At 44.8% G+C, this 67,230-nt stretch overlaps 2 protein-coding genes across 2 annotated transcripts; both read left to right on the plus strand.

Annotated features, from left to right (window-relative positions):
• The first annotated feature begins 9,343 nt into the window (after positions 1–9,343).
• DUSP5 (dual specificity phosphatase 5) lies at positions 9,344–18,927 on the plus strand. Its single transcript, XM_084290375.1, has 4 exons — positions 9,344–9,756; positions 13,546–13,688; positions 15,007–15,226; positions 17,372–18,927. The coding sequence occupies exons 1-4, from the start codon at positions 9,357–9,359 to the stop codon at positions 17,770–17,772; spliced, it is 1,164 nt and encodes a 387-aa protein (XP_084146501.1). The 5' UTR covers positions 9,344–9,356; the 3' UTR covers positions 17,773–18,927.
• An 8,949-nt stretch (positions 18,928–27,876) lies between these two features.
• On the plus strand, positions 27,877–49,998 carry SMC3 (structural maintenance of chromosomes 3). The gene is made up of 29 exons (XM_084290661.1): positions 27,877–28,018; positions 29,928–30,003; positions 31,407–31,445; positions 32,485–32,552; positions 32,941–33,012; positions 33,189–33,268; positions 33,834–33,912; positions 35,269–35,386; positions 35,502–35,677; positions 35,858–35,938; positions 36,253–36,417; positions 36,753–36,874; positions 37,292–37,505; positions 38,574–38,677; positions 38,889–38,988; positions 39,483–39,643; positions 40,776–40,917; positions 42,114–42,264; positions 43,128–43,280; positions 44,631–44,782; positions 45,000–45,158; positions 45,535–45,642; positions 46,074–46,182; positions 46,784–47,031; positions 47,177–47,389; positions 48,081–48,272; positions 48,380–48,557; positions 49,114–49,220; positions 49,522–49,998. Exons 1-29 carry the CDS (start codon positions 28,004–28,006, stop codon positions 49,591–49,593), a joined length of 3,654 nt encoding a protein of 1,217 aa, XP_084146787.1. The 5' UTR covers positions 27,877–28,003; the 3' UTR covers positions 49,594–49,998.
• Positions 49,999–67,230: the final 17,232 nt, after the last annotated feature.

Below are 67,230 nucleotides of genomic sequence, written 5' to 3' on the forward strand. Positions count from 1 at the left end.
GACAGTCGAGGGAGAGTATTTCAAGCTCAAACTCTAGCAATCCAGCACAACTTTCTACAGACCTGCAACTTGTTTTCTCCAGGGAAGTGGTGGACGAAACACTGGCTGCTGAGCCATAACCCTTCCGACTTGAAAGGCTTGACCTCAGCACTCTCCTCCTCCTCTGCCTCCGATTCCGTAGCAAGTTCTCTCCTGCAGCTAATTTAGAGGGAATCCCCTGCTGGAGGAAGGAAACAAAAATAGAAAATTCCTTTTGAGGAATATGCACTGTGCAGCTAACCCTGCTGGGACCGCATTGTTAGGGGGAACCTTGCAGAAATCAGGCCCACAGCACGAGCGTTTTTCAGTTTTGCAGCATTTGCAGCAGAAGCTGTCTGGCAGCCTGCTGTACAGATGCAACCCGGTCCTCCTGCGTGAGAGCAACAGAAAGTGCCTCCGTGTGAGCTGAATTACAGTTTTTATAAATCCTTTGCAATGCACGTTTCAGCTGAAACAGCCTCGCAGTTAATCACACAGACAGAAGCCTGCTATACCAAAATGTAGGTCTGACATCCTCCAGTCTCTGCTTCTATAGCTTGCCTTGAACTGTTCTAAATGCATGGAAGAAAAAAGTTGAAGGAGCTGAAAGAGAGATTTCCCATATCTTGATGTGTTTGTGTGCTGGCAGAGACACAGCTACAAGCTGGATCTATCAGCAGTTAACAGCAAGGAAAAATCAGCACAACTGCGTGCTAATGGGCTTTGTCTCCCACTGACCTGCACTTGCTGGCGAGCTAAAGGGATGGTGTTTGACACGACAGCAGCGCACTGCCTGGTAATCCCACATGGCAGGGTCAAAACTCACGTCAGTCATTCCTCTGGTTTGTCTCACAGGGGTGCCTGAGCTGCCTGGATGCGAGGGAGGGAAGCACCTGCAGCAAAGTCCTTACTGAGCATCTCTGGGGAGGCTGGGCTCCTGCTGGGGCGTGTGGTCACCTCCCCAGGGAGCCAAGGGGGTCGGATCAGTGCCTGCTTCCCCTGCTCACCTCTGTGGGATGGGCTCTGCGGCTTCTCCGTGTGCCCAGCGTGAGCTGATGCAGGCTGAGAGCTGCAAGGCGCAGCCGTAACCGTGTGCTGCAACAGTCCTGCCACCATGGCTGGGGTGGGAAAATGCATCCTGCCCGGTGCCGAGTCCGCAGTGAATAGAAAGTGGATTGGTGGATAAAATTGCCTGCTGTGGAAGATGGGTGCTGAATCCCGGCCTCAATTGAGTGAATTGGGTTTGGTGGTTGCTTGGTGGTGGTTTGTTTTCTTTTTTGGTGGGCAGGGGGTGGTTTGCATATCTGTGTGCTTATATCCAGGTACAGCAGCCTGGAGGACATCAGGATCAGCCTCAGTTCTCATTATCTGGTGAGCTGGAAAGCTGTCCCGTTTCTGGCTGGAGGAAGGCTTTTCTCACAACAGTTTCAAGCCCAGCTCCATGTGAGATGTGTTTGTGGTCCCCACCATTGCCTGCCTGAGCTCCTCTCTCTCTGATACATATGCAGTGATCTGTTCCTCCCTGTGCCCACTTTCATGCAGACACCACCACAATTTTTCCCTTACCAACTCAATTTCAACCTTTTTTTTTTTTTTTCCCACTGTTGCACAACAGGGTGGCTTTGAAAGGAGCCTTTAACTTAAGCATTAAAAACCCCAAATGAGCATGTTCGTGTCTGGCTGCAGAGCATCTAACACGATTCCCTGTCGATGCATCCCACAGGAAACAGAAGGGATGGGAACAGCGGGGCGCCCACGCCATCCCTGTCCACCCTGTCCCGGGGCTCATTGCCGTGTGTCACCGCTCTCCCCCCTTCACCCACGGCCCCGGCTGCATCAAACCCCGAGTGTACCCGGCTGGGAGCATGGCTGCCTCAGGCCCCTTCCTGGTTTCCAGCTCTTTTGCAGGGTAAAATCGAGCCTTTGTCCTGCTCTGCATCATGAGGCCGGGCTTCCTGCGGGGAGGGACAATGCCCTGTTGTTCAGGGCCAGCCTGCAGCGAGCTCCCAGCACCAGTCCCTGCGGTCTGGGCTGAGCAGTGCGGAGGTGAGCGCTTGTTTTAGGGAAGGATGCTACCTGCTGCTGCTGGGGGCAGTGAGCCCACCCACCCCTGGTGAAGGGATCCAAAGCTGGTCGAGCTGAGCCCCTGGGAATGAAAATCCGACCTGGGGCAGGCAGGAAATTGCACAGTGAAACATCTTCCTCCTGACAAATTTCTTGTAGGTCTGCCCTAGGCAGGGGAGGACTTGCACCTCTGCTCCCGGCCCCTCCGAGGAGCTCTGGGCCATCAGGGTGGCTCGGGCAGGCCAGGGCGGGGAGGGAAAGCAGACACTTGGCCTTTGGGAACCACTCGGGGTATTGCTAACCTGTATGTAGCTCTCCTGTGGCTTCTCCCCTCTGTGAACACACGGATGGGAAATGCGCAGGCGGTCCTGGCGAGCTGACCTTGTGACGAGGTGGAGTCGCCATATGGTGCCACCATATGGGAAGCACCAGCCCAGCTGTGACTGTCTCACCCTGCTGCTGCTCGACAATGCCCCTTTCCCCCCCCAGAATGAGGGACAGGATGGAGGGAAGCCCCTTCCACATCCCTGGCTGCCCTCCCTTGCTCTTTGTGCGGGTTTGTGCTCGGAGGCGTTGCACCAAGCGTGTTTCTTGGTGGGAAACCGGGACGGCCTGCTGGCATTTCTGGGGGGGCACACAGTGCGATGGAGGGGGTCCTGTCACTGAATTCACGGCTAGGTGCAGTGCCAGGCACAGCCCTGAAGCAGTATTGCTTATTTCGTTCCTGGAAAAGCTTGAGGAGCCTGTAGTTTGTTCCTGGGGCTGTGAGGATAAAGGAGGTACGATGTGCACGCCACGGTGGTGCAGTGACCGGTTTCTCTGGGATTGACCTCCCAAAGGGAAAACCCTTTTGTGTCTCTCTCAGGCTCAGGTGCCCAAGACCTTCCCAAATCAGCCCAAGCAAAGAGCTTTTCCCCTTCCTGGTGGATAAGAAACGTGCAGTAAGCAAACAGAAGCTGTCGGGGATTCAGCCAGTGCAACAAGCGTCTGATGTCCTGATTCCCAAGGCAGCACTGCTGAGGTCCCTATTTTCTTCAAGGTCTCCTTGTTGTTTTTTATTATTATATTTTTTTTTTCCCAGCTTTGGGACTCCATATTCTACAGGGTTAGTATATGATCCCTCTCTCTTACTTTGCCAATAAAATGCCAGCAGCGCTGGGGCCGAGCACACCCTTACCACACAGAGCACTTCCGTGAGAGGAACAAAATCTCTAACGAGCCAGCAGTGCTGGGGAAGTTTTGGTTCATAAAGATGCTCAGGAGGGCCGTGCCATCAAAATGATACAATGTGGAAGCCACATCCTGCCGGCTTGGCTAATCTGTAAAAGAGCTTTCAGTGTTTTCCCTTGGAGTAACAGCTTTAAATTTTAATAAGCTGCAGTGTACTTTCACCGGATGTCATAAGCTGATACAAAGTTTAAATGAGGTTAAGCAAGTGGGAGCCTAGGAGAAATGAACGTGAGATGTAAATGATTTCCTCCCTTTTACAAGTTCACTTCACTGGGACTATTTTGGAAAAAAAAAAATAAAAATCAATGTGTTTTTTTTCCTTCTCTGGATGATTCGACGTCAGCGGAGGGAGACAACACTCGAAGTAGTCACAGAGCAGCTCCAGCAGGACGGACGCTTAACAGAAGTGACACAGGATATTAATCAAGTCATTAAGTCACGTTACCTTTGTCATTTAGCAGATTTTGGGAGAGCTACCAAGTCACACGCTGCTCCACACAAGCCTGTAAAACAAGGATTTGTAGGAAGACTCCTCGAAAGGTCACCCGGCCCTACCCCGGGGCAGGATCAGCCCTGTGTAAGTCTTTCTGGGCAGGCGGTTGTGCAGCCTATTCTCGGAGCCCTGGGAGGTGGAGAAGCACAACCAGCACTGCCACTGCTCGTGTCCTCACCTCCCAGAAACATCCCTTGTCCCCGAGCTTCGTCTTGACTTGTGGTGCCCCCGCTGCAGGAGGAGGTCCTTCCCCTTGGAGGCTATCGGCGGCTGCTGTCACTTTGCTCTTCTCCAGCCAGTCAGCCAAGGCCTAGGCCTGCTTTGTGTTTGTTTTCTCTTTGCAATGCAATGTTTTTTACTGGATATGATGATTTTGTTGGCTTCTTTCGAAGTAGCCCGCTGAAATGGCTCCCTGACATTCTAGGCTCAAAGCATGAGCTGCTCCATTTGGAGCCTGAAAATCGTTCCTGCACCCAGGAGCTGTACTCTTGGTGGAGTGGGCATAGTAACACGCGCCGTGCGCTGGATTATATTTACGTGATTATACCCTCTAGGCAACAACCTGGTGCTTAAGAAATGAGTCAGCCAGAAAGACCAAGGCAGAGAGAATCAGATTTAGCGATGATAAGATTAGCTTCCAAAAGATCTGGACCAAAGCAGCCAGCGTTTCTCCAAGATACGCTCTTCCAAATAGCCAATTACGCTGCACATACAGGAATATTGTGTGCCATTTGATGGCTCCCTGCAGTCTGAGCAAGCAGTGGCCACACACGAGGACTGGGATCTGCAGGGGCTGAGCTGGGGCAGGCGGGCAGGACCGGCAGGAGATGTGGGTGAGAGCCCAGGCAGGATGCTGATGGGGGGACGGGGGGCTTAGCAGCGTGGAAGAGGAGCAGGTTCCTGGGAAATACCTCCAGGGAAAGGGAAGAGACGGGACAAGAAGGAGAAATGCGTGCGGGGAAACAGCAGCAGGAAGAGGAAAGAACAAAATGAGAACTGGCGAGTTGATAAAAGAACAAAAGGGCTTTGTCTCACATTAAAGGCAGCCAACTGCAGAAATAATTTTCCCGTGTAAGCAATTACTGCGGCTACCCCAGGGATGGCACGTGGGGGCAGATAGGAAGAAGGCCTTCTTCATGCTCATAGCTGGTTCCTGCGAGTGCTCCATCAGTGTGGCTCTGGTGCCATGTCAGGCAAGAGGAGAAATTCAGGCTTGCCGTGCAGCTAGCTGGAATCCCGGCTTTAAAAATGGCCAGAACAGCAGAGCAGTGGCTCCTAAAGCGAGACGTGAGGCTCGCTGTACTCCTCTTGCACCCCTGGCAGTGGCTGCTGAGAGCAGCTTGCAGCTGTGGGGGAGTCAGGTAGGTGTGAGTCAGGTGGAAAGCAGACATTGGAAAGCCCAACATTTACTTCCAGCCTGATTTTCAGAAGCACTGAGTGCAGACAGCCCCCGTCGAGCCGATGCACTGTTCAGCTCTGGTCTGCTCCACAGCAACACAGCTGGGAAGACAAGCCAGGTCTGAGAGATGCTCGGGGCACAGTAAACCGAAATCCAACTGGGTTTTCCTAATTGCATAGTTTGTGGTGTCTTCCTAATTACATAGTTTTTATCTACTTCTTTGGGAATAGTCGCAATTACAGATCTGTTACAGGCTGTAGATTTAAAGTAAAATACGCATGAACTCTTTTTATTGAAAATGCCCAAGCAGTTGGTAATTTTTTACAAGTTTTCTAGGGAAAAAGGTGTTCCAGTTCTACAGCAGATCACATCGTAAAGTGAGGGCGATGTCTGCCATGTGTCTGTATCTGACAGCACGTTTCACCTTCAATCAGATTTTGACTGTGGGTTATTCTGTTGAGACTGGGAGATATTTAGCCAGGGTGGATTAGTTGGAATCTGTCAGTGGTGAGCAAACCATGACCCGGATGGGATCTCAGCTTTGCTCAGCTGTCCTTAGCCCTAGATATGACTTAACCTGTCCCCCAGCTCCCACTTACCAGCACAGACTTATCTCACTGCTTGTGCTGCGAGTGTTTTGACATCAGCCGCTCCAAATTAGAAGCTGATGTTATGGAAAACTTAGTAACATTAACGAAATGCCAGCCCATCCTCTCTGCTGCCTGGTACTGCGCTTTGTTCACCCAAGCAATTTCTTACATTTCACAGCCACCCCGAGGACGTGGGTGCAGGATTATGCCCTGGCAGGGACGTGGTGCAGCTCTTGCCCCAAACTTGGACACCGTGCTATTTAGGGTACTCTCTCTGTACCAGCCCAGACTCCCAGGGCTTGGCCAATCCTGTCTCTCTTTTGCTCACAAAGATACAGCGTTTATTTACTTATTTATCTGCCTAAGCCCCCTTTTTGAAGCTCATATTGAATTTTAGTCCCTCCAAAAAGCAGCATTTTGCTCTTTAGCAGTGCCCACTGGCTGCCACCCCATGGATGAGTGATTTCAGCTGGGGCAGGGGCCGGCAGTTTGCAGCAGGAGCCCAGGCCTGGTGAGAAAGCCCCTTGCCTGCAGCAGGAACAATGAGCCGGGAGGGGAGAGGGGAAGAATGAACTAGGTTAGGGGAAATACAGGCTGAAAGAAAAGGAAAGGACCAGCTGATCTGAAAGCCCCGATAAAAGCCCAAGACAAAGGACGAGGGAGCCTGGGAGAGTATCAAAGGGAAGCGGGAGGAGGAGCAGAAAGACCCGAGAGGGGATGATGTGGAGCGCTCCATCGGGGTGAGGGGTTTCGGGGTTTCCTTTCCAAAGCAGAAGTGCTGAAAGCCGCTCAGCCTCCTCCATTTACACGAACCCAACACCTTTCTGCCCTCTTGCTGGGAGCCCTGACCACCTGAGGACCAGTTCCAGCAGGGAAACATCGGGCCCGATGGCTCATCCTTCCCGAGTACACCGAGTCCTGGAGCTGGTGGGCAGAGAAGTCTGGGACTGGGCGCCCGGCACCCTGCAGCGGGAGGGAAGCGTTGGTGCTGCTGCTGCTAGCACGGTTATTTTCTTCTAATAAAAAAAGGTGGGCATGACTCACTCCAGTAAGAAACAAAAGCAAAGCTGTAATCTGCTGAAAGGCAGTTGTTTGGATGCTCCGAGTGAGGTGTGTAAAAGGAGGAAGGTCAGCTGCAGGTCATGTCCCACGAGGAGCACACCCCCTGTCACCACTGCAGGCCAAGCAGCGAGCCTTCCCCGGGGAGTTTATTTTCTGGGCTGGTAAAATTCACCCCCCCCAGCTTCAGCCTGCTGTTTCAGCCGCGGGGAGCTCAGGGGGGGAAAAAAACCCTCTCCTTCCCACCCGTCCCCATGTGCTTGGGTTTCCTGAGAGGAAATGATGCTCTCGTGTGACCGCGCTGGCCCCCTCCTTCCTCCAGGGAGGGAGGAAGCGCAGGTTGTGTTCGCGCCGTGCCGGGGGCACCTTCTTGTGTGAGTGGGAGCAAACCTTCCCCCCTCGGGTGCCAGATCCCCCACCTGTACTAAAAAAGCTTCAGGGGGAGTTGGCCTGCCTGTGGTGTGACACGAAGGTGAGGGTTTTGGCATGGTGGTGGCAACGCTTCTCCTGGTGGGGAGCAACCAAATCCGGCTGGAGGCGATGCCCAGCTGTCCCCGCGGTGGGTGCAGAAAGGTCGGAGCGGGGCCGCCGGGAGGCCAGGTGAAGCCAACCCCCACGCCGGGCCGCCCTGCGAACATCTGCACCTACCCACCAGCCCTTCTATTTTCGCCCCGTCTCATACCCGACTGACTCAGAGCAGAACTGGGGGGGGGAGGTCAGGTTAGGAGGAGCGAGCCGGGGGCTGCGCGGGGCTTGAAAGAGGAAGAAGAGGAGGTGCTTCGAAACCGGGTGCTGCCGTTCCCTCCAGCAGCTCGAACGCTTTCCTTGCACGGTCCCTGCTGCCTCTCTGCTTCAGCTGCAGGCGATTTGAGGCAGGGCTGGCACTTCCTGCCTGCCGCTGAGGTGCGCATACTTGCAGGGCACCATCAGAACAAATGACACCCTGCTCTTAGACAGCCCCGCCGGAATCTTTCCTGGCTGTCATCAGCTTGGCCGGAGCTCATCCTTTTGCCCAACTTCTTCCAGGGGTCGCCACCTCTCCTTTTGGCCACTTTGAGCACTTTAAATGGAAAGGGCAAGTTCCAAATCCCCCAATTCCCATGGATCTCAGCGGGGTGACTCCTGGCCACAGGTGCAGCCTGGGGTCTGCCGTGGTGTTTGTTTGTGGGCCCCCGACACGGTCCTGCAGCCTCTACACCTGGAGCCATGAGACCCCCGAGCACTTCTCCTCTTGCAGGTGGCCCCGCGCTCCCGACCAGCCCTCCCGTGCCGTTCGTTCCCTCTGCAGAATCCCCCCACCGAGCTGTGACCCCCTTTGCTGCCAGGCCGCAAACCTGCAGGGCTCCAGCACCCCGGGGACGAGCGCTGGGCATCCCCTGCTCCTCACCCAGCTGCTGGCCTGGCGCTGGCAGTGCCCCGCAGCCAGGCAGACATCGACAGGGAGGGGGGAGGATAAAGGGAACCCAAACCCTTTGGGCAGCCTGCTGTGGGAAACCTGCCCTAGTGCTGCCCATCTTCCTTCTTCTATTTCCTTTTTTCTCTCTTTTTTTTTTCTTTTTTTTTTCCTTTTTTTTTTTTGGTTAATTTATTTTCTTTCTTTTTTCTTTATTTTTTTCTTTTCTTTTTTTCCTTTCTTTCATTTTTCTATTTTTTTTTCTTTTTTCCCTTTTTCCCTTTTTCCCCCTTTTTTCCTTTTCTCCCTTTTTTTATTTTTTTTATTTTTTTCCTTTTTCCCCGTTTTCCCCCTTTTGTCTTTTCCCCTTGTTTTTTTTTGTTTGTTTGTTTGTTTTTTTCCTTTTTCCCCTTTTTCCTTTTTTCCCTTTTTCATTTTTCATTTTTCCTTTTTTTCTTTTTTTTTTGTTTTTGTTTTTTTTTTCTCCTTTTTTCTTTTCCCCCTTTTTTCTTTTTTTCCCTTTTTTATTTTTCCTTTTTTCTTTTTTCTTTCTTTTTATTTTTTTCTTCTTTTTTCTTTTTTTTTTTCCTCCTTTTTTTCTTTCCCCCCCCCTTTTTTCCCCCTTTTTCCTTTTTTCCTCTTTTTTTTTTTTTCTTCCTCCCTCCTCCTCCTCCTCCTCCTCCCCCTCCTCCCCCTCGCCCCCCGGCCCTCAGCACGGGGGCGAGGAGGCCGGGCCCGATGACTGGAGGATTTTTGCGGCGTTTTTCAGCTTCCTTTACCCCCCCCCCCCGCCCCCCAGCCTGACTAACACCGCCCGCAGCCCCCACCCTCCACCGGGTGGCGGGGAGGGGAAACCCCGCCGGGGGGGCGTGGCGAAGGGGGCGGGCGATGCCCATATAAGGCAACGCGGCCCGCGTCACTCCCCTTATATGGGCAGTGCCGTCAGGGCCCGGCCTCCCATTCATATAAATCCCCGGCGGCGGCGGCCGGGATTCCCTGCGCGGGCTCTGCGCGGCGCCTCCATCCCCTCGCTGTCCGCCCGTCTGTCCGCCCCTCCGTCCGTCCGTCCCGTCCCGTCCATGCGGAGCGGCCCCGCGGCTCCCGGCCGCTATGAAAGTCACCTCCCTCGACTGCCGGCAGCTGCGGAAGCTCCTGCGGAAGGAGCCCTCCCGCTGCCTGGTGCTGGACTGCCGCCCCTACCTCTCCTTCTCGGCCTCCTGCCTCCGCGGCTCGCTCAACGTCAACCTCAACTCGGTGGTGATGCGCCGGGCCCGAGGCGGGGCCGTGCCCCTCCACTTCGTGGTGCCCGACGAGGCGGCCCGAGCCCGGCTGCTGCGGGGTGGGGGAGACGGGACAGGGCCGGGGGGGACCCGCCTGGCGGCCGTGGTGGTGCTGGACCAAGGCACGGGGCACTGGCAGAAGCTGAAGAAGGACAGCACGGCGCAGATCGTCCTCAACGCCTTGCTCTCCAGCCTCCCCGAGGCCGGGGCCAGGGTCTGCTTCTTGAAAGGTGAGGATCGGGAGGGTTGGGGTCGGGGATGGGGGGACCCCAGGGGCTCCTTTCCCCTCTCCTCGCCCGCTGCCCGGGTGGTTAAAGTGCTTACCGGGGGAGGGCAGGGGGGGTAACGCCGGGATTTCAGCGCTTTTCCACCCACTGGAGGTAAATCCCGGATAGGCTCTGCCGGCTGAGCCGCGCTGCCTTTCCGCTCCCACCCCCCCCTCGCCTTTAAGACTGAAGAGCAGCAGGGAAGGAGGACGAAAAGGTGGTGGTGGGGACAACGAGAGGGCGAGGGGCTGCGTGGGAAACGGCATCACCCCGGGCCGCTGCCCCCATCGAAACCCCGGGGCTTTTTGGGGCCGGCCGTGCCGCCTCTCCCACGTGCGTGATAGCCCTTTTATTGCGGTTTTTGTTTTCCTTTTCGTGTACACCGGGGCTAATAAAACAATGATAATAAAGCGGAGTGGCCTGCCCTTTCTCCTGGCCGTCCCCTCCCCTCCATGTGGCTCGGCAGCGCCTTTGTCCTTTTGCCCTCCCCGCTTCCAAGCCCTCGCCCCCCTCCCGTTCCTTCTGGTGGCGGTGCCGGCCGGGGAGGGCTGGGGGGGGACATCCCTGGGACCCCCCAGCAGCCTAGGGGGCATGGCTGGAGGAGAAAATCGGGCTGTTTGGGGTTTCTTAAACTCTGCCCGAGTGTCCTCACCGGCCAGGATTAACAGGCTTTTATTAAGACTTTTATCAAAGCAGTTTTTTTGTGTCCCCCCCCCAGTTTGTGCCTCCTGTAACGAGCGGTGCCCAGAGGACATCCCCGCTAGGGTAGAGGCACCTCCAGTGGGGATATTGCCCGGTACCAAGGTGGGGGGAGGCTCTCAGGGCACTTTGCCATGACCCTGGCTATGCCTGAGCACCGCCAGCCTGCTGCAGTCGCCCCAAAAGCACCAATCCTGCTGCCCCGGGGCAGGGATGCCTGCACCGTGTGGGGCCAGGCAACTCCTTAGGGACCCCATTAAAGTAAGGATGAAGAAACATCGCCAGGGTCACGCTAGGAAGTCTGTGGCAAACCAGGGACTGAATTAATCTCTGCTGACTCTCAGCCTGTTCGTGTAGCCACAAGATCATCCTCCCCTCCTCATGCACTAGCCCCGCGCTTTGAAGTGGTGGCTGTGGCTGTGGGCAGTTTATCTGGGGCGGGGTTCTGTGTGGGCTCCGCTTTGCATCTTTTGTGTGTTGCAAAGCCTCTTTCTTGAAAGTCTGTCGACTTGAGGCTGAAAGCGTTTCCCCTTACCTAGCGGAGGAGGAGGAGGAGGTTTCCCCCTTTTCACCCTGCTGTGAAGTCCTCCGGGTGGCAGGCTCAGGCCCGTGGAGCCCACGGCTCCGTTTCAGATCCGGTGTGACTCAGTGGGCAACTCTGCTGATTCACCGGGGCCACGGACCCCCAGGAAGCTGCTGTGGTGCGGGGAAGGTTTCTGTGACACTGGGGAAATAAGTCACCCTGCAGCACCCGGCAGGGACCGTCGGGCTCCGAAGCAGTGGCTTTGCTGCCTCCTGTGTGTCTGTGTCTTAGCTCCGCTAATAATGGGCTGTAAAACCACTGGGGGAAAGCTCCTCGAGGTTCCCCGTTACATTCCTGTTCTCCCCTCTGGGGAAACCAGGAGGATATGTTGGCTACTTGAGGGCTGAGGTGGTCTCACCTCAGAAGCAGTGGAGGATTGAGTGAGGCCCCACCAAGTGTCCTGGAGTCCAGCTCCAGGCAGGGCAGCAAGCACAGGGCAATCGGGTGCTGAGCTTGGTGCTGGCCCCTTCATTTCCTCGCTTTCTGGCTTGTAGGGGCTGCGTGTGTCATCTCTCATCTGCGGAGGTGCAGTTTTGTTCTGGGTGAGCTCAGCCCCGGCAGGGCGAGAGTGATTGTGTGCGGTGGGTGAGGAGCTTGCAGAAAGATAAAATAACGCATGGTCCCCTGGTGCTGACAAGGATTCTGTTATTTATTGATTAAAAATGAAGCGCGGCACAGCTCTCTGCGATGAGCAATCCAGTATTTGCAGAAATGACCTCAGGGAAGCTAGGTTGAGTGGGGAGGGGGAAGTGAGGAGATTGCTGGAGGAGGGGATGAGAAGATGACTCACTGTAAGAACGGCCTGCAAATATCCTGATCCCCAAGGCTTGTAATTAACCGTTCACCGGCTGCAAGCATGAGCTGCCCCAGAGACATGAGATGTGTGGCTGTTTGAACACACACGCTGATTTGGCTCAGGCAGGCTTGTGTTCATTCAGGACTAAAAACAACAACACAGGGAGTGAAGGAGGATCGGGGCTATTTCCACGAACCGTACATATTTTTGCGATGCGATGGCAGTGGCTGGGGGAAGATAAGGTCAGCTATGGAAAACAAGAGGATTTGAAAGGGCACCCTGAGAAAGGTGGCTTGAGACAGGCTGGGGAACTGCTCGTGTTTGGCTTTTCCACCAGCAGTTGTTAGGGATAGCATTTTATCAGCCCCCCCCCCCCCTCTACGGTCGCATTGCTGCTTGATGCGCTGGCTGCATTTGGCTGGGGCTGGGGGAGTGGGAGGAAAGGTGCAGGTGTTGTGGGGCGCCAAGTTGCCCTCCTGGCCCCATCACGGAAAGCAAAGCAGGCTTTCATTACACCCAGCGGGCTCTGGATCGTGCCGTGCTCTTGCAACACAAGGACCCCACGGCACGACTGAGTGGGCGACCGCCGCACGTCATGAGTTTCAGCACACATCTGCTCAGGATTGCAAACGGCTGAGACACCGGCGGCGCGGGGCTGGGAGGTCGGGGGGAGCTGTGCTGGGACCACCCTGTTGGGAAACCGCTCCCTGAATCAGGGCACCCATGCTGACACTGCCTGTTGGGGCGAAACAGTCGCAGGTTAACGAAGCGGATTGCAGGGTTTGCTCAAGGGCTGTGCTCTAAAGGATTACTGAATTTACCTGGTCAGGAGCTTTGCCGTTCATTTTTATCCTGAAAAAAATCCCAGGTGGCAGACACGGCACAAGTGACACTTGCAGGCTGTTTCTGCTCCCTGGCTTACTCACATTTTGGAGGCTGTGTGCTGCTGTGCAGCCCGTTCCTAGCCTGGAAGCAGGCGATGATTTAGCTGACGACAAACTTTGAGTAACAATGTAATAATAGGATTAATTCCTTTTCATTAGCAGTGCACTGAATGTAACGAGCGCAGTATTTAACCATGCGGAATAGCTCATGTGGGGCTATTCACTTGTCAGATGCTGTCACAGGATTTCATTAAGCTTTGCAGCAGTTACTTAACAGATTGCTTTCAGTGGGACTGTCTTCATTAACTCGCTGTCTCGTGCGTGGCGGTGATTAATGGCAAGCCTGCGAGCATCGTGTGCCTGCGTCCGGTCAAAAATGCAAATAAAACATTTGTGCTGCCCCAACACGGGCAGCAGGAACAGCTCCGGAGAGTTCAGCGGTGTTCGTGTGGCCGTGGGGGGGAGGGAGCTCGGGCCCTGCTGCGCTGGGGTTAATGTTTTCTAGGCTCAATGGATTTACACTCACCAACAGTTTTAATCTCCGTCCATCGGCTTTCAGCAAGTTAATCATTGTCAGTGGTATCGGAGGTTTTCCTTGGGCGCCTGAAGTCTCTCAAACAGCCCCGCTTCCCTGGGGATAGGCTTCTCCTAATCAACCCTGGGCAATGGCAGCGTGGCTCTGTCCCACCTCATTACCAGTGCCCAAGCTTCATTTCTCCTCCACTTTAATTAAACCACATTTTTTTTTTGGAAGTGCTAACATCCGCAATTCTCTCTTTTCCCTTCCCTAGGGGGGTATGAAACCTTTAACTCGCAATATCCTGAGTGCTGCGTGGATGGAAAGCTCATTGCCCCCGAGAGGAACGACGTGGAGAAAAACCTCGGCGGCCACTGTGAGAAGCAGGGTGCCCACCAGCAGCCTGCCTATGACCAGGTGTGTGCCACCACGGGGTCACCTCCCCTTTGGGTTGTCTTGTGCCACCGGGCTGTTCCTTGTCCCCTCGGGCTTCACAAGTCTTACACGCCCCAAAGGCAGATGTGTACGAGCCTCTGCGGTGCATGGGATTTGTTAAAATTTGTGTTCTTCTATGAAGTTGCCAAGATTTGATGGGAAATGCAGTTGTAATGGCTCTAGAGGCTAGGGAGGTGGTAGCTAAAGGTGACATCCCACATGTCTCACCAGGCTGTCACCAGGTTGTCACCGTCCACATCAATGCGTGCTGCTGGGCAGCACCGCCTCCACCTGGCTTCACATTTAGTTATCAGCAGGAGGTAAAAAACAAATAAATAAATAAAAATAAGGCTGGCAAAGCAGCACCGGAGGCCCCGGCAGCAGGTGGTGAGGAGCAGGGCACCGTTGGGGTTTTGCTGGGGGGAAGTCCCCGTGCCCCCGCACCCGCCCCCGGGGCCGGGGAAGACGTGTGCTCCGAGGTGGCACCCTGCGGTCGGGCTGTTTCCGCACTGCCACCCCCCCCCGTGCCTTTTTTGGGGGCCCCGGCCTCCCTAATACCACGCAGGTGGCTCCCGGCTGTCCCCAGTGTGTGACACAAGCTGGGCTGGGTGGCTCGGGGGGGGCTGGGAAGGTGATTTCTCGCCCCCAGGAGCTGGCGGCAGCATCATGGAAAGTTACCTGCAGCCACGGCCCCGCTGCCACGGCTGTGTCAGGCGGCGGCTTTCTGCCCGCGGTGTCGTCACCCGGCCTCCTCTCCTTCTGGGGAAGGAGGAACCGAGATAACATCTCGGGTGGGTGGCCCTGTGTGGCTCCACTGACGCAAGGGAGGGGGTGTCCCCAGCCCGAGCCCCACAGTGGTGCCACTGGGGTTGTGCTCTGCTACAGGGCTCACGCTGGAGGTGCGGGGAGAGTGTCTGAGCCCTTCACTGAGCTCTGGCAGCCTCCTCCGTCTGCCTCCCTGCCTCACACGTGTTTTGGCAAGGCCTCTGCGGGGACAGCCCCGCATATGAAAGCACTTTGGGCCCCTCCTGAGGGGCAGCGCTTTGTCGAAAGCCGGAAACCTCCTGCGCGAGTGGGCTGGCTCCGGCTTCGTGCCTCGCAGATGCGGACCAGAAAACGAAAACCTCCTTCCTGCGTGGGCTGTGCCAGGGCAATGATTCACTGGGCAGCCTCAGCGGGGTCTAAAACCATCGGGGGGGAGGGAGTTGGGCACCCTCGCAGGCTCCCTTGTTTTTCTTTGGCCTCAAAACACCTGCGGGAGGCTGGCGTCACTCATGTGTCTCTGCTCCTTCTCTTCCAGGGCGGCCCGGTGGAAATCCTGCCTTTTCTCTACCTTGGTAGTGCCTACCACGCCTCCAAGTGCGAGTTTCTCGCCAACCTGCACATCACGGCCCTGCTCAACGTCTCCAGGAAAAGCTCGGAGCCCTTCAAGGACCAGTACTGCTACAAGTGGATCCCGGTGGAGGACAGCCACACGGCCGACATCAGCTCGCACTTCCAGGAAGCCATCGACTTCATCGGTAAGTGCCCAGCTTCTCGTGCTGCATTTCAAGCCCTTACTGTCAAATAAGCAGGCTGCAAAGCAAAGGCCATAGCGGCAGGGAGAGCACGCTTTTCCTGCTCTTTTAAAGATGCATTTCTAACAAATTTCAGCATCTTCCTATGTATTAATTTATTTTACAATGCACATTGAGAAGGATATTTTGTGTAAATTCCCACTGTAAAGGTTTAAGCTCCCTCCCCAGCATCTGTCCTGGCAGAGGGGTTTCAGCAAGGAAGGGACGCTCAGAGCGAGGTTTTTGGGAGGCTGAGGAAGGCAAATGTCCCTTTCCCACTGCCACCAGGCGAGTGAGCTGCTCAGCTTCGTTTTCTTTTCAAAGCAAGCTTAGGTGTAACCTCAGCATTAAAGGGGAGAAAATTAGGATAGCCGAATAGCACTGAAGTCTATTGATTTTTGTGTAGGTGAAAAAGGAAAAATACATGTATTTCAGGCCCTGTAAAACCAGGTGGATGCACGGTTAGCTTATTACCTTGCTGTGCTGGGACACCCCCCAGAGTCAGGATCTTAGAAATCTGGCATCTCCCCCTATCACAGAGCTGTTCCTATTTTTCCTTTTAATCATATCGCTCTCTCACCGTTTAAATACCCCAGTGGGGAACAAAAAATAAGGTTTTTGGAAAACTCAAGGGCCATCCCTTCCCAAATCTGCATCGAACTGGGGTAGGTCAATGGCACAGCAAGGGGAAGGCTGGTCCGTCAGGAGCACAGTGCGATTTGTGGGGTGGAGCAGCCTGAGCCTGGGTGGGGATGGTGCTGAAAACAGGGCTGTTGTTCTCCAGGAGTGTGTCAGAGAAACAGAATAAAACCCCAGTTACAGACTTGAGACTCATCACCCATCTGAATTTGAGCCCTTTGACACTGCGGGCAGGAGGAGGGGAAAAAAAAACAAAGTCAGGGTGCCCTCCAAGACCTTTCTCTTCCTGGTAAAGGACTTCTCACAATTTTCAGGGAAACGTTAATTCACTTTTCCGTCCCATCCCCAGCACTTTCTGATAGTAGTTGAGTCACTTGGAAGTTTCCCAAAGTGTTTTTGAGGGTGGTTTCAGTTTTCACTTTTATAAAACCGTGTGGTGGAGTTGCTGGGAATGACTCAAATCTGTGTCTTCCTTATTTTGTACACCGCTTAAGTATAAGTGGCCGCGGTGGCACTGGTCCCCTAGTCCAAGACAGGGAAATGATAACTTGCTTGGCTGTTTCAGTGCCACGCAGTGAGCACCACACTCGGCGCATTTCTCCATAAATTGGAGCTTGAACATCTTGCTCAAGGCAAGGGACCAGAGGATGTCTATTTTTGAACTATGTTTTAGTGTGGAAAGGGCTTATTTTAAGCACATTCCCTTTAATCTAATAACAATCATTGTGTTGTGTGAGTAACCACAGTGGCTCCCTGTTGTGTAAAATGGGTGCTTTGCATAAGCCTTTTATATCCTGACTTAATTACAGCCTGGTTAAGGGATGCTTGGGCTTAGCAGCTGCCTACCAGCCCTTTTGTGCTTTGTGGTGAGGGCCCCAGGGAGCGGGCGAAGCCTCCCCACCCAAGGGTACCTCCAAGGGTAGCTCTGGGCACAGCCGCTTGCTGCTAACCAGCCAAGCAGGGGGTCAGCTTTTAGGGCTTTAAGGAAAAGTCGTGTTTTCCTAGCAAAACTGTGGAGGGGAAGCCAGCTCCTTTCTTGCCTTTGAAATACCTGGTGGTGGGAGGGCCCGGCCAGGCTGGCCTAGGGTCAGTGCTTTGAGCCATGGGCAGAAAATGCAGGAACAGCACACGCAAGCACAGCCCAGATACCCACACCGTCCCTCAGCTCTTTGAGAAGTGAGTTAAACCAAAGCAGAAATAGGCACGTGGGAAGGACTTTGTTAAAAATGGAGACAGAACCAAACTGGGATGCACAGACCAGAAGCAGCAGCAGCTCAGCTCCATCTTAGGATGGGTTTTGTCCCCCTCCTTTCTGTCTCCAAGTCACCCTTAGTGCCCAACAGAGCAGGGGCTGCCGTGCTGATGGTGTGGCTCCGTGTCATGCTCTGCTGTCAGCTTCAAGCGTGTGCCACAGCATCTTTTCCAACCCCAACATCAGCTGATGTCTGCAATGACTTTCTTTTCCCCCAGATTATGTCAGACGAACGGGGGGCAAGATCCTGGTGCACTGCGAAGCGGGGATTTCACGCTCTCCTACCATCTGCATGGCCTATCTGATGAAAACCAAGAAGCTCCGCCTGGAGGAGGCCTTCGATTACATCAAGCAGCGCCGGAGCCTGATCTCGCCAAACTTCGGTTTCATGGGACAGTTACTACAATATGAGTCAGAGATCTTGTCTTCCACCCCCAGCCCACCTGTCGCCTCGTGCAAACGAGAAGCCGCGTCTTTTTTTGCGGAAGAACTGACGTTAGGCAAAAATTTTGAAGGCTCGTGTTTTGCCTTTCCTACCTCAGTGTTGAGTTCTGTGCCCATCCACTCTCCCGTCCACCAGCTGAAACTCAGCCCGATGACAGCGTCTTCATCCTGCTGAGAGCCCCCCCGCCCCCCAGCCCCGGGGAGCTGGTGCAGTCCTCTGATCCTAACTGTGACCCCAACGAGAACATTTCATGAACGTGCAATAGAGAAACCTCACCGACTTAGTCCGAGACAGAGCGGTCATCGTGGGTGATGCTTCCCATATGTGTGTGCTGACTGAGACTCAAATGCTCTACGTGTGGCAGGTTTTCTGAACTTTTAATGTTCTTTTTTTTTTTAAAAAAAATATATGGAAAAAGAAAAAAGTGCTTTTCTAGGTTTTTATCCAGAGTGTGCAGCCACTACTGTATTTCCAGGTTCTTGGGAAGCAATGAGAAGTCCATTTTGTATGTTCCCAGCTCCCACCTCCTTCCCTTTTTGTTTTTGAGGAGAACCTTAAATTTTCAAGCAATAAACAGCAGCTGCGGGGCAGAGAGCAAACCGAAAAGCCCCACCTCAGCATCGGCAGGGGTGGTGAGAGTGCAGAGCGTGCTGCTGCTTCCCCAGCTCCCCTCTCCCTCTGTGTCGTGTTTCAGGGAGCAATTTGCTGGGTGGGCAGGGGCTCCCTGCCTGGCCCCTCTTGCACAACCAGGTGAAAATCCCCTCTCCTGTCCCAGCCTCTGCAGTGCCAGGTACTGACCGCAGTGTAACTGGAGACCAAACTGGACCATGGATCCGTTCAGGTGTGGCATTTCCTGTACTTCTGCGTTTGCCTTTTGTACTGGACGTGCTTTAAACCGAAGCAAGGAACTTAAGCTATCAGGTTGCCCTGCTGAGCTATTGTATTCCCACCTGTTATTTAAGAGCAGCCCTAGAATACTTGAATGTCTCCACAACCCTCATCCAAGTTACTTCCCATCAGACAACACTGTAACTACTGGATTTTTACACCAAAAAAAGGAAAAGCTTTGCTGTTTTGGTCCCTCCCAACTGTTTCTGACGTGTGTTGTGCGTGGCAAAGTGGTCTTGTTCAGTGTTATGTGGCTTGCTTAGTGTGTGTGGTCACCTCCAGCCAGCCTTCCTCTGTGAAAACTGGTTTCTCTTACATTGAGTTTGTCTGCAGGAAGCTCAGAAGGAGCTGCTCTGTCTGTTGACCTTTTTATTTTTTTATATATATGTAATACGTATGGGAAATGGCAATAATTTCCAGAAGATCTCGTGAATGTGAAAGAAAGCCTGCAACTTTTTATGGAGTGTAAAAAATAATAAAAACAAAGTGAGGAAAAGCAAGATGTCTGTCATCCTTGGAGCGAGCTGGAGCTGCAGGAGTGTTTAAGGAGGCCAGCTGAGAATGGAGCTTGCCCTAATGTGGCATGGGGAGGGCAGGCAGTGCTGGGCCCAGTGCTGAAGCGCCCCAAGGTGCAAGCCTGAAGGGGGGAGAAGGTGAGGGGGAGGACTTTTTTTTTTTTTTTTTTTTTTTTCACAAAGTGACGTGACTCATGGTGGCGTCACTTCCCAGTGGCTGGGCAGGCGCTTCTGTTTTGATTCATGCATCTTTTATACGCGCCGTGCTGTCTCGCTGCAGCCGAAAGCCTGCAGTCAGCGGGCCCCCGCTTCCTGCCCAGCACGGGTGGTGGGGACACTGCCCTGGGTAGGTGACAAAAGGGCATGGGGGCCACCAGCCACCCCCTGCTGTCACACTAGGCGTAGGGCATGCAGGGCTCACCCCATACTGTGCCTTTTATTAATAAAAAAGTGTTTGAACGCCAACATCTCCAAGCCATTTCACACCTCGCCTCAGCTGGAAGCTCTTAGTTCTGTCTGGCTTGTCGCTGTGGCATGTCTAAGAGCTGTGTTTTCAAGTTCTTGGGTTGAGAATGCCAGAGCTTTGGGTGGGTTATAAATCACCTGTGCCCTGTGGGGTTAATCCATTTGTGACATCCTCCCCAGGAAGCAAATCTCACAGGTGAGAAGCTGTCACCAGAGAGGAGCCTTGAGTTTTCCTTGGGAAACCTGAGCACAGGAGCCAGCTGCTGGGGGGTTGGAGGGGTGAGGTAATGTAAGAGCAGATCAATTAATTCTCTAGGAGAGCTGATTGCCCCCATCAGGAGGCTCAAGAAAACGCTCTCAGAAAACACCAGGGCCAGTTGTGGTGTAAAGGCATGAGCTCTGGAGCAGAAAGGCCACGAGGCCTAGTGAAGGGGGCTGTATCCTTAGCACAGAGGAGACCTACACCCTTGATGCAACAGCTCTCACAAAACCAACATAAGATATCTTCTGTGGTGGGGCCAGGCTGTTTCTGAGGAGCAGCAAGCCCTGCACAGAGCTGATGCTGTTCTGCCCAGGCAGGGCTGAGGGGGTTAACCGGGGTCTGCTGCCTGGCGGAGCTGAACACAGCAGCTGCAGGAGATGGGGGCCAGGTGGAGGAGCCAGGTATTTAGCAGTGAGGGAAGGCAGCTGCTCTGGGTTTGGAGAGGGGCCACGATCCTGGTGGATCACCCAACAGCTCCCACCACCATTAGGGAAAGGAACAGCCCTAGTGGGGTTTTATGCTGGGCAAGTTCACCGGGGTGAAAAGGATGGAGAGATCTTGGGGGGTTTTGTAGCCCATGTGGGCCTGCGGTTCAGGTAGCTGACTCCCAGGGGTGGAAGCTCGGATCAGGCGATGGGCACGAGCCCAGCTGTGTGGGAAGGACAAGCTGAAGGACGGGGCTGATGGTGTCTGTGGCTGAACTGGCTGGTTCAGCGTGCCTGTGCCCTCTGCCAGCCAGCTCAGTGGGAGTGGGGATCTCACAGACAAACCTCTGATGGTTTTGATGGAAAATAGGGACCTGAGTAGCTGCAGCAGCAAGGGGGAGGCCAAAGCAGGGTGATATTAGACACTGGAAAATGTAGGTGAGGGGAAGAGGCCACGAATGCTGCACCCTCAGGCAAAGCTTTGTTTAAAGCTTGTATTTTATGACACCTGAATCCAAGGGAGATGAGAGGAAATGTCTCAGAGAGGGGGATTTTGTGGGGTCTGCTGCCCACAGAAGTGCTGGGGCAGGGCTGTGCTGGGATGCGAGCGTCTCGCTCCGCTGATCTTCCTGATGGTGCTGGGCCCCTCGGCACCAGCTGGGGGCTGTGAGCTGCTGGCGTGGGTATGTAGGGAACAATATTTGTGCCATGCAGCCTTTGGTCCCGTGCTTTCAGCCTGGCAAAGAGCAGTCGTGTTGCAAGCGCGAGTGCCGTTGCTCAGCCCCTGTCTCTGCTCTGCACAGGCTGCCTCTCCTTTCTGCCTCTGAGACAAACCAACCCCCTGAAAAGCTGCCACAAAAAATAAATGTCTCTACGTGGCTGCAAATCAGATTGTGAAGAGATCCGGGGCGGGGGTGGGTGGGTGGGTGCTGTCCTTAAGTGTCCCTGAATCTTCTTTTAAGCCAGGCATTTGCTGGTGGGATTTGCAGCCTGTGCTGCTTACAGAGAACCCTCCAAAAGGCAGGAGCTGCCTTGTGGCAGTGTCTGTGCTTCCAAAGCACCAAAACACAGGGTTTGTGACCGTCCTTCATCCCTGAGGGTACAGCACCAGCTTGTACCTGGGTGTGATGGGTCGGGCTCACCTGCCCAGTGTGTACTGGGGTGCCTGAGGTCCTCTGACCCCCATCCTTTGTGGGACAAGCTGCTTTTTCAGGAGACAGAGCCTGAACAAGCAGGGCCTTCCACAAGCGTTGTTGTTTGTATGTTAAAAACAACACTTCCCTTGCTGGGAAGTCAGAGGACCAAATGGGCCCGACCCCCCGGCTCCACTTTTCACGGCTTTGTGCTAATTGCAGAGGAGACGCGATGCCAGCTCACTCTCCGGGGAGAAAACGGCAGGAACCAATTTGAAGAGCCACATAAATATGGAAGTAGGATTTTTTTTGGCGTGGGAGGTGTTAGCAGCACCGCACATTATGGTTCCTCAGCTTTATCACATCATAGGCTTTTACCGAGACATGAGTAAGTTCTCTAAATAAGGAATATGAAAATAGCTTGTGAAATAGGTTGAGTCATCAGAGAAAATCAAATGAAGCTCTGATACCGGGGCCTCAGTTGTAAAGTCCTACTTTGTTTTGCAGTCGCATTATAAACTACGGAGTCGCTTCAATCTGATTATTTCAGCTTCAAAATGCTGGGTACTCTGCCATCCAGGTGATTTTAAGGCTTCCCAAATGGATCCATTTTTCTGCTAGCACCTGTACTGCATCCCTCCTGCCCACGAGCACTCACAAGGAATGTAAAGGTTACCAAGAGAAATGGCTTCTGTGGCTAGAGTTGAAACGCTCAGCACTTCTTTTAGCGTTCTCTAGCTATTAAGGAGGATTTATGGCCCCTAGATATCCCTTTCAAGTATTAGCTTCCCCTCTGGAAGTCCCTGGCTGTTATTTGTAGCTCCTGGGAGCCCAGCAGGACCGGTTGTACTGGGAGCTGTACCAACAGCACATGAAATCAGAGACAGCACCTTGAGTCCAGGAGTGAGTGTGGTACATGAAAGGGGGGGGAGAAGCACAAAGATGCGAGGGGACAGCGTTGCCGTAAGGACACTCGTGTCTGTGCCATGGATTGCTGCATATGCCACAACGGGTCCCGGGTTAGGAAAAGCATCTGTAGGAGCTGAGTGTGCATGGGATCCGTGGGAACCAGTGGACCTGGTGTATGTGAGAAGTGGGGAACACCTGAGGCATAAATCCAACAGCAGCTGGCAGGGCCACGCGCAGCTGGTGACACAGGGACCCTGCCCCAGCACAGCTCCCCGTTGGGACTCCTGGATGGTCAGAAATGATAGGCAAAGTGGTAAAGATCTCAGACATCTTTGGCACAACCATTTTGCAGGCTGGGTTTTATCGAGTTACTCATGTTAGTAAAGTTACTCACATGAGTAAGCATTCATTAGACCAGGCTTAATTCTCCCAAGTGAACTGCTAATGTAGTTGTTCATGGGCGCGCTCTCTCTTCTCTCCCTGTATGAATAGGGGTTTATTTCTGGCGCACAGATACTCCATTTCTGAGACTCCTTTGTAAAGCAGACGGCGTTTGATAGTGAGTCATCTCTCGTTATTAAATCGCCCATACATTGCGAGCTGCCTGCGGGCCCCGATCCAGAGCCTACTGACTTCAGTGGGGAGGATGGCTCCCGGACACGAGGGGTGTTGGATCGGGCTCTGGGTGAATCTTTATTTAAAGCCTGTATTTTAAGGAGCTGTTTGTTCTAATTGGAACTAAAATTGCTGCTGCGTTGAAATGGAAGATGAGGTCTCCAGGACTCCAAGTGGAACAACGGGTGTATGCTATCTGCTCGAACGCCTCCAGCCACGTTAAGTCAAGTTAGCCAGAAAATCAATTGACATGAGTGCCAGCGTGACCGGGAACTGCTATCCGGTCGAGCCCACAGAGGCTTGCCAAGATGAAGCAGATTTCTAGCGGGGACAGAGCAGATACGTGCACCACATCTCCTAGAGATGCTTCCAGCCTGTGGTCTCCCTGGCAGTGCCGCTGCTGCCCAGCATAATTACTGCGGCTAACGGGAGCCCGGGGGCGAGGCGCTGCGGGGCGGGTTGTGGGCTCTGCCCCCTGCTTTGAGGGCAAGCCGTGTAGAAGCTCTGTGCACTTCTTACATTTGTCAGCAGCATAAAGGAAGTGAGTGAGACCTGAAGTGACCGAGCTGACCAGATGGATCCCTTGAGTCTACATAAAAAGACCGTAGCAGCAAAACTGTATTTTCCCCAGCACAGCTCATTTCTCCTGCAGAGGATATTTCTGCTCTGCTGGTACAAAGCAGAGCTTTGCTGATGTGGCTCCGCTCACGCAAGGAGCATTTTGCTGCTAGAGTGGACCTGAATTTCTCTCTAAGCGTTTCTTGCAGGCTTATCCCTATGTCTCTGCATCCTGCCTCGCACCAGGGATAATGATATTGATCTCACTCAGAAAGGCAGAAGGCTTTTTTCACGTGTTTGCAGTGCGCATTAGACCCCTGACGAAAGATGTCCTGAGCACAAAATCTTGTTACCATGATGTATTTATTGTACTCTGCGGTTGTGGGGCCATATGTTCCATATCACAAGAAAGAGTTTGCTTTTGTTTCCCCCCAGGCTATGATGTTGGACGTGGTTAAAGCCACGGGGTGCGCCCGCTGCTCTACCAGGAGTTGGACAATGGCAGCCCCGGGTGGGTGGCGAGAAATCTGCGCTGTGCTACCAAGTGCTAAAGCATTGCCATGGCTCGGCTTCCTAAATCCAGCTGTGAAGAGCAGCTGGTCCTCTGGCCGGCAGCTCGACATACGCGGGTGGATATGGTGGGGAGAATTGATCAGGGGCCAGCGGTGGGGAGCAGGGAGCAGGGCAGTGTCCCCTCCTGTGTGCTACCCAGTGCGAAAGTGGCTCCTGACAGCTGGGATTACCAAACCCGGCTCGAGGGGTGATTGCTTTTCTGGACTTGTGTGACATCTGATGGGGAGATGCTCCAGCTGCATGCTTGTGGGGAAATCTGGAGGAAGGGGAAAGCAGAAGGCTCTGCATAGCCGGCCGCAGCCCTGCTTGAAGCTCTGCCTTGCGGCACCCTGGGGAAGGTTGTCCAGCCAAGTGGGGATCTCCGGCAGCAGGAGGAGCTGCTGAGCCTTTCCCAGACAGCTTCCCAACTTGGTTACTTGCTTTCTCTTCTCCTCTCCTTCTCTTTAGACCCCTCCGGGAAGGAGCACACAAACGAGCCCTTTTCTGTGGCCCCTTTCCACAGCCCCTGCCACAGAAGTCTCTGCAGACCGAAGCAGTCCAGACCAGGTGCCGTCAGTTTCGTGCAGCCTGCTGCCACCAGTTTTATGTCAGCTGTTTTGAGCAGAGCAGCCGAGGGACTCGTACAGGACAAGGATGCCTCCAACAGGGGCCTGGGTGGTCATGGTGTGAGGTGCTGCCTGGGAGAGCTGGAAAACAAATTAAAAAAATGCCCAGGACGTGGACCAGGCTGTGAAAAGCTGCAGCAGTGAAACCTTCCAGCTCGTATGTGTGACGAAGCGGGAAGTTATCTTTGCTTTCCTTCGATTGCGAAGGACGGGAGGAATGTCACACTTGCAGGAGGCCCCCTGGTGCCAGGTGAGGTTGCTGCAGCTCATGGAAGTCGGTCACAGGTGTGAGGACAGCGGCTCACCTGCCCTCCTGGGAAAAGGAGTGACATCCCAGCTGGGGGATAACATGCACCGTGCAGGTTTGGATGTGCTCTGCTTTGCTGCGTGTGGACAGAGCGGTGTGCCAAAACTGTGCAAAACCTCAAGGGTTTTTTTCATCCATGGGGCTGGCAAAGCTGCTGAGAAGAGAGGCTCACCAGGTCCCCTTGCCCCATGGCCCAGGGCACTTGACGCTTCTCCATGTGGCCCCACCACGGCTCTGTACACTGCCACGAGTGAGAAAAAGGTCTGTGGGACACGGCTCTGCAGTGTCTAACACAACCAGACCCGGGCTCCGGTTTGCCCACAAGATGCTGCTGCAGCAGCAGCGGTGAGAAGTGGCCCTGGGAGTGCTCTGCTGCCTTCGCTGCCACTCGCTGCTGACTCTGCGTGATGAAGCACAAGTGATGGATGCGCCTACCAGTTCCTGCAGTCACCTAAACCTGGCAATAAAAACCTCTGTAATGAATGAAAGCAGTCTCTACATGTGTTGGTTCACAACTGCAACTGCAATAGGGGAGTTTAATCTCCCTCCCCTCCCACCCCCCACATTCTCTTTAGAATATTTTAAAAATAAATTTAGCTATTTGAGAAGATGGAAAAAAAATAAAAGTTCTACAGACTTGAAATTCCATCTACGTGTTCCATTAAGCCTCATGAAAGAAATACCTGACGTACATTTTATGCTGATGAAGCCTGAATGAATGAAAGCTTGTTCCCACTATTCCCCTTTCTAATGTTTAGTTCTGGCATATTTATCGAAAAACACTGCTTCTAAAACAGGGCCAGAGAGAAAAGCTCTGCAGAACCTATCGATGTGAGGTGAACTCCACGCGTAGCAAGCGCTGATTACATGTTTGCAGGTACTGAATAAAGTGCGCGGCTTTCCAGGCTGCCAGCTTCCAGCACTCCTACAGCAGCAGCAGTTTGGCAGGATAAAGCCAACCTGCACTGCCCTTGGGCTGGGTGCTTATTTGCAGCATGGGCTACAAAACCAAAAGAAAAACAACAAAAAAATACTGCCTCCTCAACCCCATCGCACCCCATCCCACAGCTCTCCTGCCTCAAATGCAAATCTGTACAGAGACAAAAGGTATGTGACAGGACCTGTGTGCTGGGACCTATAGATGGATTTGAAGCACTCTGTGAACTAGGCTACCATTTACTGCTTAACCGTTAATGAATAAAATCGTGATTTTTTCAATGCCACATTATTGGGGACATCTTTTGATGAAATATCAGTGAGATATGATTTTATTCCTTTAAATAAACATAACATGGTGTCTGCGCACATCTTACACACACATAAGTCACCTCCAAACTGCAGGAGCATGTTGCACGGAGGAAATGAACACATGGATAATGAAGATCTGGGGTCTTTGTGTCTGCTCTTAACAGAGAGGCTGGTGTACTTGTTGCACCATGCCAAGAGCACACTTTTGGGGCACTAGAAGAGGCTTGGGGGTTGCAGGAGGCTGGCTCCTGGGGCTCTGACTGGAGCCAGGATTTTCAGAAGGACTTGGTGTCACCACTCACAATAACATCAATGCATCAAGCAAGAGAAAAGGCAAAATCTCCCTTAGCTGGTGGCCACCTGGTGATTCTGAATCCCTTTTTTTTTTTTTTTTTTTAGGGGGGAAAGACTAAGTCTAAGCTCCGTGAGTCCAAGATTAAGTGAAAATAAGTTTCTAAACTGCAAAAGGCAGCTGGAAAACATGACTCAAGGCACCCTATGCTTCTAAAAGCAGATCTGCCTGGGTGCCTCGCTCTGTTGGTTTGATAGTTACGAGTCCATCTGGAACGAGTGAACCCTCACACACAATATTTACATGCAAATATTAACACAAAAATGGCTTGGAGGAGTTGTTTTAACCAGGTGTATGGGCAGTGTGAGACAGAATGGGGCCCTGTAGGCCTCCTCCCTGCCGTACTGCACCTCACTGCTCCCACGGAAAGCTCTGGTACACGAAGCAGCCCCAAAATGCATGGCGAGGCTCACGAGTGATGGCAAACTGCCTGAAATCCTAAAGCAATGGGAATTTGGGGAATGCAAACGGCAAAAAATCTTTTCCCCCAGGTGCCATTGGACCAAGCTGTTCGGTAGTAAAAGCAGAACAGCCGGGCGGGGATTTTCTTTGCAGAGATGTTGGCGGACCCATCTACGGGCTTTAGGTTTTTAAGCACTGTATTTGAGGAGGAAACAACGAGCCATTTATTTAGGGGAGCTGCTGAAACCCATCCCAACAGCCTCCTGATGGGCCTTTCCTAAGGCCATGTCATTAGGGGGCCCTTATGGGTGGCTGGGACGGGCGGGCTATTGCCCAGGGAGAGGCAGGAACCAGGCTGTCCTGCTTAAATCTAATTTTTATTAGCGTGAAGAGGACGAGCACAGGAATTTTGCGGCGCTGAGGGAGCTGCAGGTGCCACGGCTGGGGGCTCACAGCTCCCCCGGGGGCACGGGGCTAAAAAAACTGAGTGGAAACAACGGGAAAACGGGCAAAACGTGCCCGAGGTTTGGGTGGGCTGGTGTGTGAAGTGTTTGGATAGGAGCCACGCCTGTATTTGTTGTATTTGTGCTGTAAGCGTTTATTGATCGCCCTGTTTGAACACTTGGCCCCGCTCCCCAACCCCATCCCCTCAGGCGCCCCCCGCAGGCCCCGCCCCCCCCCCCGCCGTGCCGCGCTCGGCCGCTCGCTCACACTTGCCTTTGGCGCCCAACCCGCCCCCCGGCGGGAGGAACCATTTTCCACAACTCTGTGGGGGGGAACCCTAAAGGTGAGTGAGGCTGTATCGCACTCCTTCTCCGCTATAAAGCCCTAGAGAGACCAAGAAGACATTTATTTAATCTTTAAAAGCTGTTCTTTCGGTCTTCCCTGCTCGCTCCCTTCTCCCACCTGCCAGCCGCGCGCTGCCTTCCCCTCTCTCCCCCTTTTTGGTGTGCCCAGTGGTTCGCGCCGGGCCGGGCCGGGGGAGGCCCCGCCGCCATTTTGTTTGTGTGCGGGGCGAGCGGGGCGCTGCGCGGAGCGGGGCGGCCGGACGCTGAGGGGCGGCGGCGGCGCGGGGAGGCGCCGGGCGCTTGTGCCGGTTCGAGGCGCTGTGGGCAGCCGGGAGGGCGCCTCCCGCACCCTCCGCGGTCATGTACATCAAGCAGGTAAGGCTGCGGCGTTCAAAACGCCCGCCCGGGCCTGGCTCGGGCGCTGCGGGCTCAGCCCTGGCCGCTTCGCTCCGTGCCGGGGGCTGCGGGGGGCGGGCAGGGCCCGGGCCTGGCCTGGGGGCTCCGTGAGGCTGGGCAGGCTCGGGCCGTGGGCTCGCTCCTGCACGAAAAGCGCTGTTACTGCACTTAGTGTGTGCCCGCAGTTATATGTAACGTTGCTTATCGTGGTTGACTTTTTTTGGCCGCTTTCTTACCACTACTTATCTATATACGTTCATTTAAATGAACGTGTCTTTAAATGAGCAATTGGTATATGATGCATGCTGCTCTAAAGACTTTAAATAAGAGTTCTTGTTCCACAGACTTAAATTGCAAAAAAAAAGTAAACAGCGAAACTGTATAGAGTTGTAAAAAGTCCAAATTAAGTCAAAGTAGGGGAAAGGAGCTCCATGGGGAGGGGGAATTTAGGTGGCCCGTTTGCAATAATGTCCTAAGAGCCGTAGAAGAGATGTATAACGTGTAGAGTGTGAAGCCATTGAGGGGTGACTTTGCCAATATCCCTTATCTTACTGATTCCCCAAATCATTACTGAGCTTTAAAGACTAAAATGTTTTAGGTCTCCAAGTGAGGCTATGCAAGGCAGTAAAAGTTCCGTGTTAACAGATGCTGTGATTGGGAAGTCTTCAGCTAATGCATAGCCTTCAACTTGTTTTCTGTAGTTTGATCCATTAAATTCACAAATCTTTAGTTTCTTCCAGTGCAGATACTTTAGGTTGAGATCTGAATGCAGCACATGTACAAAATCTCATTTTGCTTTCTAAATTTCAGCAGTTACACTGTTGAGAAATAGCTTGTAACACATCCTGCTGTCTTCCCAACAAGTAATTCCTTCTTTGTATTAGCTGTGATGATGAAACATCGATGGCATTATTTTTAACCAGATCTTGCTTCTGGTGGGGAAAAGCTGGGGGAAGAGCACAGAGACTAAATGTCAGTTCTGGTCCTTCTGTAAACGTTCTGGCTAAAAGATCAGCAAGTGTCAAAACTTGAGGTGGTTGGTGTCTTACTGAGCAGAGGAAAGCCCATGTATAGTCTTCCAGCACAGCTTTGGTGTTTGGAAAGGGCTGATTAATACTCAGGTGTGCTGGAAGCTGGCTCAGTTTTGGTGCTATGGGGAATCAAAGTAGTGAGATGCTGACACTGTAGTGTGTGTATTTGGACTGACAAACCTCAAACCACTGCAAGAATGGTTGAAGTTTAATGTGCTTCTAGATCCCTGCTTGCTGTGTAGCTCCCTAGCTAAATTGGTTGTGTAGGTTGTATGTGTTCATTTAGGAAGTGAATTACCCAGAACCAAGACTTCTTTATTTTACTTTCCTGTCTTTAGGCACAGTAAAACAAAAATAAAGCTGTCTTGCATATGAAATAGGTAGAATCCAATGTAGTGTTTACAGTCTGTAATTCTCTACTTAAAGAACTTGCAGGTGGAATTCTTACACTGCGTGTAGCTAGTGTTATAAAAGTAACTGTAAATCTGGCCCTGGCATGATAAGTACTTGATATCTTGGGGGTTTATTTCCTGTATGTAATATTTGATCCAAATAAGTTTTCTTGTGTAGTTTAAGATTGTTACAAAAATACTTTTGGAATTCTTGTTTGCTGTGCTTTGACCTAGATAGGTGCCAGCATCTCTTAGGGATGTTTGTTTGTTTTTTCCCCTGCATCATAGTGATATTTAGTTGAGGGACAAGTCTTATGTTGCAAGATGCTGATCTGGAGTTGAAAAGTTAAAGGGGAGGGCAGGGGGGCAAGAGGAGTGTATAATAATATTGATGCAAACACTCTGTAAAATCTTATAGTTTAAAGTGCTTAAGAACAGAGGTAAGTCTCTCATTTTTCTTGTTAGGTAATCATTCAAGGCTTTCGAAGCTACCGGGACCAAACCATTGTGGATCCATTCAGCTCAAAACATAATGTTATTGGTAAGTTCTGATGCCTCTCTTCTAACTAACTCCAGTTGCATTGCTGTTTCAGATGTTGATCAAATTAGTCCCTAACAGTTTTTAATATTCTTCTCACCTTTGATTAATTTATTTATATTTTCTGTATTGAAAAGTTGTTTACATTTATCTGTAACCTGTCACAAGGAGGATTCAATTTACAGCAAAGAATTCAAGCATTCAGTTTTTGCTGTGACAACAGTATGGGTCTTTAGTAACTGAGTGAATCGTCATTCAGGCAAATGATCTCGGTATTAGGCAGTCCTCCTGTAAAGGCTGTACATGTTAGGACCAAGAGCAGAGACCTTGCACAGGATATTTTTTTTTTGTGTGTGGATGTGTGATCATTTTTAAGTAAGCACACTAGCTACCATAAAATGTTGCAGAGAAAAAACAGTGAAGATAATCTTTCTTCCAACTTTGGAAGGTTGAGTTTCTGGAATGTGGATCTTCAAAAAGTGCGACACAAACTTCACAGTGTTGTTTTTTTGTAATATATAATCTAAGAGCATGTTCTGCACCATTCTCTGTGATTCTGTGATTCTGTTATTCTCACATCTCTTTCTATTTTTGTACATGGACGTCTGCTCCTGCTTTCTCATTTTTACTGAATTTAGTGATTGTGCAGCAATTTTGAGACTGCTGACCCAATAAAAAAGTTAATTTGGGACATAGAAATGTAGTAGGTAGGCTTTACTCTGAGAACTAATAAACTAGATGTGGCGTGAATAGCGTGTTGTATTAAGTAATGTTACTTCAGTAGGAGCTAAAACTTTATCCAGATATGAATGTTCTTAAAAAAAAAAAAAAAAAAAAAAAAGCGGTTTTGAAGTTGACACAGTAGATGCCAATATTGAAGACAAAACACTGACTCTTGCTAAAGCACTTCAGAATGTTTTTGAAACTTTTGCTTTGAAATATAAATGGTACTTCCAATCTTTTAAAAATAAAACGATGCTGAATTAGCAAGTGGAGAATACTTAACCCAACCTGAGTCAACCTGAGTGTGGAAGAATGTAATTTTTCTTCTTAAATATAAAAAGATTGATGCTGGGACCAGTATCTACTGGTTGATTCCACGAGGAGACAAGTATTAAAAAATAAAAGGATGGGACTACATAGCATCGGTTTAACCATTATTCTAATTGTATGGAATAGTGTTGTGATTTGTCACTGTGATTGAGTGGGGAAAGGATTGCTCAGTCTTGTTTCTAGAGAGTAACAAAGTGATCCATCTATTAAATTTCTTATTCCCTTGAGATGTTGTTTTATCTGGCTGTGTTATGTTTGGGTTCTGTTCTTGAATATTTGTGCAAAATTTAACATATGTTGCCATGTTAATTGATCTCAATTTGTAGTAATAAACTTTGTGTTTTAATCTTCAGTGGGAAGAAATGGATCTGGAAAAAGCAACTTCTTTTATGGTAAGGGTGAACTTTATATAATATCGTTGGGGTGGTGCTGATATAAGGGTGTTTTTTTTTTTTTTTTTCCCATAAATTGGTTTACCATATGTTCTTCCTTAACAAGGAGTGGCATGATAGCAAGTCAGAAGGACATACGGCTCTCTCCCTGATAGACTAATAGTAAAATATTTCAAAATTCGTTCTATGTTTAGTTAGAAGAAAAACTGGAAACTTTGTTTAATGCTACCTTTACTAAAGGAGATCAACCTTATCTATAAGGCCATACATAACTATAACAGAGGACAGGGGAAGGGAAGAGGGCAAGATAACCTAGGCCTGGAGGATGTGCCTGTAAAGAATAGGTGAGGAACTCATGGTATGTACGTCTTTGGATATGTAAATGACTTAGTTTAGTATGCATGGCTAAGTTGGAACAACAAGATGAGAAAGAAGGAGATGGCTGGAGCATGCTCAAGAACTGGGTTCAAGCAGTGAACATAGTGAGGAAGACTACTGAAGACCACCAGTGGAAACATGCACGTATGTCAGGAACACTTCCATATTTTAACAAATTATGGGAAATAGTATGAATGTGGGAATTATTTCTCAGAAACCTGATTGATGTGCGTGTTTTGATTGATCCCTGTAGCCTGGACAGTTCAGCACACACACTAGGTGGAGCGATCACCCATGCAACCGGTGCCACACTCGAAAAATGCCTCCAAAACTCCAAAATTGAGTCTTAAAGAGTTTCTTCAACCAGCTTTTATGGTATCCCGCAGATATATCATTATATGACAGTGATGAAAAGAAAGATCTGAATGCACTTATTAGTTACCTTCAGGTTTATCATCACTATTCAGCTTCTCTTAAGGGTCTTCTAAGATTTTTTTTTTTTAAATGGCAAAAAAGTATTTACAGGAGGAAACTGATACTGAAGTATCACCCACCTTGAAAAGTGATTGTAATATTTGCAGTTACTTCACACGTTCTTACTGGCTAAATTTATGGCAAAGGACAGAATAAATCCTCTTTTTTTTTTTTTTTTTTTTAACAGCAATTCAGTTTGTCCTCAGTGATGAATTCAGTCATCTTCGCCCAGAGCAGAGATTGGCTTTGTTGCATGTAAGTGAGATGTATGATGATAAGATATCAGAATAAATGCATTTCAGTTTTGCTATAAAAATGGTCAATTGCTGGGATGTAAATATTTTAAACCAGTTATTTTGGAAGCATTCTCAAACATGTTAGTTTGCTTTTTTAAGTTGGTAAATGGGAATTTATTACTAAGTAATACGTTATCCTTAAATATAGGTAGTTAATGCATGCTTGTGAATGTCTATCCAAGATTTTCAGAACTAAAAATACATGTACAGGAACTTACATAGATGCTTTTCCCTTTCAGATCCATAGAAGGAGAGGGGAATTGCAATTGTCAGGGAGAAGGGAAAATAAATAAGCTCAGAATCCTTCTAAAGAGAGACTTATCTAATCAAAATATCTCCTTTTGCAGGAAGGTACAGGCCCTCGCGTTATTTCAGCTTTTGTGGAAATTATATTTGACAACTCAGACAACAGGTTACCGGTAAGTTAAATGCTTCAGAAACAGATGATCATTTCAGGCTCCAGTTCTCAGTATTACTAAAACATAGTTAGTATCGAGCTGCTTTTGAATTAGTTCCTGTAAAAGGTACAATAAACATTCTGGTTTAGTTATACCTACTGCAAACAGTTAATTTTACTCGTCTTTGTTTTCTTAAGATTGATAAAGAGGAAGTCTCACTTCGCAGAGTCATTGGAGCCAAGAAGGACCAGTATTTCTTAGACAAGAAAATGGTGACGTAGGTACTTCTTTTCCTTAGCTGAATGAGCCGAGCAGTATTTCTGTAAAATTAGTCATAGTAAACGCTTGCATCTCTAGTCTGAAACAGTTTCTCCTGAGTTCCATGAGCAATACTGATTTAGTTGTATAATACTGAGTACCAGTAGTTTGACATTAAGGACATTGGTCCTTGTGTGATAGACAGCAGATTTCTTTGAATTCACAATTTAATCAATTCATTAATATCTTGCTTAACTGCTTATGTAGTATTTTTCAGGCCTGCTTTTTTTTTTTTTATAAGAGTCACTAGACTTAAGGTTGTTTCTTATCTTTCTGTGTGATACGTACCTGTATTTGCCACCTCTGTGCTGTGAGGTGTTTGGTTCTTCATCCTTTCTCCAAAGCTATAGGATTTTAGCTGGTTTCCTTTTCTTTCCCGATTTCACTTTAGAATTAGAATTTAGAATCTTAGTTTTTTGAAGAGAGCATGCATTGCATACAGTGATCATAGTATGCAATATATTCTTGTGATATTTCACTGTCACTTTTGTTGTGTTTTTAATAAAATCACAATAACATTTCAGGAAAAATGATGTAATGAATCTTCTGGAAAGTGCTGGATTTTCTCGCAGTAACCCATACTATATTGTCAAACAAGGAAAGGTAAGATTCTTTTTCAGAAAGTGAGAGAAATTACTATCAAAAATACTATGTATCCTGGTTGGCAAATGTTCATTTTGGTTTACTGCTGCAATAACTTAAATCTTTTTTAGTTTGAAACAGTTCTTGCAGATGCATCATTGCAGGCGTTGGAGTAGTGCATGTTAATTTTAAAACAAAAAAAATGTTTTGATGCAGTTAATGTTGATATTTAGAAATGATACAGTCACCTTTGCAATTGCATGCAAGATAAACTTAATTCATATGACTATATTGATGTAAGTTGCTATATTTCTGGTCTTCAAGATGAGATGCTGACTGTAGAAAACTGTTAATATGCTAAAAACACTGTGAATGACTGTGAATTGATGAATGAATGGATGGATGAATGGAGATGTGTGGAACTGGAAAGCCTGGAAAGGGCTCATAGTGTGACCTGTGTTAACGGCACCCAGATTAGATGGCTTTCAAGACCCAAGAGTGTAGCAAAGAATATCAGATCTAGAGACAAAGGACAGGAATGACTTCTAGTGGCTCACAGCAGTGGGACATGATGGAGACACTGATAACTGCCAGCTCCTGAAAGATTACTGAAAAGCCTACTCAAAAGGGGAATGCGGGAGACTTTGAGGAAGACTGGGTGGCAAAAAAGTTTACCCAGAAACAAAACCTCTAAAATGTTTAGTAATGTGAATTCTTCAACACAGCTGAATGTGTATGTAAAAAAAAAAAAAACAAACAAACAACATGTGACTCTTAGAGCAAGCACAAAGTCAAAATACTAGTATTAGATTTTGGTGTAATCCGAATTGGAAACAGTTACCTACTTTTGAGATAATGCAACTTCTCAAATTGTGTTGAAGGAAAATGAGTTCTACCTTGGCTTTGTGTGTTTTGGCTTTAATGAGTGCTCCATGAACTGAATTGTTTCAACATTTAGCAGCCTCTCCCATTTTTAGTGTAACATTTCTAGTGTGTGTTTGGTGTTTCTTTGTTTTTGTTTGTTTTATGGAGGTGCTTAAACTGGCTGATTTAGCAGCAGGAATAAAGGCCTGAGCTTTAGCTCTTCTAAATGTATTTTTGAGGTGGCAAAGGTTTTTGCAGTTTACGTAACATCGGAGCTCCTGAGTTCTAGTAAGAACTGGTAGCATTTGAAAAACAACAAAATGAATTACAAACAGAATACTAGCAATTCTAAAGTAATTTCCTTTTAAGGAAAGCAGCATGTTAGAGATCTTCCCAAAACCTTGTGCAAGCAGGCACAGCAAAAAAAAAAAAAAAAAAGTAGAGTCTTTAATCTGTTGTGCTAAGCCATATGTCTAGAGCAGGATATTGAAATTATAGATCTTGAATTTTCAGATCAACCAGATGGCCACAGCTCCTGACTCTCAGAGACTGAAGTTACTAAGAGAAGTAGCTGGTACCAGAGTGTATGATGAACGTAAAGAAGAAAGTATTTCACTAATGAAAGAAACAGGTAAAAATCTTCTGGACGCTGGTTCTCCTTTTCGTGTTCATAACTGCTGACAAATAGTTGATCACTGGAGGAGGTTGAAGTGTTTAACTGAACTTCCCTCTTGTGTTTTCTAAAGAGGGTAAGCGAGAGAAGATCAATGAGTTGTTGAAATACATTGAAGAACGACTTCATACCCTCGAAGAGGAGAAGGAAGAGTTGGCTCAGTACCAGAAATGGGATAAAATGAGGAGAGCATTAGAATACACAATTTATAATCAGGAGCTTAATGAAACCCGAGCTAAGCTTGATGAGGTAAAATATTTTGTCTACTACAAAATTTAATGTGAGCTGTTCTGCTTTTTGCTGATATCTGCTTATGTTCCTCAGTGAAGTCCTGTCCATATCCTCTGCTAATTAAGCAAATTATGCTCATCTTTTTGAAACTAGAAGTTTACTAGAACAGTTTTGCTAATTAAGCTACTTTCCCTGCAGCTTTCTGCCAAGAGAGAGACGAGTGGAGAGAAGTCCAGGCAGCTGAGAGATGCACAGCAAGATGCTAGAGATAAAATGGAGGTAAAAATACTTAAAGCGAGGGTGTCTTTTTCCTTTCTGTTAGATTGCTTTATTTTTCTTGTGTATGTAAACATTTTATCTAAGTCTGAATTTACAGACTTCAGAGTTACTTGACTCCAAATGAAAAGAGCTCTTACACTTAGAGCTTTAACCAATAAAGTTAGAAATTAACTAATAACCTATGCCTTCATCCTGTTTGGAAATGGGAGAAATTTATTGTATTTCTTTTGTGTCTTGATCTATGTAATGCTTGTGACTTAGATACTGAAATGTGCGTATAGTGTTTAAAATTCAACATACTTAAATTTGCGTAGGAAATAGAACGGCAAGTTCGTGAGCTGAAGACAAAGATTTCTGCAATGAAAGAAGAGAAAGAACAACTTAGTGCTGAAAGACAGGAGCAGATTAAACAGAGGACTAAACTAGAGCTTAAGGCTAAAGATCTGCAGGATGAATTAGCTGGCAACAGTGAACAAAGGGTACGTAACTGTAATGAGTAAATAAAAGGTGGTTGGTGCAAGGTAGTATATTTGTACCTTGAAGACATTTTAGCTGTACATTTTAAGTTGTGTTTTTTAGCTGTAGCCTTTCATTACTTTGTAAGCTTTGCAGAACAGGTATCTTAAGTTTTTGGCACGTCTTCTTCCTAATTGTAACTGAATTCACTTAAGCTTTGAAACAATGTAGTATCAGATAATTCTAAGACTGCAAAATTGCATTACTTTTAAATTATTCTTCAGAATTATATGTTTATCTAATGATACAGTGTTTTTGATACTGCCTCACTTTAAATATTGCTTTGTTTCACTTTCAGAAAAGACTGTTAAAAGAGAGGCAAAAGCTTCTTGAGAAAATTGAGGAGAAACAGAAAGAATTAGCAGAAACGGAGCCAAAATTCAACAGTGTAAAAGAAAAAGAAGAGAGAGGAATTGCTAGGTCTGTGATGTTCTATAATGGGAACTCAAAGCATTTTAGAAAGAACCAAGATAACTAGCAGAACAGCCATGCGTGATATGTTGAGAGTTAATATTTCAGAAAGGGGTGTTTGTATGTCCTCATGTATGGCCTCCTTTAGTGTTGGGTGTTAAGGTTGGGGGAAGTCACTATTTGGTGAATTTAATTTTCAGCCTTCACCATTTTGTGGAGTTCTACGGACTTGCGGTTTTATGAAGTCTTTTGGGTGGTTTTATTGTTTATAATGTGATCCTTTTCTTGTTACTGATTTGGTGCTTAATCTTTAGAGCATGGTTTGACAGTTCTGGAAATTTCTTTTGGTAATTCTTAGTGCTTTTCTTCATATATTCAAGAGTTCTTCATAATACAGCATTTGTTCCCCTTCTCAAAATAAAATAGACTTGCACAGGCGACGCAGGAAAGAACAGATCTTTATGCAAAACAAGGTCGGGGAAGCCAGTTCACATCCAAAGAAGAAAGGGATAAATGGATAAAGAAAGAACTGAAGTCTCTAGATCAAGCCATCAATGACAAGAAGCGGCAGATTGCAGCTATACACAAGGATTTGGAGGATACAGAGGCAAATAAGGAGAAAAATTTGGAACAGTACAGTGTAAGTATAATTATAATGAATGCAGGATTTTCTGATGGGGTGTAGTCTTTTAAAAATCTGTTTTTTGGAAATGCCTGCAGACAAACTCTGAAATAAATCTACTGAAATCAAGGATCAATCTGAAAAAAAAATAATCTAGGAATGTAGTTTAAAAAGAACAGTGTTCTGGTAAAATACCTGATGTAGGCCTCACCCATGTAGCATAAGTAATGATTCTGAGTTGATTTTTGAGACAAGTAGCATTTACCACTGACTGTAATGTTATTGTACGGCTCAATAGGAATTATTAGATAGAACTGAAGATGTTAAATTTGAAGTGACCTTGATCCATTTAATAAAAATGCCTGACTTTTCTTCTAAAAGAAGGTTGATTCTAAAAGATTCAAATTCTAAAATTGATAAGCTAAAGGAGTTACATAAGGTACCTTGGGTAAAACTCCGTGGGGAACTTGCAAAGTTAGGTTGGAAAAACTTCTGTTACTTGAGAGAGTAGCTGGTCCTCCTGGATGTAGATAGCTATGAAAATGTAATCTGAATGCTAGCCCTAAGCTGCTTTGAGAATGCCAGGTGTTATAACAAGGAAGGGGTAGAGGTCTGTGCATTTGCTTCAACAGCATGCTTTTGATGGCAGCTGTGGTAAAGCACAAATACTGCTGGAGAGCAGGCTAAAATTTTGACTAACAGTATGGCATGATGTGCAAGACTAGTATGTATGTTCTTATCGGAAGTGTTACTTCAGAACATGGCTACACGTGGTTTGTGTATGATGATTACTGTTTTGATGTGGTTTCTTGCAATGACCTAGTGAGCTGTTTCATTGTATAACACACCTATGTGCAGTTTGTGCCTCCCTTGCAATCTGTTTTATCACTTCAACTTGCTACTGCTCACTTGCTGCCAAAGATGCTTTTATTCTTAGTACTTTTATAGTTTAACTATCTGTTTTGTGAAAAGCTTTGTAAGAATTTTCTGAATTCTTAGTAGTAGTTTTTAGTATTGAATTTGATGGGGAGTGGAATTTTACCTGGAAAGAGCTGTAGTTTCATAGTGATCTTTTCTTTGTGTTAGAAACTGGACCAGGATCTTAATGAAGTGAAGGCTCGTGTTGAAGAACTGGACAGAAAGTACTATGAAGTGAAAAATAAAAAGGATGAACTACAGAGCGAAAGAAAGTTAGTAATTAATTGAAATATGTCTGAATCTCACTTAATGTGAAGGACCCCAACAGTGTAGTTGTTAACATGGCATGTAGGTATGTTTTTAAATATAGCCATGTCTGAACTTCTGCACTTAGCCTTCCCATTCAATTAGCAGTCTTTAGATTAAAAAAAAAAAAATAGATTTTATTCACCTTTAAATACTTATGCTTTTTTCTGTATGCAGTTATCTATGGAGAGAGGAGAACGCAGAGCAACAAGCTCTTGCTGCAAAGCGGGAGGACTTAGAAAAGAAACAGCAGCTCCTCAGAGCAGCAACAGGAAAGGTAAGATGGCTTGTGATAATTCCATGTGGAAGCTTTTATTTCCCATCCTAATGGAAAAGTCAGTAATCTAAAGATAGCTATGATGGTAAGACTAAAAAAATAACTAAGATGGATAAATTGTATCTGTAGGCTGAGTTTTTTTCAAATACTTCTAGCTCTGGAAGTACTTTGAAATTAGTTTTCTGAGCTTAAGATGATAGAGGAGAGGTGAGGAGACCAGGTAGAAATGGAATACTTCTCAATACTTTCAACTCTTTTTTTTTTCTTTTTTTTTTTTTTTTTTTTAAAAAAAAAAAAAAAAAGAAAGAAACAGACCCTAAGATGTGGTATGCTCAACTATTTAGGTATCTCTAAAGCAGCAACTCCTGATTAGTCAGCAGAAGTTTGCTGAGAAAGGAGGTTACCTGGTTACCTCTTTCTAGAAGCTGAAGATAAAATGGATGTGTTTTCTAGCTTTTGTAATTGCAGTGCAATAACTAATTATGCTTTAACAGGCCATTTTGAATGGTATAGACAGCATAAACAAGGTTTTGGAGCACTTCCGTCGAAAAGGCATAAACCAGCATGTTCTAAACGGCTATCATGGCATTGTGATGAACAACTTTGAATGTGAACCAGCTTTCTACACTTGTGTTGAAGTTACTGCAGGGAACAGGTAATTACTGTTCAGTGTTACTTACGTTGATGCAGCTGCAGTGTTGCAATCAAATCTGGTGCTCCTTCCTCCTTTTTTTTTCTCTCCTTGTAATCTTGAGCTTTGGTCTTCCTCTTGTCAAACACTGTTATGTAGCATCATTAAAACTTCAAGAAGGAGCTAAGAAGAATTTTGCCTATTCTAAAAAAGTGGTCCTATCCTCTCAAACTTGTTCCAGGGTGGGGAGGGGATTTGGGGGGAGCAGGGCCCAAGACCAATGCTCCAGATACTTGCCAGAAGCAGTTGACTGTAAAGCATTGTACATTAAGTAATGCTGATGTTTCACTGATAGCAATAGAAGTTATTTCACTTATGCTAGAAAATTGCATGGGCAAGGATAGCTTTTAAGTAGTAGCTGCCAGTTTAGACACTGGAAAAAAGGTATGTTCAATGAGTCTTCAAGTAATATATTCCAGGAGTGTCCATTGGCACCATCTGAAGTTCTGAATTAATTCATCTTCTTTTGTGTGTAATCAGTCCCTGGTCCAGTTGATGCTCATACTTGCTCAAAAACTTGAAATGCTGTCCCTCATCTGAAACACCTGTGTATGTGAAAGTTTTGATTTTTTTAAAGTACTTCATGGCGCTTCCTGAATCCTGTTGTCACCTGTGGTTTGGAAAAAAGCAATAATAAGCAAACTAATTCAGCTTGCAAAGGAGAGATCATATTTCAGTCCTTATGTTAGTCTGTCGTGCACAGGAATATAGATGTAGTTGTCTCTTGCTTGCGTACTGAGGGTTGAGGCAAACTGTAAACTCATGCAAAGATAGCTGAATAGTGGGTGAATTGAAGTGATATGGAGGCTAGAGGTTTACAGTTGGACCAAGAAAAGCTGTGTACACGTTGAAACTGTGCACATAGTGAGCTGCTTTTGACTGGTTATAGAATGTAAAAATCTTCAGTGATCTTGTTCTGATGAGACTAATACCATCTTACTCAGTCTTAAGGCACAAAAATAAACTGTAGCAAATGCGGTGTGGCAGTAGAGTGAGTGATACGTGACGTTACCTGCGTGCTTAATGTTCACATACAAATATATTCATGCTTCTAGCACTGTAATACTTTTGCTTGTTTCTTGGACTTGTTAATTAGGTTGTTCTATCACATTGTGGATTCTGATGAAGTCAGTACAAAAATTTTAATGGAATTTAACAAAATGAACCTTCCTGGAGAAGTTACTTTCCTCCCTTTGAACAAGCTGGATGTTCGAGATACTGCTTATCCTGAGACTAATGTGAGTGTTCATTTTGAGCCTTCCTCTGTTCTTTCCATAAATAAGCCTTTGTTTGAACTGTGTGCACCTATAGCCCGTTATATTCTTCACTACTGAATATTTGAATTAAATACTGCAACTAATGTATCACTTCCCAATATTGAAAACCCTTTGATAGCAGAACACTTTTTTGCCAGATATTTATTTTTCAAAGTTGAATTTCCCTCTCTGAGTACGTAGGTGGTAATAGAAGGAAGACTTTTCCTATAACCTGACAAAAAATGGCACAGATTATTAAATTCTAATTCTTTAATCTGAAAGCCTGCCATGGATGAAAGCTGAATGGAAGGATAGTGTCCTGTCACAGACGTGGACGCTTTCTCAAAGTTATCTGAAATGAATCGTGCTTTTATATTAAAAAAACAAACAAACAAAAAAAACATTTCTGTGACAACTATTTAAAAAGTAGGTCAAACATATTTCAAGAAAGAATATGCTCATATTCAAAACTTAGTGAATTTTCCTACATTAATCATGGCAGATTAAGTTATTTAAAAATTGCAACTTTCTTTTTTTCATTGGATAAATATCGGAAAAAGCAAACAAAAGAATAAGATATCTAGTGTGTTTAATTTGGGAGGGCTTTATTAGTAATAATTGTGTTAATGTTTGTAATTTTAGTCTCTTTTTGGAGGAGGATTTTTTTGCTGCCAATAAATGATACATATTATACTTGTTTCTGTAGTAATACTCAGATGAGATTCCCAGCAGACTCATAGTTGACTTAATGCTCGAGCTTAGCTGTTTAAGACTAAAATTGCAAAAATAAATCTTGCACTTCATTTCTATACGGTGTTTGTCTTGAGTGTTCAGTCAGCATGTCATCCTTTTACCTGTTTCCAAAGTAATTGTTCACAATATTGTACTTCGAGTTCAAGGTTTGACAGTTCTCTGTATCATGATATGCAGAGCTCCAGAAGTCTTCATTCTAGAAATCTGATTCTGAAGACAAACGTTCGTTCATCTTCAGTGATTTAGAGATACACTTAACTTTAGATAACACGGTGTTATAAGGCATATTGTCAATACAAGAGTATTTCTACTCTTGATGTAGCTTTTATTTCTAGGTCTCTCTTGAAATGTGCTTGAATTAGTTGCAATTTGCTTGTCATATTTATATTACTACACTCTTCTCATTAAAATTACTGTAACTTCAGGATGCCATTCCTATGATCAGTAAACTGAGATACAATCCAAGATTTGACAAAGCTTTCAAACATGTATTTGGAAAGACTCTAATTTGCCGTAGCATGGAAGTATCTACCCAGCTGGCCAGAGCTTTTACCATGGACTGTATTACTCTGGAAGGTAAATATTGCAATTTATAAATTAATTATTAGAAAAATATGAGTGCTGAGGTTCATTAAACGTGGTCCATTAGTGTTGTCAAAATAAGGTTATTTTAAATAATATACCCGACTGAGATACAGAAGGCTGCACTTGGCAGAGTACTAAAAATAGAGAATATCTTCACAAGTCCCTGAATTATCTTATGATCTAAAAGTTAATAGCTATGTATTTCCATCCTGAGAATTGCAAAGCAAGTTAGGTTTATAGGCATATTCTTTCAATTTTAGCAGGCATGTGTTCCCTGGAATATTTCTGGTGTATTCCACCAACTTGAAATAGCTTTGAGGGTGTGAATGCATGGTTTTAATTACTGGTAAGAGCAAGGTGGACTTTTCCACATGCCAAGCGCATGTTATGTTCTCTAATTATACCTCTTGGAAATTGCCTACTTCTGGATGGCAGACTCCATGCACTCTTATCGTTTGTCCCCTTTGCCCCATAAGTCTAAGACTTTTAAAGCTGGTAATTCTAGGCATTTACATTTTCTCCTTCTATAAACACTTTCTTGTAAGCTGCATAGTTTCTTTTTTTAATTGTAAGCATTAGCCTTTTTTAAAAAAAGGCAATAGCAATCTGTTGGTCTTGAGGAATGAAATACTTCCAGTTGAATACAAAAACATATTTAACTTAGAATAAATAGTTTATATAAGTGTTTTTTAGGTAATGTGATCCCTGACACTGATGCATGACACTAATGCAGCATTTCTTCAGGTTCTTTGAAATGTTCCAGTTTTTCTGCAAAATTGTATTATGAGAACTTCTAAATATTATGGAGAATACATGATGTGCAATTTATAGTCTCATTCTATTGTGCTGTTTAGGTGATCAAGTCAGCCATCGTGGTGCTTTGACTGGAGGTTATTATGACACAAGAAAGTCTCGGCTAGAATTACAAAAAGATGTTAGAAAGGCAGAAGAAGAACTTGGTGAACTTGAAGCAAAACTCAATGAAAACTTGCGCAGGAACATTGAAAATATCCTTTTGTTTTTCTTGGGAAAGGTTGTGTGATGACTGCTTTCATTCTGCAGTTGCAGTAATGGATGAGAAACAGATTGACTTTTGTAAATGCAATGCATTAGCGGTGGCGTTTGTTGTGACTGTTTGTACAACTTGGTTCTGTGTGTTATTGTATGGATTTTAATAACAAAAGTAAAAGTAGAAACAAACAAAGCCTGCATGTGGAAATTGGTATCACCAATGAAAATAATAGATTCTAAAATACAGTGATTGTTTTTGTGTCAGAATTGCATTTTTAAAAACTCATTCTTTGGTCAATGCAAATAGTTGAATAGTTCTCTATACAACTGCTGTTGGTAACATTTCCATACCAGGGAAATATAACTGAAACATAGTAGTTGAAGCATGGATTGCTTCTAAGCTGTCATCCATGACTCAGTATTGAGTGACCTTAATACAATCAGGACTTTACCTTGCTTTTTTTGAAGGAAATAGGAGCACGTGTGGATTTGATGCAGGAGTGCCTGTAATGCATCTTGTCCAGTATGTTGCTCTGCTCACTGTAGGCTTCAGAAGAGGGGAGCTTTGTTAATGTGGCACCATTAACATTTGGTCTTTGTCTTTCAAACTTAGTGTTTAACCTTATCTCTATGATGCTTTCTACTCCTTTGTTACAGTAACTGCTATAACCAGGTATTCTTGTTATCTGTGGTAACCTTCACTGCCTCTTCTGACTTGTGCTGTATTTTTAGTACTTGGGTCCTAAATTGCTGCATTACGTAGCCAGCATATGCTGGGGAGGTGGTGGAGAGCACTATGCTATAATCAGGCTGAGAGTTGTTCGACAGTCCTAGTCTTTTAGTTTCCGTGTATGAAAAATCAAATAACCATCACCTTTTTCTGGAAGTTCTTTAATGCTGTAGCATCATCTTGAGGTCTAGTATCTAGAATTTGAGGGCAGAAGTGGTTTATGCAATTTTCTCCTGTTTTTAAGGTCATTAAGTCCTTTTTGACCTTTATGACAGCATAAAAATTACTTTTGCCTCAGATTTGAGTAAGGGTTAATTGCATTGTTATGGCTGTAGTTCTGTATTTTGCAAGATCCAAAGTTTTTCTTACAAGTTTAAATGTGTCTGTATTCTGAATGCCATGTTGAAGTAACAGGAAAATCAAGCTTTATGGTTTGTTCTTGGTGTTGATAAGGGTCATGAAGTTCCTTTTGCTGATAGTTCTTGATTTCTTCTGTGCAACTGAACATTTTGATTTGTTTTGTGAGTTCAGCTGAATATGGCAAAGGGAGTAAAAACTAAAACCACTAGTAGATAGGAAATGCCTTTAAGATGGAATTTTCCTTAGCCCACTGTATGGATTAATAATGAAATTGACCAGCTGATGAACCAAATGCAGCAAATTGAGACGCAGCAGAGAAAGTTCAAAGCCTCTCGAGACAGTATTTTGTCAGAAATGAAAATGCTGAAGGAGAAGAGGCAGCAGTCTGAAAAGACATTTATGCCTAAGGTACGGCAAGATGATATTGAATGTCATTACTGGTTTTATATTATTGTTTCATTGACGTGATTGATAAATTTGCATTCCTCTCTGGTTAACATCATAATTGAAATCTGAAAAGATGATTAGAGACAGTCACAGTAAATATTTACATAAATAGAAGAGTGAAATTCGTAAATCTGTGGGCTGCTCTGAGGAATTATTCTGTCTAATACCTGTTCCATAGCAACGCAGCTTACAGAGCTTGGAGGCAAGTTTGCACGCTATGGAATCAACTAGAGAATCGCTAAAAGCAGAACTGGGGACGGATTTGTTGTCTCAACTCAGTCTTGAAGATCAGAAACGTGTGGATGCTCTTAATGATGAAATTCGACAGCTACAGCAAGTAAGAGGAGAAATGAACATGTCTTGTCATTGACTGTGGTACCTTCCCAGTAAAGGCTTACTTTGGTCCTTTTGTGTGAAAAGTCGCTAGTTCTGAATGTATTGTAACTGAGTAGTGTTCTGCCAGGTGGGGGTTGGTACATCTGGAGTTTTCTCATCTGCTAAGTATATTTGTGTGTTTTCTTAAACACCGGGTGAATTTTACAACATACTGTTCTGTTTATTTCTACATGCTAAAATTAGAGTGACCATCCAAAGACGTGCAATATTCTCATACTCAGAATTCTGTGAAGAATGAGTTTATTTTAATTTTTAAAAAGGGGAAAATGAATTGAGAGTCAGTTGAGACGCTGAATATACATTTTTTTTTTTTCCAGGAAAACAGACAGCTTTTGAATGAAAGGATTAAATTAGAAGGCATTATCACAAGAGTTGAAACATATCTCAATGAAAATCTGAGAAAACGCTTAGACCAAGTGGAACAAGTAAGGATTTTGCTTTCAGTGCATTTTTTGCAGTCTATTTTTGTTTATTTCCGGAGCTTTGATGTATTAATAATTTGATAAATACGTATTCATCTTTCTCTGTAGTCGGTGGTATTTCTTGCTTCCCTTAATCTAAGCTGAGTTGCATGTTTTACTTAAATCTCAGCATATTATTTGAGGAATGTGTGAGATACTGACCAAAAAAATCCTGTCTATATATACTGCCTATGTGTAGGCACAGTATATATAGAACAGAGCTATCATAATGATGATCTGGTTAAAGATTTAAGTATAAAGATTCTAAATACTGTAGTAGAGTTTTAGAGAATAGTTAAGTTACATGTAGAAAGTGGAAGATAAGTTGGTTATCTGGCTTACACTTTTGTTCCCTTCCGATACGGAAGCTTGATGGCATTTACTTTGTTCTATAGGAACTGAATGAACTACGAGAAACGGAAGGTGGCACAGTTCTTACAGCCACAACATCAGAACTTGAGGCTATCAACAAACGAGTGAAAGATACACTGGCACGGTCAGATGGTTGGTAACACTACTTATTCAAAGAAAAATCTCCACTGTTTTGAAAGTTCATACATATTGTAATATGAGAAGTAACGATAAATTTTGAGTATGCTATAGTAGTTGCATAGCGTGCAACAGACTTCTTGGAACACGATTCAAAATATAAATGAAACAAGATTTTGTGTAAATCAAACAACTGAGAGTGTCTGCAATTGCACACTAATACCAGTAAAGTAGGTGTTAGTGATAACAGAATTTTGGCTTCAGGGTACAGTGCTTATGAGGCAGTCTTTGTACAAGTCATGATCTTGTACAGTTATTTTTGAATTTTGCCTTAACAGTCTAAAACTAAGTTGCTGTCAAATGGGAAATAGTATCTGTGTGGTTCACACTCATTTTTGCCTGTCTTTCTAGACTTCAACAATAACAACCTTTGTTTCAACAATAACAACTTTTGTTTTTAAGCTGTATACTTATGATGGAAGGGAAGAGGGAATGTTAACTCTGTCTTGAAGTTAATTTTCTGTTCATTTCATAATAGATCTTTTTTTAAATTGTCTCTTTTTCATAAATCATTGGATGGATAATTGCAGATTTGTTCTTTTTCCCAATATCTCAGATCTGGATAATTCCATTGACAAGACAGAAGCAGGAATTAAAGAGCTGCAAAAGAGCATGGAGCGCTGGAAGAACATGGAAAAGGAGCATATGGATGCCATTAACCATGACACGAAAGAACTTGAGAAAATGACAAACAGGCAAGGCATGCTCCTCAAGAAGAAGGAAGAATGCATGAAGAAAATCCGAGAACTGGGTTCACTTCCACAGGAGGCTTTTGAAAAGTATCAGACTCTAAGTTTAAAGCAGGTAATAAATGTGGTTGGTTTCATCCTATTGAGGGGGGGCGGAAAGCAAAAAAGATACTGGTCTAAAGTACTAGTTTCATCTACGTCTTGAGTGTCAAACGTGGCTAGAATTGCAAATAACTTTGTTATTGTTTTTCCATACACAGTTATTCCGCAAACTGGAGCAGTGCAATACAGAACTGAAGAAGTACAGTCATGTTAATAAAAAAGCTTTAGACCAGTTTGTAAATTTCTCAGAGCAGAAGGAAAAACTGATAAAAAGACAAGAGGAACTGGACAGGGGCTACAAATCCATCATGGAGCTGATGAATGTGCTTGAGCTTAGGAAATATGAGGCTATTCAGCTGACTTTCAAACAGGTAACAAAATGACAACAGTAGTAAAGACTAGTTGAAATCAAACAGTTCCCTCTTTTATATGAGAACAGCCACACTTACTGTATGTTTCTTACGTAGTAATAAAAGACAATATCGTGTAACTTGTTTTGTGGGTTTAATGCTGAAAAAAAAAGAAAAAAGCTGGCATTTTAAGTAGGTGCTGATGTTGACTATGTCGACATTCTAGCTGCTTTTAAAACCTTTTAAATGCTTCATTTCTGTTAACTGTACTATTTACAGCCCTTTCTGGAGATACATTCTCTAGATTTTAGTGAAGCCTTTTCTAATGTTATTAAAGGATCACAAGTGCAAAGTATGTGAAGGCTTCTCCTACACATTTGCTTAACTGACATCTGAAGCTTACTGAAGTAAATCACTTATCAAGCAGCTTTTGCTGTTTTCCATTTGAATTCTACCATTTTGTTAAAGTAAAAAAAAAAAAAAAAAGGTGAAAAATGTCATATTACAAAAGCAGTTGGCTTAGGCAATGTTTTTAGACCAAGTGTTGTATCCTGCTGTCCTGGTTGTTTCACTTAGGACACTAGTGCTTAACTAGCACTTAAGTTTGAATATGGATCTTCCCATTTTTGAAACAAATATTGTATGACAGCATGTAAAAACAGCTGTTGTTTGCACTTGATTTCATGATGTAAAAATGATTGTCTCCTTTAAGGTGTCAAAAAATTTCAGTGAAGTATTCCAGAAGTTAGTCCCTGGTGGCAAGGCCACATTAGTGATGAAGAAAGGAGATGTGGAAGGCAGTCAGTCCCAGGATGAAGGCGAAGGCAGTACGGAGAGTGAAAGGGGATCTGGATCACAGAGCAGCGTTCCGTCTGTAGATCAGTTCACTGGAGTTGGCATAAGGGTAAGGAGAAGTATTTGTGTATTTTGTACTTCCGAGTATTTTAAATGACAGTTTTCCCGTTTAAAAAAAAATTAAAAAAAATCTTCCTGTTGCATTGCTTTCTCTAGGTATCGTTCACAGGGAAGCAGGGTGAAATGAGAGAAATGCAGCAACTTTCAGGTGGACAAAAATCCCTAGTAGCTCTAGCTCTGATATTTGCTATCCAGAAATGTGATCCAGCTCCATTTTACTTGTTTGATGAAATCGACCAAGCCCTGGATGCTCAGCACAGAAAAGCTGTCTCAGGTAACTATCTACCTTGTACTCATCTTTCGTGTGTTTGAAATGACAGTTTGTTTTCTAATATTTGCTATCTCAGGTGAAAGCTTTTTTTAATCACGAAGGCACACTCTCAAATATCCCAACATGTTAGAATTTAACTTTGTGCTTTCTGAAACTTCTGTGGACTCAGGTTTTGGGGAGATGCGCTGTATTGGCATTACAGCTTCTAAAGAGTCTCCTTACTATGCTTTAGCACGATAGAAATAGTCCTGGTTTTGAAATAAAGTAGTTTGAAAAATGAACTTCGGGCTCACCACATTAATTTGGAAAAGTGCTTTCTGTTTTCTATTATAGAAGTTTAATACCCAGTGATTCTTGCTGAATGGTTGAATTTATCAGACTTAAGACTGGAATTGATGATAATACTTAAACCTGGCATTGGTCCTTTCTTGAGTGTTTTTCATATTAACTAAACGTTTGTTCTAAATAAGGAATAGCAAACTTCTGCCTGTCTCATATTAAGACATATCCTATTTTAGTAGAAAAATGACATTAATAAAGAATCTTGTGTTCTTTTCAGATATGATTATGGAACTAGCTGAACATGCTCAGTTTATTACAACAACTTTTAGGCCTGAACTGCTAGAGTCAGCTGACAAGTTCTATGGTGTGAAATTCAGAAACAAGGTAAACAATTCTTAATCACGGTGTTTACTGAGAACATTATTAACCTGTGCATTTGTGTATTACCATAAGAGTTGGAAGGGAATCTGTCTCACAACTAGAAATGCAACATTGAAATATCACAGTCTAGTGTTGGAGTTTGCTCCTTTCTGAAAATTTAATTATCTGAAATTGTCTTTTCTCTTTAAAAGAAGACTAGAAATTTGGTGTAAGCTCATTGCTGAGTCAACTGGAGCTTTTGTAAATAAGGCTGTTTTATTCTGTAGGCAGCTACTTATAATTATATTTCTTCTTGTTCCACCAGGTTAGTCATATTGATGTGATCACAGCAGAAATGGCCAAAGACTTTGTAGAAGACGACACCACGCATGGTTAAACAGAGTTGTATTTACTGCTTGTTTGGAAGATGTGTATAGTGCGATGTTTATGCCACGGAACTGTAAATTAAAAATATGAAGCATTTAGTCCTTGTCTAAAATAGTTTTTGAACATACGTTTTAACCAAGACCCCAGAAAGCTTAGTTTCAAAGGAGCTTAAGTATCCATTTTGTCTCTGTTGCTGTATTTTATAAGATAATTGTTAATGTTACCTTTATACAGTACCTGTAGTTTACAAAACTTTCTCTTCCCTGAAATCTTTTGTAAAGTGGCTGTTGCTGTTTTAAAGCTTTTTAGAAAGTGCTAGCTCTTCCTTCCTAAGTACAACTTTATCATTTATACTGCCTCACATGTTTTTTTAATGCTTCAATTAAAATGATTGGTTTTATGCCTGTAACTTGTATGCAAGTGTATGGTGTATGTTGTTCCTCTTCAGAGAGTTCTGCTGAGGCAAAGTAAATACTGTTGGTCATATTGGAGCTGTTCATTTCAGAAATACGAGACAAAACCATTTTTCAAGTGATCTGTACTTCCATTTTCTTCGCACTGCAAGTGCCAGTAGAAACTCACCCCGATCTTTGTCCAAGTACATAGTGTTCCGGTTATTGAACTGAAAAAGCTCAGTATCAGAAGATAGTGAAGTCTGAAAAGATCCTAGAATAATACCAAGACATTACTCCACCCTGTTCTTTCCTCCCTGTAACAGTTCTTCCACATTCTGTCAACCTGAAGGACCAGAATAACCTGAGCTAGCCTGTCACTCACAAACCAAACCATGAAACTTCTGACAAAGGGTTGTTTTATAACTTGCTGTGCTATTCTGGAAGACTTGAGGCTTTTCTTATTTAAGATTGCAAAATACTTGGGTTAAAAAAAAAAAAAAAAGCAATAACATAGCTCTACTCACATATAAATAAAATACCTTGAATGGCATATAAATAGTACAGTGAGAAAGTGTGAACTTGTAGTACCACACTTACTCTGTAGGTCACTTTAGTGAAACAGAAGACTAAAGCTGCCTGGTAGGTTTTCAGCGGCTGCTTGGTGTCCCTGCTGCCCACCGAGAACCAGTTGATGCTGCTTTATGTGAAGTGCAGGAGAGGAGTGTGTGAGCTGAATACAAGTTTCCTGAGCTGGGGCGTGCATAAACTTACAGTACAAAGCAGGGTAAGAGTAGAAAAATTGGTATGGAGTAACTTCTCCCTGGGAATGATAATCCAGTAGGAAATCACTACTGGCAGTAAACTTCAGAAACCAGAAGCGGAGTAGATTGTAGCTGATGTAGGAGCTAGGGTAAGCTTAGCTCTGGAGTCATCAGCTGCATAGAAGATGCCTCTCAGTGAAAAGAGGAATGGGTACAAAACCTGAAACAAGCTCTTGAAGCCAAAGTAGCTTTTACCCAGCCCCCTTACGTTTTTAGCATGTGTTTAGGCTTTTGATAACCCTCAATCTGAAATTTATCCTCAATGTAGAGAGCTGTCTTTGTATTGATTACAGAACAAAGCATTCTTAAATTGACTTGCAGGTGAAGCAAGTGAGCTCAAAATCTTGAGGGGTACTTAAAGAGCCAGGTCAAACGGATTTTTAACTGAAGTTAGTGATTACATGCTCTTCTGGCTATTGCATGCACTTGGGTGTTAAATACCCGTGACCTATCACCACCAGGAACAGAACTTTCCTGTGGTGGTAGCAGGCTGCTCTCTCTCAACTTGTTAGGCTTGCCAGCGCAATGGCTTGGCAGTTGTTTAAATTTTGGAAGATCTGCAGTTCACAGGTAATGAATCTAATTGCTGTGCTTATTAAAAAATTGTCAGCCTAAATCCCTCTGATCAAGAAGTTTATCAAATTATGATCTCACTAAAGGGGAAATAAATTAGTAGAGCTTCTGTTCCCTGTATGCTGCTCAGTGTCATAGAGCCTAAATGTAACTGAATAACCTCAGTAGCTTCAGCTATCTTAAAAGTTTACCGCTGGATTGAGTCTATCAACCAAGTTAGTTATCAGGCACAGTAGGAAAATGGGTAATTGGCAAGCTGGTGAAAACATAGAGGGTTGATGCTATGTGAGATAAGACTAGACAAGCCTTTAGCTATTGTCTCAATTTGATACATGCTAAAGACTAAGGTTTAGAAGTACTGCTTGCACATAACAGGAGATTTATTGAGACCTCACTGAGCGTTACTAGTAATGCCACTATGCACAGAAGTAGAATAGGAGATGCTGGAAAAAAACACCTCCTTCTGGATACTAACATCCTACGGTAAGCTTGGGCTGCTACGTGTATATTCAGCTGAAGTTAGAACTGAAGGGTCTCAAATAGGGACTAATAAGGTAGGCAAAATATGTACTACATTGGAAAAAAAGGGCATGAGAGAACTGTGAAAAAACAGAGCCTTATCCCTTGCTGTATTTTTAAAGGGAAGTCCTTAAATAAAGGAGGACAAATTGTCTGATACATTTTCAGTACACACAACATGAGGGGGATTTGGGATTTCCCTGCCTGTTTTTGGCTATAGTTAAAGTCGGGAGTGGCAGAAAAATGAGTTCTTCGCTGTCTTCCTGTAATGTTTTGTTTCTGCTTGCTACATAAGTTTGGAGATGTAACACAGCCATTGCAAAATGCAATCGTTGAAGTGATAGGCTTCCAAGGTACGTGCACTTGTGTTCTCTTTGTGGTGGCTCCCGTCTGTTCTGCTTAATACTGTAATTCACAGTTGTCTTTTCTGTTGGCTCACGCTTTAAATTCTTCCTGGGGTCTGAAAAGTAACCTTTAGAGAGTGTTATTGTATCCATCAGTTTCTTCAAATGGGTCCGAGTTTTCCATCTGAAAATGCAGAGTTCAGTGAACCTATATCTGCCCTGACCTGTAGGGCATCCCAGAACTCGTAGAATCTCTGGATGCCTGATGGTGCACTGGCCCGTTGTGCCCAGGGAGCCTGGGCTCAGGTATGTTGGCTGCAGGATCTATAGAGTAGCTCTGGTAGATGCTCCTAAGGAACTCAGCATCATAGGGCTCCTGGTTGTCTTCCATGTTAGTATCAGGAGAGCAGCTTCTGTTGTATGTGTGCTGGGAGAAAATCACTGATGAAAATCCAGAAATATGAACTTTGCTTTTTTTTTTCTTTTCTTTTCCATTTTTTTCCTCATTATATTTGTCCTTCCGACATAACTATTGTTGCCTGGATGCCTAACTGGGACTGTGGCCCTTACTACAAACTTGAAAGTCAGCTGGGAATTCCCAACGCTGTAATGTAATTGCTGGATAACTCCAGTATGGGTGTGTTCAGCTGCTCGTTTTCTTAATTGCCAATATGTGAAATTTCATCAGCAGCTGAATCTGATCACTTCTGGTATTGTAGGAGAGTTCTGATCTTTAGCAAATGTTCAAGTGCTTTGCAAAATTAATGCCTTTGAGTTTCATATTTTTAGTATCTTAGGTAAAGGTTACAAGATGTAGTTTCTAGCTTTGGGCAGCAGATGGAGTCAAACTGGATTAAATAACGAAATTTGCCCTCTTATTAAAATTGAGGGCAGAATTCAGTGTTTTTTATGAAGTTTTCTGATTTCCAGAGATTATTGTATTGGTCACAAGGACCCTGAACAATTAGAGAAATACAAAAATTAGTTTTATATGCAGAATAACGTAGGAGAATGGGAATAAATCACATTTTTAGTTAATATATAATTTGCTAAAATGTTCTTAATAGGTAGAATTATGAATAAATTTATCTAAAAACAACAGAAAAGGTCAAGCCAACCACCACCAACAAGAAACAAACAAACAAAAAAATGCCCCTCAGCACTGTACAGGTGAAGTAAAAAAGAAATTCTGAAAAACTGTCATGGAAGTGTAAAAACATGCCATGAGAAATGACTGAAATAATCGTTTTTAGAAAACTTTTGGTGGACTAATCATTCACTCCTTGTAGCTGAACCTGTGAGCGCAGAAGGTGATGATCCCCAAGGATGAACAGAGGGGACAACGATTCTGTCAAAATTCTTCTGTCAGGCTGGAGGTATGGATGGAGTGAGTAACCCTGACTGCTCAAGCTGGTGACTGCTGGGATCCCCTCAGCTGCTCCCACCTGAGCATGGTTATTGTTAGGCATGCAAGAACACATCTGAAAAAGCTCTGATTGTAGAGCACCAGGTTGTAAGAGATAACAGCTTTTCACCTGGGAAAGCACTTTTTTTTTTTTTTTTTTTTTTTTTTCATTGACTGTTAATGGCAACCTGCTGATTTTACAAGCTGAGAGTCTTCAGATACTGTTTCAAAATATTTTCCTAGGGAAAGGTAACCTTAGACCCTGGTAAGGACTTTATTTCCAGCATCTGCTTTCATTCCTCATTAGACACAATGGATGCTTTTACTATCTCCCTAACTGGCAATAAAAGCATTCCTAGTAACAAAATCTAGATCTTTTCACATGTGCACTTAAATTTATTTCACTACTGATACTATCTTATTTTTCAAAGAAGCTTATGAAAGAGTGGATTTGATTTTATAGAAAAGCAAAAGCATATTTCATTTTAGTACAAGTATGACTACATTTGGGGATTATTTTAATTTGAAGCATTTTTCACCTCGATTCTAGCATGATGTCTCTCTTCTCCCTATTACAGTGAGATGAAATGTAGAGAAGCTAGTTTGGCTGAGATCCTAATTTCCAGTTCTGCGTAGCTCTTCCTTTGCTGTGTTTTTTCCTCTTTCCTTCCCCATTGTCTCTTTTTTTTTGCTCCGTTTTGATTGTAACCACGAGGGGGCATCCCCTGTGGCTATTGTTAACCTTGATTGTTTCAAGTTCAGTTTTATAATTTTAGTGTCTCCTCTCCCTGCTTATTTTGCCCAGGAATTTCTTGTTAATGCAGCAGTAACAGTTAAAGCCACTGTTCAGTAGACCTTGGATTCCTCTGTTGCTGCAGTTTGAGCTAAGTGTTAACGATGTCCAAACATGATACATTTAGCCTATGACTTTTTATCATCATACTGAGCTAGCATCAGTTTTCAGTGCTATTGAACCAGCAGCTGCTTCATGTTGCACTTCTCTTATAGGAGAATTAAATTGTTCTTCAGAAATACCTTAAAATGTGTATTTCCAGAAGCAAAGAACTCAGAGTTTCTTATAGCTCTGTCTTTCCCTTGGAATAGCTTTCTTTCTCTGGGTAGAAATGTACAGACGTGAGAAATGACATGCTCATTCTCACATTCTGATGCCTGACAGTTCCCACCAGTCCAGAAATAAGATTTACAGCAGGCAGGATCAGCATTCAGAATCCACTTCTGCAACCATGTCCTGGAGGAGGTATCGGCAAAATGCTTATTGCATGGCCCTGGATGATGCAGCATCTGTCCATACCGTGCTTTACATAAATAACCATCCCATGCAGGGTGTGTTTGAGCAAGAGTACTTTTAGTTGCAGTTGATACCATTAAAGGCTGTAGGCAGATGCTGCTGGAGCTTGGAGTACAATGAAATTCTGCCTCTATCCAAAACAACTCAGACTTTTTTTTTTTTTTTTAACCAAAACCAAAAATGCATCCTTGACCTTCATTGTTCAGATCACCCCAACAAAGTCCTACCAGCTGGATGCAGACCCTCATAGAGCTGTAGCATTGTGTAAGCTTGGGGCAGGGTGGGGGTTTCTGAGCTTGTAAATGGATGTGTGATCAGTTTTAGAATTTCAGCTTCTGGATGTTGAGTAGCCAGATCTCTCAAGCACAGCTGTAAGTTGCAACACTGGCTACGAGGGAATAAATTGTATTCCCATTGTTTGGTGGTTACCTGCTTTATTTACACAGTATATGAAAAAGAAATGCACAAAGGTCTCTTTCTAGATTAAATCTGTAAAAGGTCTCTCTCAAATTTCAGGGTAAATAAAAGAAAGGAACCAACACAGTGTTGCTCCTTACTTCAAAAGAGCTGGGTAAGTGAAATAACTGGGGCTGTACTACTGTGAGTCACATGTGGAGTTCCCTGTTGGGGCAGGAACCGGCCTATCTCCATCTACTGCATAAGAAATGTAAGAGAATCACACCTGGATTAGATGTGCAAGGTGGGTAGCTGGAATAAGCAAGGAAAAACTGGAGAGTCCTCTCTCCCTCCCTCCTCTTCTCCCCCTTCCTGAGGAGGCTGGGACACTCTGGATGCAGGGTAGCTCTCCAAACAGTGAGTAAAACATCCCCTGTCAGAACGGGGGTTGGCAAATGATATTCAGCAGTTTCTGCTTTGTTGTCTGAGTCCTCCCTGCTTTTGAGTTGCTGAGTGAGGCTGCTTGGGCTGATCTCTGGAATGTGCAGTGGGATGAGAGCAAAGCGTGCATGGAAACAGCTGGTGTGATAAAACTGGAGAGGAGGTTCCCAGCACTTCCAGGGTGTTCTTTTTATCTCAACTCCATCAGAGTTCAAGGGACGTGGCTTCATTGTGGGGTGCCCAAGGGGGCTCTGAGGTGGCGGTAGGGTGTGTTGTGATGGTCCTCTTGACATGCCACCAGCTTCTAGTGAGCAACCCAGGGTCACTGGGATGCTGGCAGTCTGATAAGGACACTTTGATTGTCAAGTGTGTTTGCTTATTGAATCTGCTTCCACAGAGCATATCCCTTCTCCTGTCTCATCCTTTCAAGGTCACCTGGCAGCAAAACAAAAAGAGGGCTGCTCAGTAGGTTGCAATTTCTGATTAGTGACACAATAAATGGAGTTATCTACACCCTGTGCTCCTAAGAAACTCGTGTGGGTTTATACACTGGCTGACTGTGGAGATTGTATTAATAACTCTTTGTTGTGTAGTGCGTAGATGTTGGCCTGTGTGGAAAGAGAGCTAAAGGGCTGGGCAAAGGCCGTGAGCAAGCTCTCTGGCACTTGCTTTGTGACATTCAGCAGTTCAATGGCTGCTGTTGTCTTCATCTCTGGGCAAGTTGTACTCACAAGGCCACTTAAAGCACTCAGCCTGTGCTGCTAACCTTACTGATGCAACCGTTTCCTGGCTCTGTGTGAATTTCTAGGTGCTAAAAACTCCAAGGCAGCATCCAGTCTGGTCCTTATTTCTCTTTGCAGAGAAGCCAAAGAATCCTGTCTGGGGGAAAACTCTTTTTGGTCTGCCTGCTGTCCCTTCTGAGCAGCATCACAGAGCATTGCCAGTTCCTGCGAGGTACTCTGCTTGGTGACTGCTGAACTTTATTTAGCAAGACACGCAATCTAGCAGCTTCAACTGGGAAACTACTAAGAGTAAAAACAAATAAATGGTGTTGAAAGAAGCTGATTAGCTATAATATCTAGAATCACATCCATGGATAACTAAATTATGCATTGCAGAAAGGCATTGTTTATGTATAAACTGTAATATCCTGTCAGTCCTTCACTTCTACATGCTTTTCGTTCCACCAGGGCTTGGATAATCGTTTTATGAACCAATTTCCTGAGAGCTGAACACCCTTTATGCTTTGTATCTTCTCCTGACTTCACCTTTCTGGAGCTATGCACAGAGGCTGCAGTACTGGTATGTGTATAATGGCTTGGCAGGTCTCCACAGTTGTGGAATTTACAATCATCACTGTGTGTACAATGCTCGGAACAGCCTTTTTTTTTTTTTTTTTGTAATTTATTTCTGGTGGATGATGAATTAGGCCATCTGTCTCCAATGTCTTCTGACCCTTCCCCCCACTCTCCGCTTTTCTGGTATGTTGGCACCATCGCTCAGTCAGCCAAGGTCAAGGTCTGGAACCCAGGTCTGTGACCTTCACTGCTCAGTCCATGAAGGCTCAGTCCTCGTTTTCTAGGGTAATTCCCCAGTATGTCATGCACCCAGCATCTGAGATGCCATGCAAGGAGGAGGGATCTACTTACAGTAACATTAAGAACACAGCAATAGGAACTTCCTTCAGTTAATAGTAGTTAATACTTGAAGAGTACTTTATTTAGGCCTAAAGTTAGGGGGTTAGGGTAGTTTCTCAAAGCATAAATGGGACACTTGCCAACTTGAACCACAAATGTCAGAGGACACGTGAAATCAAATGAATTAAACACAGGTCTGAAAACGTTTGGTATAGACACATTTAAGATATCACTGAGACAGATGGAAGCTTTGGTGGAACAGAAATAGATAGTCAAGTAAATTTGTCTTGGCTCATCCCATTTTGTCCCCTGCCTGAAACAGAAATCCATGATAGAGGCATAAGTATCGGCAGCCAAACATATATGAAGGTTTACCCCTATAAACTGAGGTAGCATTAGTAACTGAAGAACATGATCCAAAGTCTCCTGAGATTAATGGGAATTCCAATTCAGAATTACTGAGTTTATTGGGTTTTTGGATTAAGTGAATAGGTACAAAAGACTTTATGTAACAGCTTGCAGTGTTAAAGATCTCTGTGAGCACTTGGGGAATCTTTGAGAAGCTTTTTGTAAACGTCTAGGTCTTTAGCACGAGTGCAAGACTGGCAGACTTATTTACTGTTGTTGGCAGGCATCACAGGGATATGTGTGCCATTCCACAGGGAAGGGATTTTAGCAGTTTTGCCAGTTGTGTTACAAAATGATGAGTCAAGTTTATTAAAAAATAGTGAAAAAATAAGACTATGGAACTTTTTTTTTTTTTTTTTTAAACAGAAGACCATGTGTTCTTTTTGTTTGCAGCCTCTGTTTTGGCCTTTAAAGTTGCATACAAACCATACTGCAAAGCAGTAGTGTGTACACAGGAACTTCTTTTTAATTAAAACCTGGAATTCTCCTGCAGGGATATGACTCCATCATATAGGGCTATAAGATGCTACAGAATATCATGAGATTTGCATTAACATTTTAGGAAGAGATGATACTGAGCTAGAGGAAGGGATGATGGAATGAGATTTAATGGAATAGACCAGCAATAAGGAAGAAGGGGACCCACCCATGGAAAGCAAAACACAGCATCTGACAACAGAGCAGGTGTAGGATGTCTGGGAAAAGGTACTGCTCCTGTGGAAGTAAATCAGGATTACCTCTGACATGGAAAAATTAGGAGTGGTGCTATGTAAATTTTATGCACAATATTATTTAGCTTCAAAGGGTCATCGGATTTAATCTTTCTTTTTTACTTGGCTAATTTCATGTGCGTGTTTTTGCACCTGTTTTGGCTGCAGAATTCAGAGGTTTGTCCTGTAGGTCCAAGCAGTCCTGTCTGAAGGTGAAGCAGCTGAAGAAGTGGATGCTGAAGGATGATAACCACAAACAGAAATACCAGCTCTTAGCTCTTCAGAAGAGACCATCTTCCTTTAAGGATCAGAGCCTGCCTAGACTCAGCTGTGGTTGCCTACTGGCAGGTGAGATTCCTGCTCTGAGGTGAGGCCTTGTCTATGCTGCACTGAAAGGCTGGCCTTAGAGTGGCTAACAGTGGTCAAAGGCAAGCGAGTCCATGTTCTTGCCCACCTTGGCACACAAATGAACTGTCCTGTGAGTTGAGTGCCATTCTACCTCCTAACACATGGCACAAAGCATGCGTTCAGAGGCACTTGTAGCATAAAGAGTGAGTAAATCTGCCATGGGGAAGAAATCTGCCATGGAGGAGCCTTGGTCCTCTAAACAAAAGCAGCACAGATGTAGCCTCGGTTCCTTCTGCTGGGATTTAACTTAAAAAACCCTTTACAGGGTGGTTCTCAGTAAGGAGTAACCTAGGGAAAATACAATATTCTTCTTGTTCTTGAAGTGTTAATGAGTCTGTGAGATTGGGTGGCTTTTGTTCAGATCTCGGTGTAAACCACAGCATAAGGGTTCTCCATTTTCGACAACTGAGACAGGCTTATGAGTTGACACAAAAAGCAAACATTCTCTTCATTGTTGTTATAATAGTTCCTCTGTCTTAATAAGCCCTCAAAGACTGAAGCAGAAAATGGTTTGCTCCTTGCAGGGAATTGAAGTTGGGAACCATAAAATTCAGATTACTTTGAGACTTCTGTCTCTGACTGTACCAACTGGCAGAAAATTAGATGACATCAAAGAATCACTGGAAAGGGGCTTATTTAATTTTGAAATTTATTGGAAATTGTCACATGTGGCTATCATGCTAACAGCTGCCTTCATGTCACTTTACTGCAAAAGAGAGTGGCATTATGCCTGGATAAGGATATAAAAGCTGGAGCTGTGAACTGTGACAGAGATGTAAGTTGAACTTTCTGGGATACACAGTGAGTTAATTCCACTGTCTGTGCTACACGTGTTACAGGCTCAGAAGTGTTGGAGCTTGATTTTTGCAGTAGTAATTACACTGTTGCAATTAATTAAATGAATTCTCAGTTGAAAATAGATTTTCTTACTTAAAACCACTCAGATGAGAAATTTATGCAAACAAGCCTTTCCTAACAAAGAGCTGGAATTTTTTTTTTTTTTTTTAATAATAAACCTTGAAAATATCTATTTCTCTCTTTGAGTTTTCTCTCTGTGAACTTGGGATCTAGGAAAATTAAAACTCCATTTTTGAGAACAGAATTGGGAAAAACAGTACTTCAAGTGCTCATTCAGGAATGAGAGACCTAAGTGCGAGCTGGGTCAGAGATTTGCTAAAATGTGCCTGTTTCCAAAGACCTTTGTAATGGTGGGTTCTCTCTACCATGAGAGCTGATCCCTCATTTTGCCTCCTCTTTCAGTCAGATTGATATATATAGAGCAATGATATGAGGCTTTTGTAAGAAATTGAAATATGTTTTATAACCAGTCAGTTTTGAGTTAAATTCTTCAGGATGCTTACCTATCATTTTCCAGTTTAAGTCCACAGAGATGTGAGAAATTTAATCATTTTTGCTTAGGAAATCAATTATATACCTTTTGCAGACTTGATCTACGGTCTATCATTTCTGATCTTTGGAAAAATGGTATTGAAATATTTTAACGATTACTTAAAAAAAATTAAGAAGTTAGGGAAAATGTGCTTTTTGTAGAATCAGGTGTGGATGCAAGGTGAAGGAGCAGAGACTGACGCTGTGGAAGTGTCTGAATGCTAATAAGTCATTAATGTTCTCTGGAAAGTTCAGCCCTTCTTTAACTTCTATATGTTGATTTGGTCATAGGCATTGGGAAAGGACCCCAAAGAAGGAAAGTAATTGCAGTCAAAAATCAGAAAGCTGCAGACAAACATGCATAAGTTTTCTTAAGGGTGGTTTATCGGTCCTTCACCACCTGTGATTTGAGTGGCCTACAGTGCAGCTACTAGATGCCTTGAAAGATTTTTGGAAAGCAGACAGAGAAACTATGCCTCCAATGAAGCAACAAGATTCAAGACAGTGTATTTCTGAAGGATTATCAGAGGTCTTGAGCATGCAATGAGATACAAGGCTGTAGGCCAAGCACTTTCAACCCCTACCAGTGCAATAATCCATATAAAATGTGCTGGTTTACCCATCTAACTGTAGGATTTGCAGGAAAAAAAAAAAAAAAAAAAAAAAGAGAGAGAGAAAGAGAGACTAAGAAATCAGAAAGAAAACTGTAAAGGATGTTAAATAACTGGTTGTTAAATGTCCAAAATTGTTTCCAAAATTTAATATATACTCTATGACCCAAAAGCTCAGATCTTTTAAAAATAATTTCGAAACCTGAATAAACTCATGGGGGTTAATAGCTCTCTATGGTAAGGTTTTAACAGTATCCATGTTCATAAATCGTGTTCATTGATGGGATCCTTGTTGATGTATATCTGAGATGACTTACGTATTTGGGAATTGTGTGTTCTGTTTGTTTTAAACTTTCCACCAAAATCAACATCCCTATAATAGCACCAGAAGCTGTGCCCTAATGAAAAAATTTATCATAGATGATTTCAAATGGTTTTAAGACTAGTCATTTATTGTTTATTTAAAGGAGTCCCATTTATAGCAGCAAAAGTCAGGGGAAAAGGTCACTCACCTTCTGTCTAGCCTGTCAAGAAAACTATTTGGGAGAGGTGAGAGGGAAAAAATGGTTTGAGGAAAGCCTGAGAGGAAGAATTCCAACTTGACAGTGTGTTTGTTGTGAATTTGTAGGCCTGCCCATCTCTTGCCTTTGTGCACTGGGTGCTGTTATTATTAGGGTTTCTGCTTAAATTCTTCTGGAATGTTCAGTGAAGATGCTGAAAAAACAACTTCCCCAAGTGTATTATGCAATCTATTATGTGGAATCAGAGCTGAAACAGCCTGTCCAGTGGGACTGGTTTTGTTTTGTGTTATCCGTCCAGCAGGGGTTTATCCATGTGTGCTGGAAATTTACAATATTAAATGCTCCAGCATGGAAATTTTTTGTGAGGATTATCGGACTTATGTTTTCTCGGTGTATGGCACTCCAGGCCTCCTGTTGGCACAGAGGTTCTCTGGAGCTTCCCTCGCAAAGGTTTTGTAACACTAACGCCTGAAATAAAGAAATCTGAACTCTGCTGAGGAGTGAGAGAAGATAATGTTTTCTCAGTTTCACTACTAATGCATGACATCGCCTATTTAAAACCTTTGCTCTTATCTCACTTCCCTCAAGCATTTTGTTTTAAGCTGCCCAGTTGAAAAAGAGCCACAGCATTGTTCCAGCTTGGAATTGTTCTGTTTTCTTAAGTGGACAGATATAAACCATGGGTAACAAGGAATTACATTTCATTTTTTTAAATCTTTCTCCAGATTTCTGTGTAAACATAAGTATATGGAAGACTGAGGTGTTTCAGATACCGAGTGTACTAGCACCCCCTCCTGAGATGGCCCAAGGATGGTTGTCTGCAAATGGAGCAGAAGCAGCTCTGAGGTTGCTGCCTCCTAGAAGTACAGCTTCGACTGCTTGCTGTTACCACTTATCTTTTGCCAGAAATGTTCAAGGTCAGTCTTTCCCATTCTCTTAACTGTGTGTGTGTGTGAACACTCGTATCTGATTCCTTGGGACCGAATCCCCACTCTAGTGCCGAGACCTGTCGGGGGGTGACACATGTCTATTTTTAAAATAGATCCACCAGATGTTTAGTATCTGAGTGCAGGGTGATTATTTAGTCAAGATTATATTTCTTTGGGTTTTGTACTGCCGTCTGACAGTACAGTTTTACTTGGGTGGTTGTTTTGGTTTTAATTCTGAGGTCGTTTCAATGAGTGTGCCAAGCGCTGCAGTGGTAGAAGGCAGTTGTTTTCGAGTCCATGTGATGCTATCGCTACCACGTGCTCGCGGCCTTGCTACTGGCCTGATCCTGTGAGATGTTCATCACAGTCCAAAAATAAAACTTGCTCACAATGTGATGTATGGAATAGTCTTACAGGGGAAGGGAAGGGGGAGCTTTATTGCTTGTATCACTTAACATTGGGACTACATGAAAACTGGAAAATATTACGCCAGAGTAGTAGCCTTTCAAATCACCGCTGGGGTTGCCAGCAGCAATTGCAAAGCTTCATAATCCATTACAAAGCTTTATTTCATCCTTCCATTAGCTTTTGCTTGGAGAACTCATTTCTGCTAGTTAATGTCTGGTAGTCTTGGAAGGACAAAAGGGCTTTTTCTGAAAAACAGTTGCTCACGTTTCTATCCAACCATAGTCTGTAAAAAAAAAAAAAAAAAAAAAAAAAAAAATTAAATTAATTTCCTTAGTTTGGCTACACAGACCTAGCATTTCACTGAGATCAGTTTGAGCTACAGCTATGCGTCTTCAGCCTTCCTCTGCTGAGGCTGCAATGCTCACACAATAAAACCATTGGTCACACCTCATTACTGAGATTATTTCCAATACTGTACAAAGGACCAAGTAACAGATGTTTTGAAATGGTTAATCAGTTGTTATAGGTTTAATTAAGTTGATGCCTCCACATCTTTTCCATAATTTTTATTTCATTTTATTTGTAAAAGCTGGGGCAAAGATCTTAACTACAGACTCAGTCAAGCCTCCGTGAGGCTCAGGCTTCAACTTTATAACATAAATATTACTTGCAAGTAATTATAATATTCTGTTTTTGCCACTTACACTAGAGTTTTGTATCTCTGAATTTCGCTCTTGGAAAGTTAAGTTTGGACTTAGATGTATGGCACTTGTTGTTTGGAGTGACACGCACAAATCCCCATACACCAGAATGAAAATTCAGCCCTAATCATCAAAGGGAAGTGAGGACTAAATGAATGTGTGTCATGCGTATCCAATTTCCCCACTGATCATCCAGAGAAAATAAATCACAGCGGATGTCCTTCCACTTCTTCTTCTTTGTTTAAATAGCTAGAAGGAGCTCTATGTTAAAGTCACCCTGGGACTCCCCATAGAATACTAAAATAAATTAATATTTGTTGATTAAATGTTTTGACCCATATTAAAGCCACTGGAAAATGATAGGCTTAGTTTGTCATGGCAGCACTCCAGGTTTTTTATGTACTACTGAAATCAGAGGATAAATATGGAGGAGCACATCTCAACTAAGCTAATACCCAATTTTATCTGTTTTTAATAAATCCTTTTTTGGGGATTGCACTCTTTGAGGTACTCATTTGTAGCAGTCTCTCAGAGTTGCCTAGTGTCCAGCTGTGCTAGGATCTCCTGTCATCTTCCCATTCTGCAACAGAAAAGACAGAAAAAGAGATTGACAGGAAAGAGAAAAATAGGGAAAGGCAGTACAGAGCAGACTGGATTGATTAATGGGAACATTTTAAATGGCAGAAATTTGCGTTAGGTATCCAAGCTGCATTGATTTTCAATAAGAATGGGATAGCTTACAGTCCCTCATCTCTCTGAAATGTTCCCTTACACCCTAAGGCAATTTAATTTGGAAAGAATTGTTGGAAGAAATCTGATAGGTGTATAAAATGAGCGGTATAAAAAGCATGCTGTCATGGCAAAGGCACTGCCCTGAGACTCGGAACCTGCTCAAAAGTTAATTGAAATCAATTGGAAAGACTTCTGTTGACTTAAATAAGCTTTGGGTGAGCCCTTGGGAGAGCTAGTTTCAATACCCAGATTTATCACAAATTTCTTGAATGGCTCAGGGCAAGTCACTCTGGGCCATAGCCAGAGCAGGGGCCAGATATTGTAGTGAGATTGCTCAAAGGGAGGAGAGTGCGAAAGGCTGTCCAGGCAGCCTCACGCTTTAGGGCTTTTTTCAGAAGTGGGTTATGAGCTGCTAATGTAAAACAAATAATAACTTCTGTTTAACCTATCCTAGGATGATGTCAAGTCAATTTAAAAACATTTTGAAAATGAGGATTAGGCACTTATGACTTAAGAACAGCATCTGTGGTAAGACCAGCTTGGATAAAATGTCAGGGGCCACCAATCCTCATGTTTCAGAGCATAAACGCACCACCAGCTGGAATAATGAAGCAGATACCTCAGTGGAACGATATGTTACTGTTAAGCAGTTTATAGTATCGTTTACTATGGGTTGTCATCTAGCCATACCTTTCCATGGATACTCCCTAAGGAATAGGGGTCTCTTCTAACTGCCTGGGGAATAGCAGAGGTGTCTGTAATCCAAGTAACTGGGGCCACTTCCCTGAAGTGACAGAAGCTCCTGGGGAGTGCTGCACCCTCAGAGCTGCTGGGCTGGGGTCCTCCCAGCTGCTCCAACTCTCATAAACTCTGGCAGTGTTTTTGGTGGTGTCAAGAAGGCTCTGCAAGCTACAGGGGCTGGCAAGTGCCTTGTTGGCTTTAGCCATCCATCTTGGTTTAAAACACATGTACATCCTTATATCTCTCCAGGGTCCTTTGCTGTAATTGCCAGTCCTTGCTGGATCCCACATTCAGGGTGGCATTTCTGCTGCAACGCTTCATTGCTGCTCAGGCAGAGGCATTGGGCATGAACAGCAGCAGCAGTGGTGCTTTGGGAAGCCAGGATGGGTGTCAGCAGCTCTGGGCACAGTCAACATAGGCTGAGTCTTGTCTGGGTATCGATTGCTGCCAGCTGAATCACTGGTGGCTCAGCCAGGTTGTATGTGAAAGCACAGGAGATAGTTCAGATGATAAACTTATTTTACACGGGACTAATAAGGCAGAAGAACCACCAGGAAAAAGGAGCTTTTACAGAAATGCAACGTAGACGTTGCAGTGTTTTCCAAGCTTCTAGCCACAAAGGACAGAGAGAAGGAGCCATCATTTTCTGAACATTTTTTGATTGCCTCTTAAGAGAGGATTTTGTTGCTACCTAAAAGTTTGCTGATATTTTCCTGGGTTGCCTGAGGCTTTCTAGTGAGGCTGGTGCCAGCTTACTTTAACATAACTAACAAGTGTTGGCTTCCAGGCTGTGTTAATGGCTGCAAGCCCTAGATATTTAAGTTACTAAAAGTACAATCAAAAGTTAATTAGGGCTTTTGGCTTTTCCTGCCTACATCAAGAACAGAGCAGAGGAGATTTCCTAATGCAGTCAAGGAGGAGGGGATAAAATCAATGCTATCAGACAGCAGTGTTTAATAGACAGCTTGAACGTCACAATCTGTGCCAACAAAACAGTATTTCTAGGGAGCTCAGTGCCTAACTTGAACATGTCTCTGGTGATGATTCCACCGAACCTCAGGTACTTGGGCCAGGAAAAAGATTAACGGTGATTTTATCTCCTTACATCATTCCCAGCTCTCTGGGATACGAGATGCCTGCAGCTTTGTGTGCTGCAGCCAACATCAGATGAGCTGCTTTGTGGCTACAAATCCCATGTGCCGTTTGGACACTGGGTTTTCTGGGAAGGGTCTGTGGCTCCTTTATCTGCTTGCTGTTGATGCAGAAGCAGGTAGGGTGTGTAATATCAGCCACGCTGGGCAGACATTTATCACCTATTCATACTAAAGAGGTCCACAGTCTTGGTTACATACCGAAGAACCTTTTTATTACTATTACTATTATTATTGTTTGTCCCAGTCCATAATATGCTCTCCAAAAATGAACACAGGAAGAGGAGTTGGATCTCCTGCCTTTTTCATGTCCCTTCTCCACAGTGTGGAACTGCTTCGATTTCTTAATGACAAATTCAGAAAGTTGTTTTTCACAATGCGAACCAAATAACATATTGTCCTGTAACTGTGTCTAGGAAAGGACAGACATTTTAGCTGGAGATGTTCCAAAAGATCCCCTGGAAGCAAATGCAGCAGCCAAACAACTGCTTCTGGTCATTGGCCAAAACAAAATTCAACTCCACGTTGTGTCACCTTGACACAAAAACCATCTAGTATGGGAATATTTTGAGGGTTGAAATAAGTTGCTTTACCTGTATATATTCATTCCAAACCAAAGGGTAGGAAAAATACTCTCTGACCTGACCACCAGAAGTGAGCGAGTCCCAGGGAAAGGTGAGATGTATATGGATTGAATCCTGCTGCTTTGCCTTTTGCATGTTTATATTAGCTAAAGTAGCTTCAACGTGAAAATAAAAGAGACCGGCTCCAGAAACCCAGAAGGCTGTCACTCATCTGGAGACAGGAACATGCAGTTCAGATCCATGCTCTGAAGAGACAGAGGAGGAGCTCAAACTTTCCTGACATTTCTCTTTACTAAAAACCAGTTTGTAGTTACTCACAGTTTTATCAAACTGAAACTATTCAGGATTAACTTTTTCCTTCGGGGTCTATCTTACTTTCCTGTCTGTGTTCTTAACATTGGGCTTTCGTTTGTGTCAGGGTGGTCCTGAGCAGTTTTGTTGCTCCTCTTGAGCATGTAACCTCCTTGTAATGTCTCTGACACTGCTTGAAATTTCAGCTTTTCTTTTGAAACTG

This window comes from Netta rufina (assembly GCF_964035555.1).
Source record: "Netta rufina genome assembly, chromosome: 7".
Lineage (NCBI taxonomy): Eukaryota > Metazoa > Chordata > Aves > Anseriformes > Anatidae > Netta > Netta rufina.

Bases quoted from the DNA above. Each gene is read 5' to 3' on its own strand.
- DUSP5 (XM_084290375.1), top strand. From the start codon at position 9,357: ATGAAAGTCACCTCCCTCGACTGCCGGCAGCTGCGGAAGCTCCTGCGG. The intron at 9,757-13,545 runs GTGAGGATCGGG...TCCCTTCCCTAG, and splicing joins CAGGGTCTGCTTCTTGAAAG to GGGGGTATGAAACCTTTAAC. The intron at 15,227-17,371 runs GTAAGTGCCCAG...CTTTTCCCCCAG, and splicing joins GGAAGCCATCGACTTCATCG to ATTATGTCAGACGAACGGGG.
- SMC3 (XM_084290661.1), top strand. The intron at 40,918-42,113 runs GTGAGTGTTCAT...CTGTAACTTCAG, and splicing joins CTGCTTATCCTGAGACTAAT to GATGCCATTCCTATGATCAG. The intron at 43,281-44,630 runs ATATCCTTTTGT...AGCCCACTGTAT, and splicing joins CTTGCGCAGGAACATTGAAA to GGATTAATAATGAAATTGAC.